The sequence below is a fragment of the Rana temporaria genome, chromosome 4 (assembly GCF_905171775.1).
Source record: "Rana temporaria chromosome 4, aRanTem1.1, whole genome shotgun sequence".
In the NCBI taxonomy this organism is placed as follows: domain Eukaryota; kingdom Metazoa; phylum Chordata; class Amphibia; order Anura; family Ranidae; genus Rana; species Rana temporaria.
In genome coordinates, this window is record NC_053492.1 from 464,585,524 (window position 1) to 464,657,612 (window position 72,089).

At 48.7% G+C, this 72,089-nt stretch overlaps 2 long non-coding RNA genes across 2 annotated transcripts in view; both read right to left on the bottom strand.

The window, feature by feature from the left end:
• Positions 1-5,006: 5,006 nt before the first annotated feature.
• LOC120938038 lies at positions 5,007-35,038 on the bottom strand. Its single transcript, XR_005748775.1, has 3 exons — positions 34,923-35,038; positions 29,921-30,135; positions 5,007-5,328 (listed from the first exon to the last, which is right to left on the bottom strand). It is a non-coding gene; the product is annotated as an uncharacterized LOC120938038 (long non-coding RNA).
• A 19,682-nt stretch (positions 35,039-54,720) lies between these two features.
• The window catches only part of LOC120938040, a 24,231-nt gene continuing 6,862 nt past the window's right edge, over positions 54,721-72,089 (bottom strand). Inside the window, exon 2 of the long non-coding RNA XR_005748776.1 lies at positions 54,721-55,431. This is a non-coding gene — a long non-coding RNA (uncharacterized LOC120938040). The remainder of the gene's footprint in view (positions 55,432-72,089) is intronic.

Below are 72,089 nucleotides of genomic sequence, written 5' to 3' on the forward strand. Positions count from 1 at the left end.
GGTATGTCCGCAGACTTGTTAGGCATGCGGTATCAGGTGCGCTGCTACCCCGCAGTGGGGATTCAAGCACCATGTAGACCTACCCCCACCGCACAGGGTGGATGAAAAAACGCTCGGAGGTAGGCAAGGAGGGTCCTTGCACAGGGCGAGGTCCCTAGCCCTTCCCAGACTGTGGGAACAGCATGCGCTTACCACCCGTGGCATCCTCAATGATGCCATTCAGGGAAGTCCCAAAAGGACCGTTCACCCTTAAAGGCCATCACCAAGGCCTCCTTAGAGGACTAGTCCGCAGACCAGCTCGTCAGCCACACAAGGCGGCGCAGAACCACTGCATAGACGGAAGTCCATGGCTGCCTCGCAGAGAAAATTCTGACCATGAACCAATTGTTCAGCCAGGTCCCTAGAGGATTCGGAAGCCCCTTCATCCAGCTCCTGCAGCAGGAGCTTCGCCCTTTTAGTCGGGGCCTGACCAAGGCCCCGGCCAGAGCCGGCCTCACCGCCGAACCCACCACCGTGAATAGGGAGCGGGCCACGGCCTCCACTCTCCTATCAGCAGGATCCTGAAATGCAGGAGCCCCTTCCACAGTCAACGTGGTGGCCTTGCGCAGTCTGGACACGGGAGGGTCCACTGGCAGAGGAGAGACCTACTTTTTTTTTTTTTAAAGCCCCCCCCCCTCAAGGGGGTAACGGGTTGCAAAGTTTTTTGACAAACTTTTTGTGGTGCATCCCATTCCTTGTATAACATTGACCAAATAAGGAACGCAAGGAAACACTTCAGCAGTGCGTGGCGGTTTGCTGGTACTGACACGGAGGTGTCTCCGCCACATCCTCAATTTTCAGAGTATCACGCACCGCAGAAAACAAGAACTCCAACAAATTCTTGCCAGCAACTGACTGCAGCAGAGTCATCCTCACTATCCATAAGGGTTAAGCCCGCAGCCTCTGACATAACAGAACCAGAAAAAACAGCGATTCTGTGGCAGAGACATCCTCAGAAGCAGGCTCAGGGAGGGGGCGTTTTTTTACCCCCCAATCCAGGCACTAGCTGCTTCAAACCTGGCAAGAAACCCAGGACAGCCAACATAACAGATGTGGCAGGGGAAGGGGCGTTAAGGGTTAACTCAGGCATAGCTGGAGAGGGAGACCTGGCTCAGGTTCCATAGTGTCAGCGCTGAGTCACCCACCCTGCAAGGCAGGACAAAAAAACCCCACTGGTCACCTCCTTGCTACTATTGCAGTGCATGGGGGCCCCTGGTACTCACCACCCCACCTAGCTGCAGAGAGAGCTGAAAACCTGAGGTGTGCTCTGATGTGCTGGCTGTGATGTGTCTGTCACCTCAGGGAAGAATCACAGCGTTTCACAGCACTAAAACTGTTACAAGAGACCAGAGGCTGTACTGTGTCTGTCACCTCAGGGAAGAATCACAGCGTTTCACAGCACTAAAACTTTCCAAGATGGCCGCCGTCTGAGGTAAAAATCACCTCATAGAACACAGCAAGACACAGCAGCACCCCCCAGAGTAACACAGTCCCCCAACAACACACGGGCCCCGGTGGTAATAAAGGAAACCCAGGAGGCCCCCCTTCACAGCCACTACCCAGTCAGGGGAAGGAGGGAGAGGAAGGGGAGAGAGGAAAGCAGGGCAGACCCTCAGTCGACCTCCCCAGGGAAAACACCAGCCAGACCACTTACCTGAGTAAGGGGCCACTACTTACCCGTCCTGCGACTACCCGGCTGGAGGTATCCCAGACAGAACCAACGTCCGTAAACGGCATGGCTGTCGGCCAGACACACTGTGACAGAGCCATAGAGACCAGTCATATGTGTGCCCTAGAACCGAAGTTCCCCGGCCGCCCCTGGAGCAACGGGGCCTGTCGTGGACATCCCAAAGCAGACCTTCATGCAGAAGCAGGCTTGTCAGGCTTGCGGTACCAGGTGCGCTTTTGACCTTCAGCGGGCGTCTTCGCACGCTGGAAACGTTTTCCTGACGCACCCGGGGGGGCGAAATAAACGCTTGGGGGCAGTAAAGGAGGGCCCCTGCTTACGGCGAGGCTCCTTACCCTTTCCCGATTGCGGGAGCAGAGTGCTCTTACCCCCTGTGGCATCCTTTATGATGTCGTCCAGGGACGCCCCAAAAAGCCGTTCACCCTTAAAGGGCAAGTCCACCAAGGCGGCATAATACCACCGCGTAGGCAGAGGCCCTGGAGAGCAAGGGGCCTCCAGCTCCTGCAGCAAGGACTTTGCCCGTTCGGTAAGTGTCTGCGACACTAGAGCCCCGGCTAAAAGCGGTCTCATCGCTGACCCCACCACTGTGAACATGGAGCGGGCCTCAGCTCTCCTATCTGCGGGGTCCTTAAAGGCGGGAGCCCCTTTAACAGGCAACGTGGTAGCCTTGTTCAGCCTGGACACAGGGGGGTCCACTGACGGAGGAGAGATGCACTTTTTTAAAAAGTCTTCCTCAAAAGGATAACGGACCGCAAAGTATTTTGGTACAGCAAAAACTTTCTGCGGCCGATCCCATTCCTTGTACAATAGTTTGTTCAGATATGGAACACAAGGAAACACTTTTGCGGGGCGGCTTGCGGAACCCAAAAGGGATCGGCATCTCTGATGCCTCCGCCGAATCCTCAAGTTTTTGAGTATCCCGCACTGCAGTGATTAGAGCTCCAACAAACGCCTTATCATGCGCTGACCCTGAACCAGAGTCATCCTCACTGTCCGTGTGGGCTAAGCCTGCATCTTCTGACATAACGGAACCAGGGCCGGACGCAGTAGCGGGCCTGATTCCGTGTCAGAGACATCCCCAGAAGAAGGCGAAGGGAGGGGGCGCTTTTTATCCCCCTTCTGGCCACTCGCCGCTTCAATTCTGGCAACAAACGCCTCAAGGGACTACCGTCATAGCATCCACGGAGGCCGCAGGAAGAGGGGCACTAAGGGTTAACTCTGGCATGTCTGGGGGAGAAGCCTCCGGTTCGGACGCCATGCTGACCCAAGTAACTGCCACCCTTGTACTGCAAGGCAAGACCCACAGGCCACCCTCCCGGCCGCAACAGAGAGCAGGGGACCCCCCAGAGGACTCACCACCCAACCAGGCCTAGTGCTGCTGAGAGGCTAGAAAACGCTGCCTGTGCTGTGCCGTCCCTCAGGAAGTGTGCTAGGACTTTTTGCGCCGTTATTCTGGTCACTTGAGGCCAAAATCCCTTTCAAGATGGCCACCGACATGCAAAAATCAGCATGCAGGCTACAAGAAAATGGCCGCCAAGACACGTTTTTTAAAAGCACAAAGTGACAAAAAACAGAAAAAACACGGCAGCATAACCCCCCCCCCCCCACACACGGCAGCATAAAAAAAAACACACACATACAGCACCCCACAGCCCCCAGGTAGAAAGGAGCCCCCCAGGCGGACCCCCCACCTCACGGCCGCCACCCAGAATGCGGGGAGGGAGAGAGGAAAGTAGGGCGGACCCTCGATCGACCTCCCCAGGAATGCACCAGCCGAACCACCGTGCCAAGGCAAGGGGAAACTACTTTACAGCCTGCGACCACCGGTTGGAGGCATTCCAGACAGATCCAACGTCCGTGCAGTTATGGCATGGCTGTCGGCCCAGCACACTGTGACACGGCCATAGAGACCGATCATATGTGCGCGTATAGCTCACTGGCCACCCCTGGAGCAACGGGGCATGTAGCTAAAGGCTGGCACACGCTCGATGGCCGAGCATGGGGGGACTACAAGGATCGAGGATCCAGCCTGTCACCCAGTCGGCAGTTGATTGTAGATCCCAGGATCGAAAAAATGCAGAAAAAAAAAAAAAAAACGGGGGGGAAAAAAAAAAAACTCCAGAGCACATGGGCTCCAGAAGAGCCATGTCTTCTCCTTATGCTAGGCAGAAAAAAACTGGGCCTGCATGATGCAGAGAGAGGGGATGTACCCAGGGGATCCGCCCCCTGGGAGGTGCTGTACTGAGAGAAGTGTTTTAACACTTGAAGTGCTGTTTTTCTGCCTAGTCTCTCCTGAAAGGAAGGATGATAAACCCCAAGGTCAATTGCTGCTGTGTCCGTCCATGAATGGAAGAGAAAATACCCTTTAAGACCATTGGTCAAAACGTCACTTCCGCCATCCAAGGGTGTGGAGCAAGCGGGGGCCATCTTTCCCTCGGCATCCAGTCTGTGAGGGAAGAGGACATGATAGTCTCCGCTGCTACTGATACTGACGTTTCCGGTAAGCATCAGAATCAACCGGAGCGCGGCCCCTCTCCCGCCCCCGATAAAAGTGATCTTGCGACGAGTGCACCGCTGAGACCACTTCTCTAAAAGCTGCCTGCCTGCTGTTGAAGAGAATACCAGGGTTATGGTAGCTATCTGCTGCCATGATGGTATTCCCCTTCAAACAGCAAACGTATAATGATGGCGGGTGGTCAACAAGTGATTAATACTTACCTCTCTGGCGGTTGCCGATTCTGGCCTTCGCTCTATTGCAGAACTGCATCAGCCAACATTTCCAGGTGTGTAACATGACTGTTCTCCACTGTGCTCCCATCTCCTGGCCCCGACCCCACTACTGTGTCTTGTGATGCTGTAGAGCAGGGGTCTCCAAACTTTCTAACCAAAGGGCCAAGGTACTGTCAGTGGGAGGCATAGTGCCCCATCATTGGTGTCAGTGGGAGGCATGGTGTAGTATTGTATCAGTGAAAGAAAAAGTTCCCCAGGGCCAGAAGTGGCAAGCAAAGGGCCACATCTGGCCACCGGGCCGCAGTCTGGAGACCACTGGTGTAGAGGCCAATGGATGGAACTACAAACACTTGGAAATGCATCGGATGTTAAAGATTCGGCCGCCGCAGCTCTTGGAAACCAGTGGAATTAAACAGGAACCCAACTACCCTACCCCCCCCCCCCCCCACACACACACACACACACACACACACACACACACACTGTATGCAGTTTTTTTTTTTTAATTGCCACAAAGAGAAAATATTTTTAATGAACTTTCTAGGCGCCCCAAAGTGTAATACACAGAAACACATAATTACAGTCAGCTCATGGTTGTTAACACTCCCACCCAACATCATTATATATTTATGATCATTTTTTTTAAATTGCTTTCTAACCTTTAATCCTTATTTAACAGAATTCAGCCAATCTTGCATTGCACTGCTGGAAACCTCCGCCACAAGTTGGGTCCCGCTCCGCCATCTTCATTTACACATCATTAGGAGTCAGATCTCTCCCTGTTTTTTGTAGCCGACCCCTGAAGACACTTCCAGGTCCGCTCTCCTCCAGCTACTGTGTGTAAGCCGATGCCTCTTGGTATATCTGACAAGCTTATAGCAAAAAATAAAAATAAAACACGTTTTATTTGATGGGGGGGGGGGTTATAACGATGCAAAGTAATTTTTCTGCATGCCTGAGCTAAGGACAGATGGATCCCAGACGTACATGCTACACGAATCATCTTCCCTTACTCAAGATGGCCATGTCCAAAAATGCTAGGGGGGAGTTTTTCAAAGGGATTTCTCAGCACAATAAAGTATGGGAGGGGGGACATGGATGGGGGTGAATTTGCTTTGAATATTAACCCTTCACACCGACCAAACGCAATTATTGCGTTCTCGCTTGAAGAGGTGCCTGCAGCGCATATCACTGTGGTACTGTTTATTAGAGCCAGCGGTTGGCTTCTTAGTAGGGGCCGGCTGATATATCGACCGATATTTCGCTTTTTTAAAGATTTCGGCATCGGCCGGTTATTGTGTCAAAACGGGCCGATTGTGAGGGATCAGAAGCGGTGGTGTTCTGGGTGGAAATCAGCCCCCCCCCCCCACCCACCGTCTATTCCAAATGGCTATCACGGCCGCTGTTCACCGATTCCCCCCCCCCCAGTGGAGGAAGTGTGCAGCTGCCGATTGGCTGTTACTGGCCGCACTGCATTCTGGGGTTTGTAGTGTAGAGGCGGGGCGCACAGCACGTTAGGGGACAAATGGAGCTCTCCTGGGCAAGCGAGGGGACGGAACAGAGCCGAGCGCTCTGGTGGTGGGCACTGACGTTTATTACGGACGTTCTTGATCTGTACTGTGGGCACTGAGGAGCGCTGCACTGGTGGGCACTGAGGAGCGCTGCACTGGTGGGCACTGAGGAGCGCTGCATACCACTGCTCCACCCTAAACAATAACAACCTCCTCACCTCACCTTTTGAAAAAAAAAAAAAAAAAATATCGGCCTAAAATATCGACCGCAAAAATCGGCAACATATATCGGCCAGCCCGATTTCTAAATATCGGCATCGGCCAGAGAAAAACCCATATCATGCGACCTCTACTTCTTAGCAATAACAACTAAATAAATAAGGGGGGACCTGTGTAAGTTCACCTTACAGATTTTTCTATAAAAGTGAACTTGCCCTTTAACCACTTCAATACCGGGCTTTAAAACCCACCTCCTTCCCGGGCCTATTCTGGCACTTCTTTCCTACATGTACAAATCCTCATTCTTTTGCTAGAAAATTACTCAGAACCCCCAAACATTATATATGTTTTTTTAGCAGACACCCTAGGGAATAAAATGGCGGTCATTGCAACTTTTTATCTTGCACCGTATTTGCGCAATAATTTTTTAAACGGCTTTTTTTTGTAAAAAAATGGTTTCATAAATTAAAAAATAACAAAACAGTAACGTTAACCCAATTTTTTGGTAAAATATGAAAGATGATGTTACGCCGAGTAACTAGATACCTAACATGTCACGCTTTAAAATTGCGTACACTCATGGAATGGCGCCAAACTTCGTTACTTTAAAATCTCCATAGGCGACACTTTAAAATTTTTACAGGTTGCCAGTTTAGAGTTACAGAGTAGGTCTAGTGCTAGAATTGTTGCACACGCTCTAACGCACGCGGCGACACCTCACATGTGTGGTTTGAACGACGTTTACATACGTGGGCGGGACTTACGTGTGCGTACGCTTTTGAGCGCGAGCTACCGGGGACAGGGGCATTTTAATTTTTTTATTATTATTTTTTCTTTTTTATTTTACTTATTTCTTTATTTTTTACACTTTTTTTTACACTTTTTTTTTTTTCAATCGCTTTTATTCCTATTACAAGGAATGTAAACATCCCTTGTAATAGGAATGTGTGTGACAGGTCCTCTTTAAGGAGAGATGCGGGGTCAATAAGACCCCACATCTCTCCTGCAGGCTGGAAAGAATGAGATCGTGAAAAAAAATTCACAGATCTCATTCAAACTAGCCGCAATTGCGGTTTGTTTACTTACGGGGACCCGGGCGTGACGTCATCACATCGCGCCCGGGCCTCCGACGGTCATAGAGATGACTGGTGACCAGATCGTCACCAGTCTTCTCTATGGCAAACATCCGGCGGACGGCGATCATCTCTCCGGGCCCCCGGTGGGACGGGAGAGCCCGGAGAAGCACCGGATGGCGGCGGGAGGGGGGGGATGTCCCCTCCCGCCGCCTGTAAGAACGATCTAGCGGCGGAACCGCCGCTATGATCGTTCTTACGGTGCGCAGGATCGCCGCCGCTAAACAATGATATCTCAATGATGCCTCCGGGTGCAGGCATCATTGAGATATCCCCCCCGCAAAGCCCATCACGTCATATGACGTCCACCCAGGATAACAGGTCCCCGTTTTGGACGTCATATGACGGCGTGCGGGTGTTAAGTGGTTAAATACATTTTGAATTGCAGAGGTGACACGCGTTTTGATGGGGTCCTATCAATTTTAAAGGAAAGTGCAGAAAAACAGTGTCCAGCTTAAGGCTGGATTCACACCTATGGCATTTTTAATGCTTTTTGAAGATCTGCACTACAGTCCATTTACCATGTTCTGTAGTGCAAATCAGCAACATGCAAAAAGCACTAAAAATGCCATAGGTGTGAATCCAGCCCAACACTGTCCTATTGTTTGTATTAAAAAGTTATTTATGGACATTTGTGTTCCGGGGTCTTGCTGCAAAACACGTTGTGCTAGTTCACACCAGATGCAGTTCCATGCGCTTTCTGCACTAAAAATGCTTACACGGCGTTTTCCATGTATTCCAATGGCTCTAGTTCACACCAGTGCAGTCAGTTTCCGGTGCAGAAAAATAAATAAAAATAAAAGCGTGCTGCATTTTTTCTGCACAGAACTGTACTGGAACCTAGCAAATTGTATCAAAAACACACTGGAACTGTGTGCACGGTGTTTACCATGCATTCCAATGGCTCTAGTACACACCAGTACAGTCAGTTTCTGCACCTGGAACTGACTGCATTGGTGTGAACTAGAGCCATTGGAATACATGGAAAACATTGCATGCATTTTTAGGCTGGGTTCACACCTATGTGGATATTCCTGCATCCAATTTGCATAACAGGAGAATGTTAAAGGCTCTCTATGAAGCGGGTTCACATATTTCCACAGCAGGTCCGGTGCGATTTGCTGGAAAACGTGTGCTTTTTTTGGTCCGTTTCAGCACAAAAATTCAGGCTGAACGCGGTCCTGAAATTGTGAACCAGCACGCACCGGACCCCTGCTGTGTGACGGATCCGACGATGGTGTGAACCCAGCCTTAGTGCAGGAAAAAAAAAAAAAAACCACAGAGATGCATCTGGTGTGGACTGGCCCTTAGCGCGTTGTGCTCTACAACACGTCACATACAGTACATGTAATGCAGAGGAGCAGAACACTCAGTAACGCACCGCTGTGAGATGTGGTGTGCTGCCTCAGAGATACAGTCCAATATTTGTCTGATGTGTGTTGGTGTCCAAATTTTACCCGAATAGTTGGCCTGACAACGAGGCACAATAACTACCCTATACGTAGAAGCTGATCAACTGGTGCTGGGCACTCAATGTCATCCAAAACCTGCTGATCGTCTGTAAAGTCTACAGAATGGAGCTCTGCCCATTTAAATAAGGGGAGGGGAGGTTGGGAAGAGTGATGGCGTCTGTGTCCCTGCAAAGTAAAATGCATAGAAAGTAGGTTACATGGTTTCTATGGCATAGTTCACACCAGTGCATTCCAGTTGCAGAAAAAAATAAAAATAAAAAAGTGGAACATGCTGCATTTTTCCTGCACAGAACTGTACTGGAATGTGGAAAAATGCATCAAAAATGTACTGGACCCAGGACAGTGAAATAAAAAAAAAACGCAACTGGAAATGTATCAAAAACATACATCCAACATGCAACCGGAGTATGTTTTTGCGGTTTGAACTGACACTCCGTAAAAGCACCTCAGCCACAGTTTAGAAAAACACCAGCTGGGGCGTGGCTTGGACATGGCCGTGTAGAGAAGTGTGAGTGAGGAGCTCCCAGCCACCTTCTACCTTCCCAGACACTTCTAGCTCTAATTTTTTACAGTATGCTCTCAGCCAAGAGACGGACAAACAGGAGGATCAAGAAGCCTAGCCCGACCACGACAGTCCCGTCCACGGGTGACATTCAGAGACTTTTCAGGCTCTCTCAGTCCGGATCCCCGGAATTCAAGATGGCGGAGCCTGGTGCGCCCCAATCCCAACAACTGGACCTGGCGGGGCTGGAATCCCCAGAGAGATCTCAGAGCCCGGTGCTCTACCCTAGTTCCCTGGCGACTTCATCCGCAGACCCGAGGGGCGCGCATTACTGCCGCTAACATACAGAGCTGACCCTGAGCTAATAGCCATCTTGCAGGCACTCCCCACGAAGGCGGACATAGAGTCCCTGGTCGGCCGAGTGGAGGCCGCTCACAGGAAGGAGATCCAGGCAGTGAAGCAGGAGGTGCAGACCCTGAGCACTAGACTAACAGCGGGGGAATCCTCCCTATCAACATTAGATATTTATATATATATATATATATATATATATATATATATATATATATATATATATATATTATATTTATTTTCGCTTCTTCTGCTCCTCCGGGGCTGAGGGGGCAAGTGGGTGGCGCGAAGATCCGTCTATTACCGTATTTATCGGTGTATAACACGCACCCTAACTTTAAAAGGGAAGTTTCAGGAAAAAAAACGTTCCTAAGCCCCCTGCGTATAACACGCAGGCACAGTTTACCCTCTATTTTAAGGGTAAAAAAGTGAGTGTTATACGCCAATAAATACAGTAATTGCTGGATGATTGGGTGTGTTACATTATGATGTCTGTTGCCTCTGAGGTGCATTAATGTCATTGATATCTGGGTTTACTGTTAACTTAATTATTTGCAAATTCTTGTTTTCTGTTCTCTAACTATGCTAAGGTGTGGCTGGGAGGCCCGGGACCACTTCTACTGGCTGTGGACTACCCCTTCCCCCCCAATTAGGCCCAGTATACACCCGGTAACCCGGGGAGTGTGTACTTGTACATTTAGTGTTATCCCCCCCCCCTTCTTTTTTTTTGGTGTGTGTGTGTGTGTTTTTTTCTTTTGTTTTTGTGTTTTGTTATTGTCTGTGTAAAGGCATGGCGGCTGACTCTATTAAAGTATTGTCCCTCAATGCTAAGGGCTTGAACACCCCCGAGAAGCGGCGCATGCTCCTTCATGACCTGAAGAACTTGCATGTCGACGTGGCCTTCATACAGGAGACGCACTTTAGGAATGAATGCCTCCCGTTTCTCCAAAATAGGTCTTTCTCCTGGGCATACCACTCTCTGCACTTGAAATTGCACTTGGAAGTGCAGTCGCTGTAAATCTGAGGGGGAAGCTCTGCTGATTGTATTATCTAATCATGTGCAAGCTAAAATGCACTTGCAAGTGCACTTTCAGGTGCCCTTTGCACTTGTAGTGCAAAGTGGATTTGCCTTTTGTAAATAACCCCCAATGTGCAGAATTTGTCCGCTGCGATATCGCCGTCATGCTATAAGTTGCTGATCACCTCCATTACTAGTGTTAAAGTAATAAAAAAAAAAAATCCCAGACGTGATAACTTCTGCATAAACCAATCAATATACGCTTATTGGGATTTTTGTGATCAAAAAATATGTAGCAGAATAGATATTGACCTCAATTTATATAGAGAATTTGATTTTAGAATTTTTTTATTGGATATGTTTTATAGCAGAAAGTACATTTTTTTTTTTTGTTTGTTTGTACTCACCGTAAAATCCATTTCTCTGAGTTCATGGATGGACACAGCAGCTTGACCTTAGGGTTATGTACCTTTTCTCTAGGAGAGACTAGGCAGAAAAAAAAAAAAAAAAAAAAAAGCACTTTAGGTGTTAAAAACACTTCAGTACAGCACCTCCCCTGGAAGCATCAAGCCTCAGTTCGTAGACAAGCAGTATAAACACAAGAGGGGTGGGTTCTGTGTCCGTCCATGAACTCAGAGAAATGGATTTTACGGTGAGTACAAAAATCCACTTTTCTCTTTCATTCATAAATGGACACAGCAGCTTGACCTTAGGGACGTCCCCAAGCAGTGTCAAAAATGTTGACGGTTGGGAAAAACACAGCAAACCAGGTTTCACCCCAAACAAACAAGAGTTCCTCAACGGAGGAACTTCAATCTTAAACTGCCGCCTGTAAAACCTTGCGGCCAAAGGTGCACTCACATCCACCTTATAAAATTTTGAGTTGTTGATTGACGACCAGATCGCCTCCTTACAATCTGTAAGACAGGGGCTTGATGACGGAAAGCCCAAGAGGCACCAATCGCCCTGGTCGAATGCGCCGTAACCGGGAATGGGGGCACCCGCCCCTTTAAGGCATAGGCCTGAAGCACGACCTGTCTGGTCCACCTAGAAATGGTGGCCGTCGAGACCGCCAGACCTTTTTTAGGACCAGTCACCGACACGAACAGTGAGTCCGACCTCCAAAAACGGAGCCGTAGCAGACAAGTACACCCGTAGGGCTCGAACCACGTCCAAGGAAAGTAAAGTGGTTTTTCGGCTGAGGGCATAAGGATGGAAGAACAATGACCTCATTAATGTGAAAACTGAAACAACCTTTGGAAGGAATGATGGCTGCGGTCGCAGCACCACCTTATCCTTATGGAAGACTAAACAGGGAGCCTTGCAAGACAAGGCTGCCAGTTCAGATACTCGTCTGACCAAAGTAATTGCCACCAGAAACCCCACTTTCTGAGACAAAGTCAACAAGGGGATCTTCCGAAAGTCCTCAAACGGAGCTTCTTGAAGCGCCGAAAGAACTAAATTCAAGTCCCATGGAGGTAGCAGAGGCCGCACAGGAGGGGCCATATGCCGGACCCCCTGCACAAACGTACGCACCAGTGAGTGCGACGCTGAAAGTAGACAGCTAGGGCCGAGATCCACCGTACTAAAGGCTAGAGCCCGAACCACTCCACGCTGTAAAAACAGCAGAATTCGGGACATCCCGTATGTACGGGGGTGCCACTTCATCTCTTTACACATCGAGATGTAGGCCCTCATGTATGATGGTAAATTTTTCGTGAAGCGGACTCCCATGCCCGTAGCACGGTAGAAATCACCGGTCCTGACAGGCCTCGGTCCTTCAACACCTGGCTCTCAAGAGCCATGCCATCAAAGCCAGCGACTGTAAAGCAGGGTGAAAAAAATAGGAATTTCGTAGTCACCGTAAAATCAATTTCTCTGAGTTCATGAAAGGACACAGCATCCTTTGACAGTAGGGTTATATCGGCTTCCTTTAGGAGAGTTTAGCAGAAAAAAAGCACTTTAAGTGTTAACACATTCCTCAGTGCAGCTTCTCCCAGAGGGGCGTGGCCCCCCGGGTATAACCCACACGCTGCTCTAGCAGCCTCAGTTCGTAACAAGCAGTACAAACAAAGGAGAGGTGGGAGCTGTGTCCGTCCATGAACTCAGAGAAATGGATTTTACGGGGAGTACAAAAATCCTATTTTCTCTTCCGTTCATGGACGGACACAGCATCCTTTGACAGTAGGAACGTCCCCAAGCAGTGTCAAAAAAATTTGAGGGGTGGGAAAACACAGCAAACCAGGTTACACCCCAAACAAAACCAGAGTTGCTCAACGGAGGAACTCCAACCATAAACTGCCGCCTGTAACACCTGCGGCCGAAGGAGAAGATGCACACACATCCACCTTGTAAACCTTTGAAAAAGTGTGGACCGACGACCAGGTCGCTGCCTTACACTCCTGTAACAGAGGCTTGATGCCGGAAAGCCCAAGAGGCCCCGATCGAATGCGCCGTAACCCGAAAGGCATAGGCCTGAAGCACAATCTGTCGGATCCACCTAGAAATGGTGGCCGACGAGACTGCCAGGCCCTCTCGTAGGACCAGCCACCGACACGAACAGTGAGTCCGACTTCCGGAACGTCCGACACTCGTAGGGCCCGAACCACATCCAGAGGATGTAAAGTGGCCTCCACCTGGTATTTCAGCTGAGGACATAAAGGATGGAAGAACAATGTCCACATTAATGTGAAAAGCCGAAACAACCTTTGGGAGAAAAGAGGGCTGCGGCCGCAGCACCACCTTATCCTTATGGATGACCAAGTAGGGAGCCTTGCAGGACAAGGCCGCCAGTTCAGACAGACATTCGTCTGATCGAGGTAATTGCTACCAGAAAAAAAAAATCACCTTTTGTGACAGTCAACAAAAAAAAAAAAAAAAAACCTCCCGAATGTCCTCAAAGGGAACATCCTGAAGCACCGAAAGAACTAAATTCAAGTCCCATGGGGGTAGAGGAGGGCGCACCGGAGGGGCCACATGCCAGACCCCCTGAACAAACGTACGCACCAAGGAAAGCAACACCAAGGGTTGCTGAAAGAAAAACAGCCAAAGCAGAAATCTGACTCTTAACCGTACTTAAGGCGAGAGCCTGATCCACTCCCTGCTGTAAAAACAGCCGAATCCTGTACACCGTGTATGTACGAGGGTGCCATTTCATCTCCTCACACAGAGATGTAGGCCTTCCACGTATGATGGTAAATCCTACGTGAGGTAGACTTCCGTGCACGCAGCACGGTAGAGACCACCGAGCCCAATAGGCCTCGGTCCTTCAGCCCCTGGCTCTGAACAGCCACGCCGCTGAAGCCAGCGACTGTAAAACAGGGTGGAAGATCGGACCCTGCGACAGAAAATCTTCTCTCGGGGGAAGACGCTAGGGGGCGTCTGCCACCAGACGCACCAGGTCCGCGTACCAGGAGCGACAAGGCCAATCTGGGGCGATCAGGATTGATAGAACCCCTACGGCTTCCACTCTGCGCAGCAGGCGAGGAAGATTCAGAGGAGGGAAGGCGTAAATTAGGAGATAGTGACCCAAGGCACCACCAACGCGTCCGCCCACAGGTCATTCGGCCTGGCCACGAACCGTGGCACTGTAAGGGCTTACCTTGAGTGGAGTCCATATTGTAGGTTTGTATGCTCACCCTTACAAATACACACAGCCCACAGTAGTAAGGCAAGACACTACCTGGGCTGTGAGTCTGTGCACGGGGGCTTGATAGGGATTTGCCAAGGATAGCGAAGTATAGCCGTGGTCCAGGATTTAAGAGAGAGTCAGGTAACTACTGACGGAAAGTTCAGGGTTGCAGACAGGAACCAAAGACAAGTCCCGGGCACAAGCCGTGGGTCAAGGGCTGGAGAAGGCAGGGAAAATCCAAAAGTACAGGCCGGGGTCAAAGAGCAGGAGACAGCAGCATTCCAGGGTACATAAGCCAAAAGGGTCAGAAGCCAGGGTCAGTCTTGTAGGCTGAAGACAACCACAGGAACACAGGATCCGTTGGCACAGACAGGACCATCAGAGAACAATGAACTGACCCATCCCTCATAGTGAGGCAGGGCTTTATACCCTGGTTGATTAGGAAACCTGCATCAGCTGGACCAGGATAGACAAGTGCAGATTGTAGGGAGATCCAGAGACAGGCAATCAGCACATAGTTCAGAACCAGGCTCCGACGGACAGCAATATCAACTTGAGAAGTGCCTGAGAGGCAAAGACCTGGAGCAGCAATGGAGAAGTCCTGGGTTCAATCCCACCCAGAGCCACTTGGGGCGTGACCACGCCTTGCTGTCTGTTTGGCATCGTAGCGATTGTGACAGGCACCTACCGATTGAGATGGGACGCTAGAAGGTCCACGTCCGGAGTGCCCCACTTTTATTGGCACAGACCCTGAAACACCTGCAGGTGGAGAGACCACTCTCCTTGGTCTAGTGCAGTGTGACTTAGAAAGTCAGCTTTCCAATTCTGTACTCCCGGAATGCCGATAGAGCTGGAACGGACCTTCCGGCCCACCGAAGGATGTGCGCGACCTCCGTCGCTGCAGCTGAACTCCGTGTGCCTCCCTGATGATTGACGTACGCCACGGCCGTGGCGTTGTCGGACTGGATCCTGACCGGTCGGCCCTGCAGAACCAGGGACCACCTGGCAAGGCACAGCTTGATTGCTCGGAGCTCCAGAATATTGATAGGTAGGCGGGACTCCTGAGTCCAGCGCCCCTGGGCTGACTGGGTGCCCCAAAATGCCCCCCCAACCGGAGAGGCTGGCATCCGTTGTGACCACTGTCCAGTGGCACGGCAGAAAACTACTTCCCGGTCCGAAGCACCGGAGATGCCAGCCACCACACCAGGGGAGACTTGACCAGTTGACTCAATTGAATCTGGTAATCCAGAGATGACGGGGGCTTGTCCCAATGTGACAGCAGTTCCCTCTGTAGCACCCTGGTGTGGAATTGGGCATACGGAACCGCCTCGAAAGAGGCCACCATCAGACCCAGAACCCTCATGCAGAATCGCAGAGATGACCACTTCTGGGTCGACAACTGCTGCACTGCAGATTGCAGAGTCTGAAGTTTCTCCGTTAGGAGAAAAACTCTCGCCTCGGCGGAATCCAGGACTAGTCCCAGGTATTCCAGTCCCTGAGACGGAATCAACACTGACTTCTGGACAATACAGAAGCCAGCCGAACTCTTGGAGAGTCTAAGGCCGGAATCACACTAGTGCGTTGCTTTTTTGAGCTGCGTTGTCGTTGCAGATTTCTCTAGAGGGTGTTCTGCAGATCAACTGCGGTTTAGCTGCAGATCAGGTGCGAATTTGGAGACCTGGGAGAACTTCCGGGTGAGAGGAGAGTGGGGGAGAATTGTATTGAGCTGAATGAGAGAAACTCCTGCAGAGAACTGAACACATGTGCGAATTAGATGCGTACCCATAGAAGATAATGGGACTGAATTCGCACCTGAGCCGCACCGCAAGACATAAAAACCGCATGCGGTTTGGAGGCAATACGCAGTGCGAATGCATCGCACATATGTGAACCAGCCTCATTGAAAACAATGTATTTTGAAATGTCCTGCGAATTAGATGCGGTTTAAACCGCACTCAATTCGCATAGGTGTGAACCTAGCCTAACACGTGATAGACACATCCTCTACTAATTTTGAGTCTGAAGAAGCTCGTAGGAGAATGTCGTCCAGATATCCCACGTTAACAAACCCCCAGCAGGGCCAGTATCAGGACGAGCACCTTGGTGAAAACCCGTGGTGCCGACACCAAGCCGAACGGGAGGGCCACAAATTGAAAATGGTCCTCCCCGACCGCAAAGCACAGAAATCTCTGGTGCTTTGAGCATATGGGAACATGCAGGTACGCGTTCATGACATCCAAGGACGCCAGAAAATCCCCCTGATAGAGTGCCGCTATTACCGAGCGAAGCGACACCATCCTGAATTTTTGCACTTTGACAAAACAAACGAGGGCCTTGAGGTCCAGGATGGGACGGACCTCGTCCTTCTTGGGGACAGCAAACAGATTGGAATAAAACCCCTGAGACCGTTCCATCGAGGGAACTGGCACAATCACTCCCCCGACCAGAAGATCCCGGACAGCCCCTGACAGAGCCAACCGGAGGAAGCCAGAGGTTGGAGGGAAAAAATCCTGTTTGGTAGAAGAGAGAAACCATCTTGTACCCCAAGGAAACTACTTTGCAACCCTCAACGGTCGGAGAGGAGAGACCTTCACCGAGCCGTGAAGCCGGTCCCCCACCCGAGACAGGGGCGGGGGCAGACCTTCAGGCGGAAGCAGGTATGTCCGCAGACTTGTTGGGCCTGCAGTACCAGGTGCGCTACTGCCCCGCAGCGGGGGCAAACCTTCCCCCACCGCACAGGGCGGGTGAAAAAAAAACGCTTGGGGATAGGAAAGGAGGGCCCTTGCTCATGGCGAGGCCCCTAGCCCTTTCCAGACTGTGGGAACAGTGTGCTCTTACCACCCGTGGCATCCTTAATGATGCCATACAGGGATGCCCTAAAAGACTGTTCATCCTTAAAGGGCAAATCCACCAAGGCCTTCTTTGAAGACTAGTCCGTAGACCAGCACTTCAGCCACACAAGGCGGCGCAGTACCACCACATAGGCGGAAGCCCTGGAAAGCAAGAGCGTAACCAGGACCGAGAACTAATAGTTCAGCCATGTCCTTGCAGGTCTCGGAAGCCTCCAGCTCCTGCAGAAAAAAAGCGTTGCCCGTACAGTCAGAGTCCGGGGCACCAGAGCCCCGGCCAAAAACGGTCTCACAGCCAAACCCCCAACCGCGAAGAAGGAGCGGGCCACAGCCGCCATTCTCCCATACGCGGGGTCCTCAAAGGCAGGAGCCCCATCCACATGGTGGTTAGCTCAACCTGGACACGGGAGGGTCCACGGACGGAGGAGAGACCCACTTTACTAAAAAAGGTCCTCCACAAAGGGAGAACGGGTCGCAATGCAAAAACTGTCTGCGGCGTATCCCATTCCTTGTATAACGTGGCAGTTTGAGGGACCCAAAAGGGACTGGCACAGCAGGTGCCCCCGCTCCCAACCTCAAGTACAGAGTATCACGCCTGCAGAAAAAAATAGCTCCAACAATTCCAAACAGTAACCGACCCTGAATCAGAGTCGCTCTCACTGTGCGCGTGGGTTAAGCCTGCATCATCTGACAATACAGTGTGTCAGAGATCTCCCCAGAAGCAGGCCAGGGAGGGGGGCGCTAATATACCCCCCATCCAGCCCAGTCGCTTCAAACCTGGCGAGAAAAAAAAAAAACGCCACCGACATTGCCATAGCAGATGTGGCATGGGGGAGGGGCAGCAAGGGTTAACTCAGGCTTACACAGGGAAGAAGTACCTGTCCAGGCTCCATAATGCCCCCCCCGCTGTGTCACCTAACTGCAAAGCAGAAATACCCACGGTCACCTCCCGGCCGTTACAGAGCATATGGGCCCCCAGGGAAACTCACCACCTCACCCAGTGCAGCGCGGTCTGAGAGGAGCCTAAGTTGTGCTGAGAAGCCGGCTGCGCTGCGTCTGTCCCTCAGCCAGATTCGCGGTAATTTCTGCAGCGCTAAAGCAGCCACACGAGGCCAAACGAAATTCCAAGATGGCCGTCGAATGTGTAAAAACCAGCACAGGACTACAAGAAAATCGCCGAGCTATATAAAGTGGGACTCCGGCAAAATGGCGGCCGTTGCGCATTTAAAAAGACAGTGACACAGCATAACAGCACAAAATTCACACCACAGCCACAAAAAAGCCCTGTAGTGAACACACACACAGGCCCCTGCAGTGAACACACACAGGTCCAGGTGCACCAGAGACCCCAGAAAAAAAAAACCTCACAGCCGCTACCCAAATGGGAAAGGAGGGAGAGGAAATAAGGGAGAGAGGAAAGTAGGGCAAGCCCTCAGTCGACCTCCCAGGGGAAAATTCCAGCCAGACCACTTACCTGAGCAAGGGGCCACTACTTACCGTCCTGCGATCACCGGCTGGAGGTATCCCAGACAGAACCAACGTCCGCTAAACGGCATGGCTGTCGGCCAGACACACTGTGGACAAAGCCATACAAGACCGGTCATATGTGTGCCCTAGAACAAGAAGCTCCATGGCCGCCCCAAAGCTGAGCCGAGGGCCAGCACACGCTCGATGGCCGAACATGGGGGGACTACAAGAGTCAAGACCCAGCCTGTCACCCAGTCGGCTGTTGATAGAAGAATCACAGGATTTAAAAAAGCAGGAACAAAATAATAAAAAGCGTGAAAAATCGCAAGATTGCCTGTCCTCTCCTGTCGTTAGGCAGGAAAAAACGGAGGCTGCTAGAGCAGGGTGTGGGTTATACCGGAGAGGGGGGGGCACGCCCCCTGGGAGGAGCTACACTGAGGAATGTGTTAACACTTAAAAGTGCTTTTTGTCTGCCTAAACTCTCCTAAAGGAAGCAGATATAACCCTACTGTCAAAGGATGCTGTGTCCGACCATGAACGGCAGAGAAATAGGACCGGTCGGCCTTGTAGGCCCAGAGACCGCTTGGAGAGACACCACTTGATTGCTCGAAGCTCCAGTACTTTGATCGGAAGACGGGACTCCTGAGTCCAACGCCCCTGGGATGACTGGACACCCCAGACACCCCCCTAGCCGGAAAGGCTGGCATCCGTTGTGATCACTTGACCAGTGACACGGCAGAAAACAAATTTTCGTTCCCGAGTACCGGAGATGTCAGCCACCACACTAGGGAGGACTTTGTCAGTCAACTCACCCGAATCTGTTAATCCAGAGACGAAGGAAGCTTGTTCCAACGTGACAGAATCTTGTTTTGTAACACTCAAGTGTGGAATTGGGCAAACGGGACTGCCTCGAAAGAGGCCTCAGACCCAGTACTGTCATGCAAAAGCGAAGCGACGCCCATTTCTGGGTCACCAACCGCCGCACCGCAGATTGCAGAGATTGCAGCTTCTCCGCTGGGAGGAAAACGTTTGCCTCCGAAGAATCCATGACCAACCCCAGATACTCCAGTCGGTGAGATGGTACTAGTACTGACTTCTGTATATACAGTAGCCAACCGATTTCCCGGAGGGTCTGACAGGTGATAGACATGTCCTCTAACTCCGAGCTTGAAGTAGCTCTCGGAAGAAGGTCGTCCAGGTATCCCATGATAGCAATTCCGCGCTGCCGCAGCAGAGCCATAATCGGGGTGAGCACCTTGGTGAAAACCCGTGGTGCCAAGGCCAGGCCGAACGGGAGGGCCACAATTTGAAAGTGGTCCTCTCCGATCGCAAAACGCAGAAATCTCTGGCGTTTTGCACATGTGGGGATATGCAGGTACGTGTCCTTGATACCCCAGGACGCTAGGAAATCCCCCTGGCGGAGCGCTGCAATTACTGAGCGCATAGACTCCATCCTGAGCTTTTGTACCTTTACAAAGCAATTGAGGGCCTTGAGGTCCAGAACTGGACGGACCCCGTCCTTCTTGGAGATAAAAACAGATTGGAGTAAAGCCGCTGAAAACGTTCCTGCGAGGGAACCGGCACAATCACTCCTCTGACCAGCAGATCCTGGAAAGCCCTTGACCGATCTTTCAGGCGACCCGGCAACCGGAGGTTGGAGGGAACAACTGTTTGGCGGACAAGAGAGAAATTCTATCTTGTACCCAGAGGAAACTACTTCACAGACCCAACGGTCGGAAAGAAGAGACCTCCGCCGAGCCGCGAATTCGCGAGACGGCCCCCCCACCCGAATTGTGGGTGGGGGAAAACCTTCAGGCGGAGGCAGGCTTGCGATACTAGGTGCGCTTTTGTCCTTCAGTGGACACGTTAGCACCATGAAAAAAAAATTTCGGTCGCACTTGGCGAGCGAAAAGACCGCTTGGGGGTAGTAAATGAAAGCCCTTGCCTACGGCGAGGCTCCTTTCCCTTCCCAGACTGCGGGAGCAGAGTGCTCTAGCGCCTGTGGCATCCTTTAGGATGTCATCCAGGGAAGCCCCAAAAAAGCCGTTTACCCTTAAAGGGTAAGTCCAACAGGGACTTCAAGGAAAGCGTATCCAGGGCCGACTCTGAATTTGAGACCTTGGACCAACTGGTCGGCCAGGTCAACGCAGGTCTCCGAAGCATTCTGCGCCTCCAGCTCCTGCACCAGGGACTTAGCCCGTTCAGTAAAAGTCTGACACCAGAGCCCCGGCCAAAACCCGTCTCACTGCCGACCCCACCACTGTGAATAAAGAGCGGGCCACAGCCTCAGCTCTCCTGTCTGTGGGGTCCTTAAGGCGGGAGCCCCTTCCACAGGCAACGTGGTAGCTTTGTTAAGCCTGGAAACAGGGGGGTCCACTGATGGAGGAGATACCTTTTTGAGGAGGATTTCCAAAAACAGTGGGTAACGGCCCGCAAAGTACTTTAGTTCAGCAACAGCTTTCTGCGGCCGATCCCATTTCTTGTATAACAAGTCTCCCGGATACGGAACAGAAGGAAACACTTTCGCGGTGCGGGCTGGCTTGCGGAACCCAAAAGGGACCGGAATGTCTGATGACTCCGCCAAATCCTCAAGTTTTAGAGTATCCCGCACCGCAGTGATAAAAGCTCCAATAAATGTCTTATCCTGCTTTGACCCTGAAGCAGAATCATCCTCACTGTCCTCGTGGGTTAAGTCTGCATCCTCTGACATGAGAGAAGTGTGGTCAAGAGCAGAAGCAGTACCTGGTTCTGCGTCAGAGACACCCCCATAAGCAGGCTCAGGGAGGGGGCGCTTTTTAACCCCCCTTCTGGTCACTAACCGCTCCATCCTGGCAACAAATGCCTCCAGGACTGCCATCACAGCATCCAGCGAGGCCACAGGAGCAGGGGCACTAAGGGTTAAGTCTGGCATGATTGGGGGGAAAAAACTCACATGAGGGGCCCTGGTGGTTCAGACACCATGCTGTCCACCACAAAAAATGTTGCCACCTTAGTCTGCAGACTCCAAAACGGACCCACTGGCCACCCTCCTGGCTGACACAAGGACTCACCACCCAGAAGCAGGCTGTACCGCTGTGCAGAGCTGAGAAAAAGCTGTCTGTTGTGTCGTTTCCTCCGGAGAAGAAGCTGCGGTGTGCGCGCCATTATTACAGGCACAGGAGGCCAAAGAAATTTCTAAAATGGCCGCCGACATGCATAAAACAGCATGCGGGCTACAAGAAAATGGTCGCCGAGTATATAGAGCCGCGGCTCCGGCAAAAATAGGATTTTTGTACTCACCGTAAAATCCATTTCTCTGAGTTCATGGACGGACACAGCAGCCTTTGACCTTAGGGTTATATCCGCTTCCTTCCAGGAGAGTTAGGCAGAAACAAAGCACTTTAAGTGTTAAAGCTTTCCTCAGTGCAGCTCCTCCCAGGGGGCGTGGTTCCCCGGGTATAACCCACACCCTGCTCTAGCCGCTCCAGTTCGTAACAAGCAGTACAAACAAAGGAGGGGTGGGTGCTGTGTCCGTCCATGAACTCAGAGAAATGGATTTTACGGTGAGTACAAAAATCCTATTTTCTCTTCCGTTCATGGACGGACACAGCAGCCTTTGACCTTAGGGACGTCCCCAAGCAGTGTCAAAAAATTCGAGGGGTGGGAAAAACACAGCAAACCAAGCTACACCCCAAACAAAACCGGAGTTACTCAACGGAGGAACTCCAAACTGCCGCCTGTAACACCTTTGCGGCAGAAGGAGGCATCAGAAAATGCACTCACATCCACCTTGTAAAACTTTGAAAAAGTGTGGACCGACGACCAGGTCGCTGCCTTACACACCTGTAACACAGAGGCTTGATACCGGAAAGCCCAAGAGGCACCGATCGCCCTGGTCGAATGCACCGTAACCCGAAAGGGAGGCGCTCGCCCCTTTAGGGCATAGGCCTGAATCACAACCTGTCGTATCCACCTAGAAATGGTGGCTGACGAGACTGCCAGACCTATTCTGGGACCAGCCACCAACACGAACAGTGAGTCCAACTTCCGGAACGGAGCCGTAGCAGAGACGTACACTCGTAGGACCACCTTATCCTTATGGATGACCAAATAGGGAGCCTTGCAAGACAAGGCCGCCAGTTCAGATACTCGTCTGAGCTAATTCGCTACCAGAAAAACCGCCTTTTGTGACAGAGTCAACAAAGGGATCTTTCAGATGTCCCCAAAGGGAGCATCCTGAAGCACCGAAAGGACTAAATTCAAGTCCCATGGGGGTAGTGGATGGCGCACCGGAGGAGCCACATGTCGGAGCCCCTGTACAAACGTACGCACCAAGGAGTGCGCCGCCAAGGGTCGCTGAAAGTAAACGGCCAGAGCCGAAATCTGACTCTTAACCGTACTCAAGGCGAGAGCCTGATCCACTCCCCGCTGTAAAAAACAGCAGAATCCTAGACACCACATATGAACGAGGGTGCCACTTCATCTCCTCACACAGAGATGTAGGCCTTCCGCGTACGATGGTAAATCCTACGTGAGGGAGACTTCTGTGCACGCAGCATGGTAGAGACCACCGAGCCTAACAGGCCTCAGTCCATCAGTACATGGCTCTCAACAGTCACGCCGTTAAAGCCAGCGACTGTAAAGCAGGGTGGAAGAGTGGACCCTGCGACAGAAGATCTGTTCTCAGAGGTAGACGCCAAGGGGGCGTCTGCCACCAGACGCACCAGGTCCGCGTAGCAGGAGCGGCGCGGCCAGTCTGGGGCGATCAGGATTGTTGGAATCCCTTCGGCTTCCACTTCGCAGCAGGCGAGGAAGAAGCTTCAGAGGAGGGAAGGTGTAAATCAGACGATAGTGACCCTAAGGAGCCACCAACGCATCTGACGCGTCCTTCGACCTGGCCACGAACCGTGGCACCTTCCGGTTGAGACGGGACACTAGAAGGTCCACGTCTTGAGTGCCCCACTTTTTGCACAGACCCCGAAACACTTCCGGGTGAAGGGACAATTCTCCTGGGTCCACTGATTGGCGACTTAAGTAGTCGGCTTGCCAATTCTGAACACCCGGAATGTACACGGCCGATAGAGCCGAAACGGACCTTTCAGCCCACCGAAGGGTGTGCGCTAGAGGTCGACCGATATATCGGTCGGCCGATATATCGGCCGATATTTGGCAGTTTTTAAGAAATCGGCATCGGCCGATTATTGTAAAAAAATCGGCCGATTTTCGGCTGCCGCGCTAAACCCCGCTCCACGAGAAATGAATCCTTCAGCCACGCTGCTGGTAGCCTGCGCGCCGGCCCCGCCCCCCCCTACCTCGACGGGCTGTAGCAGAAAGCAAACTTGTCACAAGCCCGAGCAGCTGCAGTAGTTGCTTGTCTGCGCGAAGAGATCACAAAAGCTTCCTGCATGCTGGGACGGTGGCGGGATTACTTAACATGGGCTCTAGGCTACGGCAGCCGTAGCCTAGAGCCCATGTTAAGTAATCCCGCCACCGTCCCAGCATGCAGGAAGCTTTTGTGATCTCTTCGCGCAGACAAGCAACTACTGCAGCTGCTCGGGCTTGTGACAAGTTTGCTTTCTGCTACAGCCCGTCGAGGTAGGGGGGGGCGGGGCCGGCGCGCAGGCTACCAGCAGCGTGGCTGAAGGATTCATTTCTCGTGCTGCTGGAGACTGGGGTAATGTACAGTATTCCTATCATCTCTGATAGGTGCCTCGGCTCTCTAGTGATTGTACTCCAACTCACGTGGGAGCTCACAGGTGTCATCCAATGGACAGTGCTGGAGGGAACAGTGTGTACATGTCAGAGCACACCCCTCTCCTGTATACACACTCATTTTATATATATCCATCCCCACCCACGGCCAGCTGCATCCATCCACCCCCCTCTACAAAGCATCTCCCACCCACGGCCAGCTCCATCCATCCATCCCCCTTCACAATACATCCCCCCACCCACGGCCAGCTCGCTCCATCCATCCATCCCCCTTCACAATGCATCCCCCACCCACGGCCAGCTCCATCCATCCATCACCCTTCACAATACATCCCCCACCCACGGCCAGCTCGCTCCATCCATCCATCCCCCTTCACAATACATCCCCCACCCACAGCCAGCTCCATTCATCACCCTTCACAATACATCCCCCACCCACGGCCAGCTCGCTCCATCCATCCATCCCCCTTCACAATGCATCCCCCACCCACGGCCAGCTCCATCCATCCATCCCCTTTCACAATGCATCCCCCACCCACGGCCAGCTGCATCCATCCATCCCCCCTCTACAATGCATCCCTCACCCACGACCAGCTCCATCCATCTTCACAATGCATCCCCCACCCACGGCCAGCTCCATCCATCCCCCTTCACAATACATCCCCCACCCACGGCCAGCTGCATCCATCCACCCCCTCCCTCCATCCACAGCCAGCACCATCCATCTCTTCCCCTCCACAAAGCATCCCCCCTCCAAGGCCAGCAACATCCAGCCATCCCCCTCCACAATGCATCCCCCAGGCACAGCCAGCACCATCTTTCCCCCTCCACAACGCATCTCCCACCCACGCCCAGCACCATCCATCCTCCTCCACAATGCATCCCAATCCAAAAATCGGCCCAAAATATCGGCCGCAAAAATCGGCCTCATATATCGGCCATCGGCTGCCCCGATTTCTAAATATCGGCATCGGCCAGAGAAAAACCCATATCGGTCGACCTCTAGTGTGCGCTACTTCCAGCGCTGCAGCCAAGCTTCGTGTGCCTCCCTGATGATTGACGCATGCCACCGCCGTGGCGTTGTCGGACTGGATCCTGACCGGTCAGCCCTGCAGCTCCAGGGACCACCCGGCAAGGCACAGCTTGAGTGCTCAAAGCTCCAGAACATTGATCGGCAGGCGAGACTCCTCATGAGTCCAGCGCCCCTGGGCTAACTGGGTGCCCCAAATGCGCCCCCCCCCCCAGCCGGAGAGGCTGGAATCTGTCGCGACCACTGTCCCGGGAAGTCATTTCTGCCATGTCACTGCCCGAAGCACCGGAGACGTCAGCCACCACACCAGGGAAGACTTGACCAGTTGACTCAACTGAATCTGGGAATCCAGAGAAGACGGGAGCCTGTCCCAACTTGACAGAATCTCCTTCTGTAGTTCCCTGGTGTGGAATTGGGCATAAGGAACTGCCTCGAAAGAGGCCACCATCAGACCCAGAACCCTCATGCAGAATCGAAGAGACGACCACTTCTGGGTCAACAACTGCTGCACCGCAGATTGCAGAGTCTGAAGTTTCTCCGTTGGGAGAAAAACTCGCCTCCGCGGAATCCAGGACTAGCCCTAGGTATTCCAGACGCAGAGACGGAACCAACACTGACTTCTGGAAATTCAGAAGCCAGCCGAACTCTTGGAGAGTCTGACACGTGATAGACACGTCCTCTTCTAATTTTGAGCCTGAGGAAGCTCTCAGGAGAAGGTCATCCAGATATCCCACAATAGCGATCCCTCGCTGTCTCAGCAGGGCCAGTATCGGGGCGAGCACCGTGGTGAAAACCTGTGGTGCCTAGGCCAGGCCGAACGGGAGGGACACAAATTGAAAGTGGTCCTCCCCGATCGCAAAGCGCAGAACCTCTGGTGCCTTGTGCATACGGGAACATGCAGATATGCGTCCATGATATCCAAGGATGCCATGAATTCCCCCTGATGGAGCGCTGCTATTACCGAGCGAATCGACTCCATCCTGAATTTTTGCACTTTGACAAAGCAATTGAGGGCCTTGAGGTCCAGAATTGGACGGACCCCTCCTTTTTGGGGGCTACAAACAGATTGGAGTAAAACCCCTGAAACCGTTCCATCGAAGGGAACTGGCACAATCACTCCCCTGACCAGAAAATCCTGGACAGCCCCTGACAGAGCCTGCCAGCGAACCGGAGGAAACTGGAGGCTGGAAGGAAAAAATCTGTTTGGTAGACAAGAGAGAAACTCTATTTTGTACCCCGAGGAAACTACTTCGCAAACCCAACGGTTGGAGAGGAGAACTCCACTGAGCCGCGAATTTGCGAAGCCGGCCACCCACCCGAGACCCGGGCGGGGGCAGACCTTCATGCGGAAGCAGGTTTGTCCGCAGGCTTGCGGAACCAGGGGCGCTTCTGCCCGGCAGCGGGCACCTTAGCACCTTGCAAACTTTTTCCTGCAGCACAGGGCGCACAAAAAAAAACGCTTTGGGGTAGTAAAAGAGGGCCCTTGCCTACGGCGAGGCTCCTTGCCCTCCCCAGACTGTGGGAGCAAGGTGCTCTTACCACCTGTGGCATCCTTAATGATGTCATCCAGGGACACCCCAAAAAGCCGCTCACCCTTAAAGGGCAAATCCACCAAGGCCTTCTTGGAAGATCGGACCACAGACCAGCATTTCAGCCACACAAGGCGGCGTAGTATCACCGCATAGGCGGAGGCTCTGGAAAGCAAGGGAAGCGTATCCAGGGCCGACTAACAGACAAATGTTAGACCCTGAAACAATTGTTCAGCCAGGTCCTTGCAGGTCTCGGAAGCATCCTGCTCCTCCAGCTTCTGCAGCAACAACTTTGCCCATTCAGTCAGTGTCTGCGACACCAGAGACCCCGCCACAGCCGGTCTCACAACCGTGAACATAGGAGAGTGGAGGCTGTGGCCCGCTCTATCAGTGGGGTCCCTAAAAGCAGGAGCCCCCACCACAGGCAATGTGGTGGCCTTACTCAGTCTGGACACAGGTGGGTCCGCTGACGGAGAGACCCACTTTATTTGATTTTTTTTTTTTTAAAGTCCTCCTCAAAGGGATAACGGACGCAAAGTTTTTTAGGAACAGCAAAAACTTTGTGGTGTGTCCCATTCCTTACATAGCAAATGCTCCAAATAAGGAGCACAGGGAAATACTTTTTTGCGGTGCTGGGTGGCTTGCGGAACCCAAAGGGACCGGCACAACTGGTGCTCCCGCCAAATCCTCAAGTTTATGAGCATCACGCACCGCAGAATAGGAGCTCCAAATTCTATCATTTACTGACCCTGAGGCAGAGTCATCCTCACAGTCCGTGTGGGTTAAGCCTGCATTGACAGAGACATCCCCAGAAGCAGGCTCAGGGAGGGGGCGCTTTGTACCCCCCTACTGGGCACCATCTGCTTCAAACCTGGCGAGAAAAGCCTCAAGTACAGCCGACATTGCCTCAACAGATGCAGCAGGAGCAGGGGGATTAAAGTATAACTCAGGCATTGCTGGGGCAGAAACACCAGGTTCAGGTTCCATATTGCCCCACCGCTGTGTACTGCAAGACAGAACAACCCACCGGTCACCTCCTGGCTGCAAAAATAGAAGCAGAGGCCTCCCAGGGACTCACCAGCCCACCCAGCTGCAGAGAGAGCTGAAATCCTGAGGTGTGCTCTGATGTGCTGGCTGTGCTGTGTCAGTCACCTCAGGGAAGAATCACAGCGTTTCACAGCACTAAAACTGTCACAAGAGACTTCCAAGATGGCCGCCGTCTGAGGTAAAAATCACCTCATACAACACAGCAGCACCCCCCCAAGAGTAACAACACAGTCCCCCAACAACACACGGGCCCCGGCGGTAATAAAGAAAACCCAGGAGGCCCCCCTTCACAGCCGCTACCCAGTCAGGGGAAGGAGGGAGAGGAAGGGGAGAGAGGAAAGCAGGGCGGACTCTCAGTCGACCTCCCCAGGGAAAACACCAGCCATACCACCTTACCTGAGCAAGGGGCCACTACTTACCTGTCCTGCGACCACCGGCTGGAGGTATCCCAGACAGAACCAACGTCCACTAACGGCATGGCTGTCGGCCAGACACACTGTGACAAAGCCATAGAGACCGGTCATATGTGTGCCCTAGAACAGGTAGTTCACCGGCCACCCCTGGAGAAACAGGGCATGTCGTGGACGGCCTAGTTAAAGACCGACACACGCTCGATGGCCAAACGTGGGATGACTACAAGGATTCAAAATCCAGCCTGTCACCCAGTTGGCAGTTGATAGAGATCCCAGGATCCAAAAAGCAGGAACAGAAAACAATAAAGGCAAAAAAAAATAAAAAATTCCAGAGCATGAGCTCCAGAAATGCCATGCTCTCCTGACGCTAAGGCTGGATGCTTCCAGAGAGTGGGATGTACCCGGGGGACACGCCCCCAGGGGAGGTGCTGTACTGAGAAGTGTTTTTAACACTTAAAGTGCTGTTTTTTTTTTCTGCCTAGTCTCTCCTAGAGAAAAGGTACATAACCCCAAGGTCAAGCTGCTGTGTCCGTCCATGAACGAAAGAAATAAAAACCGCAGAGCTAATCACCAAAAGAAAGCGCAGAATCACGTACCTGTACACAATTCTCTTCTTTGGCTCTGGGACCCACTCCCACGGATTGGACACAGCGGGAGCCAATCAGCAGGTCCGGTGGATTGATCGCCCCTGATGTTAACCACTTCCCTGCCAGTGCATATTTTTAGCAGTGATCATGGTATTGGTGTTAGACATGTGCATTTGTTTCGTTCTGAATTTGTTTATAAAACTAATTTCAACAAATTTGTTAATTCTGAAATATCCGAATTGACAAAAACCCGTTTTAACAATTTTTTCCCGGAAATTCTAAAATACAGAATTTCTGTGCATTCCAAACTTCTGTATTTCTGTGTATTCTGTATATTCCAAATTTCTGTGTATTCTGTATTTTTGTGCATTCCAAATTTCTGTATTTCGGTGTATTCCAAATTTCTGTATATTCCAAATTTCGGGTCAGCGGTCGGCAAGTGGTTAATACTTACCTCTCTGGCGGCTGCCGATTCTGGCCTTCGCTCTCTTGCAGAACTGAACCATCCAACATTTCCAGGTGTATAAAATGACCGTGTTCTCCACTGTGCTCTGTGGTTCCATCTCCTGGCTCGGACCTCACTACTGTGTCTTCTGATGCTGTAGAGCAGGGGTCTCCAAAATTTCTAACCAAAGGGCCAAGGTACTGTCAGTGGGAGGCATAGTGCCCCGTCATTGGTGTCAGTTGGAAGAATGGTGTAGTATTGTCAGTTGGAAGAATGGTGTAGTATTGTATCAGTGAAAGAAAAAGTTCCCCAAGGGCCAGAAAGTGGCAAGCAAAGGGCCACATCCGTCCTTTGCTTGCCACTTTCTGGCCCTTGGGGAACTACACACACACACACACACACACACACATGCATTTTTTTAAATTGCCAAAGAGAAAATATTTTACATTAACTTTCTTGGTGCCCCAAAGAGTAATACACAGAAACACATAATTACAGTCAGCTCATGGTTGTTTACACTCCCACCCAACATCATTATATATTTATAATTTTTTTAATTGCTTTCTAACCTTTTATCCTTATTTAACATAATTCAGCCAATCTCGCATTGCACTGCTGGAAACCTCCGCCACAAGTTGGGGCCCGCTCTCCCATCTTCATTTACACATCATTGGGAGCCGGATCTCTCTTCCTGGTTTTTGCAGCCGCCCCCTGATGACACTTCCAGGTTCGCTCTCATCCAGCTACTGTGTGGAAGCCGATGCCTCTTGGGACACCTGACAAGCTTATAGCAAAAAATAAGAAGTTTTATTTGATGGAGGGGAGGGTTATAACGATGCAAAGTCATTTTTCTGTGTGAAGGTCCACTTTAAGTGGAGTTCCCCTTCCAATATTATACTGCTCTGGACACAGACCCACACACACCATTCTTGCTCCCTTTGGCTTGACACCAAAACAATTTTGTTTTTAAATTTCTTCAGTTCCTTCCTGGTTTCTGGCCTAGGAAAATGTCACACATCCCAGGAGTCTTCAGGAGGGGCTTTCTCAGCTAAGCACACCCTACTACCTGCATGCCTGAGCCAAGGACGGATGGATCCCAGACGTACATGCTACACAAATCATCTTCCCTTACTCAAGATGGCCATGTCCAAAGATGCTAGGGGGGAGTTTTTCAAAGGGATTTCTCAGCACAATAAAGTATGGGGGTGACATGGATGGGAGGTGAATTTGCTTTGAATATTAACCCCTTCACACCGACCAAACACAAATATGCGTTCTCCGCTTGAAGAGGTGCCTGCAGCGCATATCACTCTGGAAATTCTAAAATACAGAATTTCTGTGTATTCTGAATGTTCCTGTATATTCCTGTATATTCTGTGTATTCCTGTATATTCTGTGTATTGAGTATATTCTGTGTATTGAGTATATTCTGTGTATTCTGAGTATATTCTGTGTATTCTGAGTATATTCGAGTATATTCTGTGTATTCTGAGTATATTCCGAGTATTCTGAGTATATTCTGTGTATTCTGAGTATATTCTGTGTATTCTTGTATATATTCTGTGTATTCCTGTATATATTCTGTGTATTCTATCAATCTATATACGCCTATTGGGATTTTTTTTGTAACCATAAAAATGTAGAATACATATAAAATTGATGAAAAAATTTGATTTTTTTTTTTTTAGATTTTTTAATGTATGTGTTTTATAGCAGAAAGTAAAAAGTTTTTTTTTTATCTTCATAATTGTCTGTTATTTTTTGTTAAAGGAGAAGTATGGGAATCCATTTTTTTTTTTAGGCTTACTTATACCATCTGTCCCCCGGCGTCTGTGCACTGAGAACCGAGTCATCGAAAACCGCCACTGGCTCGGTTCTCACTCCTCCCCGAGCAGAGCCATGCCGACAGTCAGTCAGTATGGCTTCTGCTCCACTGCTCATTGGAGGGGCGGGGAGAGGCTGTGATGTCAGCGGAGAGCGGACTTTGGACCACTTTCCGCTGAAAACAGGTCACAGGAGTGCAAAACTAATTAGGCCTCATTCACACTTCGGGCCCGTCTGTCACGGACCTGAACGGCCGCTCCATGCATTCCTATGGAGCGTCGGATGTCAGCGGAGACATGTCCGCTGACATCCGACCCGACCCGCTAAAAACAGACGTATGGGGGGCCACGTCCCCATCCGTTCATGCGGATCGGATAAGATCTGATGAAAACGGACCTGCTGTCCGTTTTCATCAGATCACTCCATAGGGCGACAGCGGTGCACGACAAGCCCCTCCCCGCTCAGTGAGCAGAGAGGAGCTTGTCATCCGTCGGCTCAGTGGAGATCTGCGGACTGATCTCCTGCTGAGCCGACGGGAGCAGGCGGACTCCGTAGCGACGGAGTCCGCCAAGTGTGAATGAGGCCTTACACTCCTGTGACCCAGAGGAGAAGCCCAGCCTAATGAGCTCAGGCTGGACTTCTCCTTTAACCACTTGCCCACCGGCCCATAGTCAAAATACGTCCTGTATTTAAAGATGGATATCTCGGTAACGGCAGCAGCTGCTGCCACAACCAAGGTATCCATCTTTAGTGCCAACGCTCCTGTAAACGATAACGGCGGTCTCCGCAGCGGATTCGCCGTAATCGGTGGCGGGAGAGGGGCCCCCCCCCTCCCACCGCCGTCGGTAGCGGCGGAGGCGATCGGGTCCGTTCGGCACCTGTGTGGGAATGCGATTGAGGGAAAAAATCGCCCCCACCCGTCCCCATAGCTCTGCTGGGCGGAAGTGACGTCAAAACGTCAGTCCCGCCCAGCGACTCTTAAAGCAACATTTTTTTTTTCTGTCATTTGAAAAAAATAACAGTTTAATTTTTTTTTTCTTTTTTTGCATTTAAGCCTAAATATGAGATCTGAAGTCTTTTTGACCCCCAGATCTCATATTTAAGAGGACCTGTCATGCTTTTTTCTATTACAAGGGATGTTTACATTCCTTGTAATAGGAATAAAAGTGATAATTTTTTTTTTTTATTATTTCAGTGTAAAAAATATAAAAATAATTTTTTTTTTTTAAAAACGCCCCGTCCCTCCGAGCTCGCGCACAGAAGCGAACGCATACGCGAGTAGCGCCCGCATATGAAAACGGTGTTCAAACCACACAAGTGAGGTATCGCCACGATCGTTAGAGCGAGAGCAATAATTCTAGCCCTAGACCTCCTCTGTAGCTCAAAAAATGCAACCTGTAGAATTTTTTAAACGTCGCCCATCGAGATTTTTAAGGGTAAAAGTTTGACGCCATGCCACGAGCGGGTGCAATTTTTAAGCGTGTCATGTTGGGTATCATTTTACTCGGCGTAACATTATCTTTCACAATATATAAGAAAATTGGGCAAAAATTATTGTTGTCTTATTTTTTAATTCAAAAAAAGTGATTTTTTCCCAAAAAAAGTGCGCTTGTAAGACCGCTGCGCAAATACGGTGTGACAAAAAGTATTGCAATGACCGCCATTTTATTCCCTAGGATGTCTGCTAAAAAAAAATATATAATGTTTGGGGGTTCTGATTAATTTTCTAGCAAAAAAATTGTGATTTTTACATGAAGGAGAGAAGTGCCAGAATAGGCGCGGTGGGCAAGTGGTTAAAGGGGAGGTTCACCCTAAAAACGACTTTCTCTTATTACATTTGCCCCCCCACATTACAATACGATTATGCCTATTAGTTTTTTTTTATGCTGTACATACCTTGATACAGCATATTCACCCGTGGCTTCCGGGTTGCGAGTCCCGCGGGAGTGGGCGTTCCTAACATGCTGGTGATTGACGTTTTGACAAAAAACTAGCTCCCCCCCGTCGCGTAAGCCGCGTCACGATTGCCGAAAGGAGCCGAACGGCGAGTCGGCGCTATACTGCGCATCGCCGTTCGGCTCCTTTCGGCAATCGTGACGCGGCTTACGCGACGGGGGGAGCTCGTTTTTTTGTCAAAACGTCAATCACCAGCATGTTAGGAACGCCCACTCCCGCGGGACTCGCAACCCGGAAGCCACGGGTGAATATGCTGTATCAAGTTATGTACAGCATAAAAAAAAAAAACTAATAGGCATAATTGTATTGTAATGTGGGGGGCAAATGTAATAAGAGAAAGTCGTTTTTAGGGTGAACCTCCCCTTTAACCACTTGCCGACCGCGCACCGCCGAAATACGTCCACAAGGTGGCTCTCCTAGGCGAGAGCACGTAATATGACGTCCTGTCTATCTGCCGCCACTAGGGGCGCGCGCGCCCCCCCGCGACTCCCGTGCGTGTGCCCGGCGGGCGCGATCGCCGCCGGGCACACGCGATCGCTCGGTACAGAGCGGGGAACGGGAGCTGTGTGTGTAAACACACAGCTCCCGGTCCTGTCAGCAGGGGAAATGTTGATCTTCGGTTCATACAATGTATGAACCGAGGATCAGTGTTTCCCCTAGTGAGGCCACCCCCCCCCTACAGTTAGAACACACCCAGGCATACTTAACCCCTTCCCCGCCCCCTAGTGTTAACCCCTTCACTGCCAGTGGCATTTTTATAGTAATCCAATGCATTTTTATAGCACTGATCGCTATAAAAATGCCAATGGTCCCAAAAATGTGTCAAAAGTGTCCGAAGTGTCCGCCATAATGTCGCAGTACCGAAAAAAAAAAATCGCTGATCGCCGCCATTACTAGTAAAAAAAAATATTAATAAAAATGCCATAAAAATACCCCCTATTTTGTAAACGCTATAACTTTTGCGCAAACCAATCAATAAACGCTTATTGCGATTTTTTTTTTACGAAAAATATGTAGAAGAATAAGTATCGGCCTAAACTGAGGGAAAAAAATGTTTTTTTATATATTTTTGGGGAATATTTATTACAGCAAAAAGTAAAAAATATTCATTTTTTTCAAAATTGTCGCTCTATTTTTGTTTATAGCGCAAAAAATAAAAAACTCAGAGGTGATCAAATACCACCAAAAGAAAGATCTATTTGTGGGAAAAAAAGGACGCCAATTTTGTTTGGGAGCCACGTCGCACGACCGCGCAATTGTCTGGTAAAGCGACGCAGTCCCGAATCGCAAAAAAGTACTCTGGTCTTTGGGCAGCAATATGGTCCGGGGGGTAAGTGGTTAATAGTGCAAACAAACAAAAAACGCAGAGGTGATCAAATACCACCAAAAGAAAGTTCTATTTGCGGGGGGGAAAAAAATGACATCAATTGTATTTGTGTACAGCGTCGCACGACTGCGAAACTGTCAGTTAAAATAACACAGTGCCATATAGCAATAAATGGCCTGGACATGAAAGGGGGGGGTAAATCTCCCAGACGTCAAGTGGTTAAAGTGTGACAATATGTGATTATCATACATTACCATAGTAATACAGAATAAGGGACTCCAAATACCCCCCTATTATAATAGAATATGTGTGAGGTAAATGATGACAAGAGACAGACGGCAATGGAGTCCTTCCATCCCACTAGATCGCCTCATGTCACCACCTCACCCATCCCCCTCAGACCACTACCCACTAAGCTACGACCATTACACTACCCGCTGACCCAGGCTTACTGAGTCTCTCACCAGCTTTTCTTCCATCTGCTCAGCGGTCTGTCACACTGCCTGCCACGATGAAAAACCGATCTGGGATCCGGTCAGGTCCGGTCTAGTGAAGTCAGGTGGTGATGGAGGAAGAAGAAGACTGATAAGAGACAACCGCGGCACACAGCTAAGCGGAGGCCAGCCCCGCTGCCGCACGTGACGACCTAATTGGCCCAATCACAGAGCGCCAGTGTCCCGCCTGAAATTAAAATGGCGGCCTAAGCGCGGGAACGCAGGAGGGCGGAGCCGCCTGAGATCTACATCTGCCCTCATGTTTTAGTTCAATACCGAAGTATTTATTGAAGGTCAAGGACATAAAAAAAAAAAAAAAAAAAGAAAACAAGAAAAACAACAGAGAAAATAAAACTTTAACTTGACCTAAAATGTAAATAGACCAGTAGCAAAGGATTGCATTTTAAAGCAAACACACACCTGACTATCCAAGACATTAGATATGATGGGGACACTGCCTCACTCCCCCACACACCCCAACTGTAAAAAAAAATCTGTGTGATGGGGTAGGAGGCAGCGCTGCCCACCTCTCCAACTTTTATGATCCATAATTCTTTGTTAGTTTACATTACAGTAAGGCCCCTTTCACACTGGGGCGGGAGGTGCGTCGGCCGTAAAGCGGCGCTATTTTTAGTTGCGCTTTACCGTCGGATTTGCGGCGGCCGCTAGCGGTGCGGTTTTACCCCTGCTAGCGGCTGGAAAAGGGTTAAAAAAACACTGCAAAGCGCTTCTGCAGAGGCGCTTTTCCTGCGGTATAGCCGCGGTGCCCCATTGCTTTCAATGGGCATGAGCGGTAAACACACCGCTCCAAAGATGCGGCTAGCAAGACTTTTTTTTCCCATCCTGCTAGCGCACCGCTCCAGTGTGAAAGCCCTCGGGCTTTCACACTGGAGAGACAGCAATGGCTGTTTCAGGGCGCTTTGCAGGCGCTATTTCGCCGCCCTAGTGTGAAAGGGGTCTAATGATATAAAAGTAATAGGCCCCGTACAGACGACCGAACATGTCTGCTGAAACTGGTCCGCGGACCAGTTTCAGCAGACATGTTCGGTCGTCTGTACAGCCGAGCGGACAGGATTCCAGCGTACATTTGCCCGCCGGGCCTTTTTTGAGCGGGCAAATATTTCTAAACATGTTTAGAAACATGCCCGCTGGAATCCTGTCCGTCGGACATGTTCGGTCATCTGTACAGACCTACCGTACATGTCCGAGCGGCCGCCATCCCTCGCATGCGTCGAATGACTTTGACGCATGCGTGGAGGCATTGAACTGCCAGGGCCGCGCACGTCGCCGCGTATCGAGTACGCGCGGATTTCTGTATGATGGTGTGTACAGCCATCATACAGAAATCTCCGGGCAGACATGTACGCTGAAAACGGTCCGGCGGACCGTTTTCATCGTACATGTTTGCCCGTCTGTACGAGGCCATAGACATATGGATATCTGGCATGACATACAGATAGTTGCTATACTTTGGTCATCCTCGTGTTTTATGACACAAGGCCCATCTTTAGGCCCCTTTCATACTGCGGTGGGGAGGTGCACTGACGGTATAGCGGCGCTATTTTTAGCGCCGCTATACTGTAGTTTATGCCGCGATATTCGGCCGATAGCGCTAGCTACAGCAGCGGTTTGTGGGTGGTGTAGACACACTGTCCCATTTATTTCAATGGGCAGCAGCGGTAAACACACCGCTCCAAAAAAGTGGCTAGCAGGACTTATGGAGCGGTCCTACTAGCGCACCACTTCAGTGTGAAAGCCCTCGAGCTTTCACACTGGAGAGACAGCAGCGGCTGTTTCAGGGTGCTTTGCAGGCGCTATTTTTAGCGCAAAAGCACCTGAAAGCCGCCCCAGTGTGAAAAGGGTCTAATGATATAAAAGTAATAGACATATGGATATCTGGCATGACAAACAGATAGTTAGTATACTTTGATTGGTCATCGAGCCCATCTTTAGGCCCCTTTCACACTGGGGCGGGGAGATGCGCTCGAGGTATATCGGCACTATTTTTACCGTTGTTTTTGCTGTGATATTTGGCTGCTAGCGGTGCGGTTTTAACCCCCTCTAGTGTCCGAGAAAGGGTTAAAACCATCCGCAAACCGCTGCTACAGGTATAGCTGCGTTTGTCCCATTGATTTCAATGGGCAGCAGCGGTAAAGGAGCGGTAAACACACCGCTCCAAAAAAGCGACTAGCATAGGGTGACCAGACATCCCCGGTATCCAGGGACAGTCCCCGGATTGAGGACACTGTCCCCAGACCAAGTCTGTCCCCAGTTTTGTCCCCGGATTGGATTTGAACAGGGCCTGGGGCAATTTCAAAGACAGTGCAGAAGTAAAAAAAATAATTCAGAATTACACACCGTTCTGCCACTCCTACTAGCTTAGGGGGGTGCATTTTTTTCCCATCATCTGTGCCCCTTTCTGATGATCATGTGCTGGTTCGGGTGCATGTCATTTAGCTCTGCTCGCATGTTCTTCTGCCTTGGCTCAAGTCCCAGCCAGCCGACCTGCCTGCATACCTCCCAACCATCCCGGATTCCGCAGGACCCTCCCGCAATTCCAAGTGTGTCCCGGGGTCCCGCAGACTAAACTAGAGTCCCGTAAAACAGGGCCCCGGGCGCGACATTTAGGGGGGCGACATTCCGTGCCTCCTCCTAATTTTCATTTCCTGTGTCCCCGAGCTCACCCGCCATGTTTGGTGTCCGGTGCCCTGGGGTCATGTGCGGCGTGGGGCTGGCCTGTCTGCGATCGTCTAGAAGTCCCGCCTCCGCACATGACCGCTATACGCCCAATCACAGTGTGATGGGAAATACGGACGGGAGACAATCACAGTGTGAGCCGCCAGAGCTGCGGTCTTCCCCTCCGCCTGTCTCTCTGCTCTGTGTCCCTCGGCGGCAGTGTGTCCCTCGGCAGAAGAGGGGCAGGGCGACTCGGCTCTAAGAGATGGGAGCATGAATGATGGAGGTGCAGTCTTACACCATGGAGCGGGCTGCAGGTGGATGGCACAGGCGGGGAGTCGGGACAGAGGTAAGGAGGACGGATTTGAACCGAGCTGTGGGGAGGGGGGGGGTGTGAGTAGTGCAGGAAGTAGGACGCTTACTGTAGGAGTCAGGTGGGTCAGTGTAGGTGTCGGGGGTCAGTGTAGGTGTCGGGGGTCAGTGTAGGTGTCGGGGGTCAGCGTATGTGTAGGTGTTGGGGGTCATCGTAGGTGTTGGGGGTCAGCGTATGTGTCTGGTATGTGTCGGGGGTCAGTGTCTGTGTCGGGGGTCAGTGTCTGTGTCGGGGGTCAGTGTATGTGTCAGGTAGGTGTCGGGGGTCAGTGTATGTGTCTGGTATGTGTCGGGGATCAGTGTCTGTGTCGGGGGTCAGTGTCTGTGTTGGGGGTCAGCGTCTGTGTCGGGGGTCAGTGTCTGTGTCGGGGGTCAGCGTATGTGTCAGGGGTCAGCGTATGTGTCTGGTAGGTTTCGGGGGTCAGCGTATGTGTCTGGTAGGTGTCGGGGGTCAGCGTATATGTCTGATAGGTGTCAGGGGTCAGTGTATGTGTCTGGTAGGTGTCGGAGGTCAGTGTATGTGTCTGGTAGGTGTCGGGGGTCAGTGTAGGTGTCGGGGTCAGCATATGTGTAGGTGTTGGGGGTCAGCGTATGTGTCTGGTAGGTGTCGGGGGTCAGTGTAGGTGTCGGGGGGGTCAGTATAGGTGTCAGGTCAGTGTAATGTGAGTAGTGCAGAAAGTAGGAGTCAGGTGGATCAGTCAGTGTGTGTGTCAGGGGGTCAGATAGATCACATGTGTTCAAAACATGGAAAGAGTGCAGCGCTATGTGGTTAAAATCACTGCACACTGACCTCTCCCCCTCTCCCCCTCTCTCTCGCCCTCCCTCTCTCCCTCCCTCCCTCCCTCCATCCCTCCCTCCCTCTCTCTCTCCCCCTCCCTCCCTGCACTCAGTACATAGCACACCCCGCCACCCTGCACTCAGTACATAGCACACCCCGCCACCCTGCACTCAGTACATAGCACACCCCGCCACCCTGCACTCAGTACATAGCGCACCCTGCACTCAGTACATAGCGCACCCTGCACTCAGTACATAGCACACCCCGCCACCCTGCACTCAGTATGTATCGCAACTCCAAACACTCCTGACCACTGCGTTCTCTGCATTACACACTCCACACCCCTGCACTCTGTACTTTACACACCCACATTTTGTCGTGGCGTGCACCGCAGGTTGTCCCTTGCCTCAAGTGTCCCTCATTGAGAAGTTCAAATGTTGGGAGGTATGTGCCTGCCTATCTCCTTGCCTTCCCTGGTGGATTGATCTTCCTTCGCTCTCAACCCAGTAGTAGCCGTGGCCTGGAGAATAAGACTTTAAAAAAAAAAAATATGTCCCCGGATTTAATTTAAAAAATCTGGTCACCTTAGGCTAGCAGGACTTTTGGAGCAGTCCTGCTAGCTGCTAGCACACCTAATTCATCTTCTGATGAGTGGATTATATACTGGTGGAGGGATATCCCTGTGGAGAACCTGCAGGTCATATTTTTTGGGGTGGAATGTCCTTTACAGTAGGGTGACCAGCAGTGGCAGCCCGTCCATAGGGGGTGCCCGGGCGCCACCCCCCCTCCCCCAGTCAGTAAAAAAAATATATATATATTTTACTTAATTTAACTACTTGCCGACCTGCCGCCGTCGTTTTACAGCGGCAGGTTGGCTCCCCTGCGCGAGAGCCCATAGCTCTACGTCGGCTCTCTCGCAGGCTACTAGGGGCGCACGCGCCCCCCGTTCGCCCCCGAGTCCCGTGCGCGTGCCCGGCGGGCGCGATCGCCGCCGGGCAACCGCGATTGCTCGTTACAGAGCGGGGACCGGGTGTAAACACACAGCTCCCGTTCCTGTCAGGGGGGGAAATGCTGATCCTCTGTTCATACAACATATGAACAGAAGATCAGTGATTTCCCCTAGTGAGGCCACCCCCCCCCCACAGTAAGAACACACCCAGGCATACTTAACCCCTTCCCCGCCCCCTAGTGTTAACCACTTCCCTGCCAGTGGCATTTTTATAGTAATCCAATGCATTTTTATAGCACTGATCGCTATAAAAATGCCAATGGTTCCAAAAATGTGTCAAAAATGTCCGAAGTGTCCGCCATAATGTCGCAGTACCGAAAAAAAATCGCTGATCACCGCCATTACTAGTAAAAAAAATATTAATAAAAATGCCATAAAAATACCCCCTATTTTGTAAACGCTATAACTTTTGCGCAAACCAATCAATAAACGCTTATTGCGATTTTTTTTTACGAAAAATATGTAGAAGAATACGTATCGGCCTAAACTGAGGAAAAAAAAACGTTTTTTTATATATTTTTGGGGGATATTTATTATAGCAAAAAGTAAAAAATATTCATTTTTTTCAAAATTGTCGCTCTATTTTTGTTTATAGCGCAAAAAATAAAAACCGCAGAGGTGATCAAATACCACCAAAAGAAAGCTCTATTTGTGGGAAAAAAAGGACGCCAATTGTGTTTGGGAGCCACGTCGCACGACCGCGCAATTGTCAGTTAAAGCGACGCAGTCCCGAATCGCAAAAAGTGCTCTGGTCTTTGGGCAGCTATATGGTCCGGGGGTTATTGGTTAAACATGTCCCTTTAAGGAAAAAAATCCAAAAAAGGTCCTTAGGTGCACTGTGTCTGAGCGCCGGGCACAGTGCAGTGTGGGTAGCGCCACGTCTGTGCAATCACGGGATTGCAGACGAGGCGCTACATTGGCAGCAAAAAAATGCCTTTGTGGCACTCTCCATCGCGCCACTTGCTTCCGGCGTGATGGACTGTATTGTTATGTTATGGCTGGGCGGGTGCACACTTTCTGTGTGCACCTGCCCGTCTCTGTGCTAGTCCCGACGTCACAGGAAGAACAGGAAGTGACGTCGGGACTCTAGAGATCAGTGCGCCTGCCGCCTGGAACAGGTAAGCTTAGCTATGCTGCTGCCTGCCATGCCATCCAATGCCGATCTCAGCAACAGGTAGGTAAAGCCTTACATGCATCATGCATTCCCCTCAGCCTTCGGCGAAAATAGCTACTGGCACATAGCGATCCCCCCCCCCACTTATTACAGTTGTTTATTTAATGTGCGGCTAAAATAGCGGCCGGCCCGAAAACCCCCCCCCCCTCGCTTAACCTCTTTACCACCGGGCTTGTTTTTCAGATTCGGTGTTTACGAGACTAAAACAGTTTTTTTTGCTAGGAAATTACTTAAAACCCCCAAACATTATATCTTTTTTTTTTCTAACACCCTAGAGAATAAAATGGCAGTCATTGCAATACTTTTTGTCACACCGTATTTGCGCAGCGGTCTTACAAGCGCACTTTTTTTGGAAAAAAATTACTTTTTTGAATTAAAAAATAAGACAACAATAAATTTGGCCCAATTTTTTTTACATATTGTGCAAGATAATGTTACGCCGAGTAAAATGATACCAAACATGTCACGATTAAAAATTGCGCCCACTCGTGGCATGACGTCAAACTTTTACCCTTAAAAATCTCGATAGGCGACGTTTAAAAAATTCTACAGGTTGCATTTTTTGAGTTACAGAGAGGGTCTAATGCTAGAATTATTGCTCTCGCTCTAACGATCGCGGCGATACCTCACTTGTGTGCTTTGACCACCGTTTTCATATGCGGGCGCTACTCGCGAATGTGTTCGCTTCTGTGCGCGAGCTCGTCGGGACGGGGCGCTTTAAAAAAAAAAATTTTTTGTTTTCTTATTTATTTTTATTTAGTTAATAATTTTTTACACTGAAATAAAACAAAACAAAATTGATCACTTTTATTCCTATTACAAGGAATGTAAACATCCCTTGTAATAGAAAAAAAGCATGACAGGTCCTCTTAAATATAAGATCTGGGGTCAAAGAACCTCAGATCTTATATTTAGACTTTGACAAAAAAAAAACGTTGCTTTAAGACACTGGGCGGGACTGACGTTTTGACATCACTTCCTCCCAGCAGAGCTATGGGGACGGGTAAAGGAAATTTTTCCTTCACTCACAACCCCAGTCACTTGCCGAACGGACCCGATCGCCTCCGCCGCTACCGACGGCTCCGGTAAGCGGCGGAGGGCGCAGGGGAGCGGCGGGAGGGGGGGGCCCTCTCCCGCCACCGATAACGGCGATCTCGCGGCGAATCCGCTGCGGAGACCGCCGTTATCATGTACACCACCGCTCCCTGAAAAGATGGATACCTCGGTTGTGGCAGCAACTGCTGCCGTTACCGAGATATCCATCTTTAAAAACAGGACGTCTTTTGGACATGGGGCGGTGGTCAAGAGGTTAAACAGCAGCCGGCCCGAAACCCACATATCATCCATCCATCATTATTAACTTTTTTTTTTTTTGTAGTTCGGCAAAAAATAGCGGCCGTTAGCGGCTCCCACAAAAAAATAGCTCAGGAATTATGTCCAATTCACATTGACCCAGCTTGGCAGGATGTAATAATTTTTGTGCTATATCTGAAGAATTGCTGGGTTTTGTGATGTCACCTATGCCTGTTTTTGAGTATTGTTGAAGGTGGATTTTGAAGCTGGTTTCTGCCATAAGCCATATGTTTCCTTTTCACTCTCTCTGTCAGTATATCTACTTGTGTTTTATACAGTGACAGACATATTGAGGGTGCACCAGCCTTGTGCATTACCCCTTTTGTCTTAGACTTTGTGGTCAGTGTGTCATTATGAATGGGGGTCTCTGGTATACCCACACACAGGGCAAGGGAACAGATCCAAGAGTTGGTGAACTTGTTATGTACTACAGAAGCTGCCCCCCCCCCGCTTATTACAGTTGTTTAAAATAGTGGCCGGATCCCAGCACCTGCCGCTTATTAAAATTTGTTTTTCAATTCTGCGAAAATAGCGGCCGGCCCGGACCCCCCCCCCCCCCCTCGCTTATTAACTTTTTTAGTACAGTTGTTTTATGTAATGTTCGGCGAAAATAGCGGCCGGATCCCAACACCCCTCGCTTATTAACTTTTTATTTTTATTTTAATGTCTGGCATCAATGGCCCCACCAAAAACCCTCTGGTAATCTTGTGCAGTTAGTTTGCAGTCTCTGATAATCTTGTGCAGTATGTCCGCAGTCTCTGGTAATCTCGTGCAGTATGTCCGCAGTATCTGGTAATCTCGTGCAGTATGTCCGCAGTCTCTGGTAATCTCCTGCAGTATGTCCGCAGTATCTGGTAATCTCGTGCAGTATGTCCGCAGTCTCTGGTAATCTCGTGTAATATGTCCGCAGTCTCTGGTAATCTCGTGCAGTATGTCCGCAGTCTCTGATAATCTCATGCCCATTTAGAGTCCTTCATTACTAACAGTGTAATTTTTTAGTTTGTTTGCGGCGATCTGTAAGGCTGCGCTATATACCATGATTTGTGATGCTGGGGCTGTATACTCTGTGCTGTGATGCTGAGCTGTATACTCCTGACACTATGAGTCGAAGCAAGTGGAATACAGGGGACGGAGTGGGTGGATTCTATAAGGGGTGTGGCTTATGAGAAGTGGGAGGGACCAAACGTGGAGGGGCGGGGTCTTGCGCCCCCCCATCCTAAAACTTCACCAGCCGCCAGTGGTGACCAGACATCCCCAGTTTCAGGCATAAACCCCAGATTGAGGACACTGTCCCCCGAACCAAGTCTGTCCCCGGTTTTGTCCCCGGATTGAATTTGAACAGGGCCTGGGGCAATTTCAAAGACAGTCAGTGCAGAATTAAAAAAATAAATTCTCAATTCTCAATTTGTGCCCCTTTCTGATGATCATGTGCTGGTCGGAGCGGAGGGAATATTTATTCAGTTTTGGGTACATGCCCATTCAGCTCCGCTCGCATGTTCTTCTGCCTTGGCTCAAGTCTCGGCCAGCCGTCTGCCTGGTTATCTCCTTGCCTTCCCTGGCGGAGTGATCTTCCTCCACTCCCCACCCAGTAGTAGTCGGGGCCCGGAGAGTGAGACTTTACAGGCTGTGAGGTGGGTGGGGGCGGTGATGGTCAGAGAGTCGCTGATTGCTGCTGATCGCTGATTACTAGTAAGAAAAAAAAAACTAGTCGCTGATCGCTGATTCCTAGTAAAAAAAAAGATATGTCCCCGGATTTCTTTTTAAAAATCTGGTCAACTTACTTTACAGGAGATGCTAACTTCCAGCTGATGTCTGATACACATTGTGACTTCTTGCAGCTCTTTTCAATAGAGAGAAGCTCCAATAGACTCATTATTATGTCATCACCACGCACTTTATGTTTCATCAATAATTAGGCTTGTCCCGATACCGCTTTTTTTGAGACCGAGTACAAGTACCGATACTTTTTTTCAAGAACTCGCCAATACCAATTACCAATACTTTTTTTAATGTCATGTGACAGTGGCAGTATTTTTTTTTACAATATTTATTTTTTACAATGATTTCTTTTTTTTTTTATTTACAGTGCTTTCTTCTTTTAGTTAGGGGGCGGGGATTGTCAGTGTGTTTTTTATTTATATTTTTATAATTTTTTTAAATTCATTTATTTTATTTATTGCCAATTTTTTTTCTTTTTTTATCAGCTCTGTTGGGGGGGGGGGTCTTTGGTGAGATATCAGGGGTCCCCTGACATCTCCCCTTTGAGACAGACACAAGGCCCATCTTTAGGCCCCTCTCACACTGGGGCGGGGAGGTGCGCTGGCGGTATAGCGGCGCTATTTTCGGCGCCACTATACCGTAGTTTTTGCCGCAAAATTCAGCCGCTAGCGGTGCGGTTTTAACCTCCGCTAGTGGCCGAGTATAGGTTAAAACCACCGGCAAACCGCTGCTACAGCCACACTGTCCCATTGATTTCAATGGGCAGCAGCGGTAAACACACCACTCCAAAAAAGCGTCTAGCAGGACTTTTGCAGCGGTCCTGCTTGCGCACCACTTTAGTGTGAAAGCCCTCTGGCTTTCACACTGGAGAGACAGAAGCGGCTGTTTAAGGGCGCTTTGCAATCGCTATTTTTTTTTTACAATATTTATTTTTTACATTTATTATTATTATTATTTTTTTACAGTGCTTTCTTCTTTTTTTAAGGGGGCGGGAATTGTCAGTGTGTTTTTTATTTTTATTATATTTTTTAATTAATTTATTTTATTTATTGCAATTTTTTTTCTTATTTATCAGCTCTGTTGGGGGGGTCTTTGGTGAGATATGAGGGGTCTTAACAGACCCCTGACATCTCCCCTTTGAGACAGACACAAGGCCCATCTTTAGGCCCCTTTCACACTGGGGCGGGGGAGGTGCGCTGGCGGTATAGCAGACCCCTGACATCTCCCCTTTGAGACAGAGAAATGGACTAAGGACAAAGATTCCCCAGTCCCTTTCTCTGCAGCCTCAGCTAAAATGAATGGAGAGAAGTTCCTCTCCATTCATAAACTGAAGCATCATAAACATAGGTTAGGATGCTCAGTTATGTGAATGGACAGAGTCAGTGATCACTGACTCTGTTCATTCGGAAAAGGTAGGAGCCAGATTTAGCTCTCCATCCTGACAGATCGAGGGGGTGGAGGAGGACATTGAGGGGAGATAGCAGCACGGAGGGGGCAGCACAAAGGGGGACAGCATAGAGCACAGAGGGGGACAGCACGGAGGGGGACAACATGGAGGGGGACAGCATGGAGGTGGACAGCACAGAGGACGGAGGGGGACAGCACAGAGGATGGAGGGGGACAGCACGGAGGAAGACAGCACGGAGGGGGACAGCACGGAGCACGGAGGGGGACCGCACGGAGGACGGAGGGGGACAGCATGGAGGGGGACAGAGGAGGATGCAGGGACAGTCAGCGGTGATCGGTGTGGCTTTGGGGGAAGTTACAAGCACTGATCACCGCTGTATAACTTTAACTAAAGCAGCTGAAAAGGGGGCAGATCAGTGCTTGCAACTCCCCTCCCTGCATTTCCCCGAGTACAAGTTCCGGGGAAATGCTCGGTATCGGGACATCCCTATCAATAATTGATGTTTTATGATTCAAATGCTGTTTTTTATTTTTGGCTAAGCATTCATTTTATTTATTTTTAGTGCTGCACTTATTTGATTGCAAACTGAAATAATTACCTGGAATTATAAAATGCCTGAAAGTTTAACTAAAAGCAAAACTTTTTTTTTAGTTTTGGACAGAGTGAAGAAGGATTAGACCCCCTGTGAGGAGTTTTTATTGCTGTCTGTGTCCCCGTTAGAGAGATTCCCCCTCTCTACTTGTCCTGTTTACCATCATCATTGAAAATAAAAGAAAATACCACATTTTGGGTTGTCACCAGAACAGAAACAGAGGGGAATTCTTCCATCGGGGGCACTAGGCCTGGTGACAACAAAGGATTCCCTCACACTTCCTGTTTTGGCTATGGGACAAAAAGTAAAGGGAAATCTCCCCAAATGGGACACAGGTGGCAAAAAAATAGCCTGACAGGGGTTATAACCCTCCCTTACTCTATCCAAAATAAATAAAACGTAAGTTTTGCTTTTAGTTACATTTTAAGGGCTAGGTTCACCTTTTTTTTATAGAAGGGTTAGAAGTCTTCAAGGACCACATTTTTTGATGTGCTTGAAATTTGGTGTCTTCACAACGATTTGTATACATTCCAACTATTGAGAAATGATCATGTTTTTAATCTTTATTGTTTAAATAAATACTCTTTATTATAATATTGCAATATTTTTTTATAGATATCTGGTGGCATGTGGCAAGTGATTGTGGTAATCTGCATCTGGTGGCATGTGGCAAGTAACTGTGGCAATCTGCATCTGGTGGCATGTGGCAAGTGTCTGTGGCAATCGGCATCTGGTGGCATGTGGCAATCTGCATCAGGTGGCATGTGGCAAGTGACTGTGGCAATCTACATCTGGTGGCAATCTGCATCTGGTGGCATGTGACTGTGGCAATCTGCATCTGGTGGCATGTGACTGTGGCAATCTGCATCTAGTGGCATGGGGCAATCTGCATCTGGTGGCATGTGCAAATCTGCATCTGTTGGCATGTGGCAATCTGCATATGGTGGCATGTGACTGTGGCATGTGGCAATCTGCATCTGGTACAAAAAGGAATTTCAAATGTATCATCACATGTAGTGGTCATGTGGATACATAAAAGTATGAAGTGTGCCACGTCCTAAATAAATTGGAAAAGGAAATGACCAAATGGGCAAGTCATGGACTTTTTAGGCACTATACTCTGGTAAGGATATAGTCAAATTCAAGATAAAGTTTATATAAAAATAGATTTATTACAAAAAGAGTTGGACAGAGACTGCAGACATGGTAGAAGAGATGGACAAACTACAGACATGGTACAAGAGATGGACAGAGACTGCAGACATGGTAGAAGAGATGGACAAACTGCAGACATGGTAGAAGAGATGGACAGAGACTGCAGACATGATACAAGAGATGAACAGAGACTACAGACATGGTACAAGAGATGGTCAGAGACAGCGGACATGGTACAAGAGATGGTCAGAGACAGCAGACATGGTACAAGAGATGGTCAGAGACTGCATACATGATACAAGAGATGGTCAGAGAGTGCAGACATTATACAAGAGATTTTCAGAGACTGCAGACATGATACAAGAGATGGTCAGAGACTGCAGACATGATACAAGAGATGGTCAGAGACTGCAGACATGATACAAGAGATTTTCAGAGACTGCAGACATGATACAAGAGATGGTCAGAGACTGCAGACATGATAGAAGAGATGGTCAGAGACTGCAGACATGATACAAGAGATAGTCAGAGACTGCAGGCATGATACAAGAGATGGTCAGAGACTGCAGACATGGTACAAGAGGTGGACAGAGACTGTGGACAATGACCCCATAACATCCCCCCAAATGACAATGTATGCCATTTCATTAATTATGGTTTATGTATGTCTTATTGTCTTGGTGATTGATTCACACCACAACTTCATTGATACCTTTTTCTTTTTTGGTATGATTTATGGATTTGCTCATCACTGCCCCACACATGCAATGCATGGCTACATGTGTGGGGCAGTGATGAGCAAAACCATAAATCATACAAAAAAAAGTATCAATGAAGTTGTGATGTGAATCAATCACCAAGACAATAAGACATACATAAACCATAATTAATAAAAAAAAAGCTCACTAATGTTTACGTCCACCATCAAGTTTATTTATTATTTTTACTGCGGTCAATCGGTCAGAGAGCGGGCGGGCGGTCACGGGGGACAGTTTTTTTCCCCCAGTATTTTTGAGTTTGTTTGCGCCCCCCAAAAATGTTGTGCACCAGCCGCCACTGCGAACAGACCCCCCACCCACCGACTGACCGAAAGCGTCCAACCCACCAATAGACTGACCGTCAGGCTAGCCCACTCACAGACGGATGGGGACTGTTGTGGTGGGGCGGGGTTGGAGAGTTGGGGGAGGAGACTGCTGTGAAGGGGCAGCATTGGGGAGTCAGGGGAGGGGACTGCTGTGAAGGGGTGGGGTTGGAGAGACGGGGAGGGGATTGTTGAGAAGGGGCGGTTCATGTTGTGTTTCTTTCTCTTTTCAGAACGTTGTGTGCAGTCCATGTCATCTCTGGAGCAGTTTACATTGGGCTGTGACCTCACACCCTTTGGCGTCTCCTCCGGAGTTCAGGAATCATGGCCTCCGACCCGCCAGCCCAGAGCCTGGGTGATGGCGAGCTGTCAGCTCTGCGGGTGAGAAGGGGGGTTCTGGGCTCCTGTGGAAGTTGTTATTATACACAGATGGCTGGAAGCTCGGCTGGTTGAGCGGGGATCGGTCGAGATTCGGTCCATCTATGGGCAGGCTGGTTTTACTGAGGTTGATCCACCTCTGTACAATGAACTTGTCGGATTTGTTTCATGCTTTCTCTGCCGGCGGTTATTGCCACCAGCGGTGATCATTGTGTTCTGCAGGGAAGGCTCTCTGCCGACAAAACACAATATCACTGTTGGAGGGATTCCCCCATTAAAGCGTTGGTTCACCCTTAGAGGGCACTTTTTAGCCTTAGATTCCTGCTCGTTTTCTCTAGGGGAATCGGCTAGTTGTTTTAAAATATGAGCTGTACTTACCGTTTACGAGATGCATCCTCTCCGTCGCTTCCGGGTATGGGCTGCGGGAATGGGCGTTCCTTCTTGATTGACAGTCTTCCGAGAGGCTTCCGATGGTCGCATCCATCGCGTCACGATTTTCCGAAAGAAGCCGAACGTCGGTGCGCAGGCGCAGTATAGAGCCGCACCGACGTTCGGCTTCTTTCGGCTACGAGTGACGAGATGGATGCGACTGTCGGAAGCCTCTCGGAAGACTGTCACTCAAGAAGGAACGCCCGCTCCCGAAGACCATACCCGGAAGCGACGGAAGAAGATGCATCTCGAAAACGGGTAAGTACGGATCATATTTTAATACAAATAGCCGATTCCCCTAGACCGAACGAGCATCCATCTAAGGGGAAAAGGGGAAAATTTTTATAAATGGGTGAACTCCCGCTTTAACACTGACTGTGCTGATGGGGGAATCAAGCGATTTTCTTTCCTGGAATGTGTTGTGTAACGTATGGTCTTCCCAAGTGTAGCCATAGCGGATTAGATGACCGTTTTTATGGGGCCTGGCAGTGCTGAGGGGACCAAATCACGGGTTAAAGCTGCTGTGACACCAATCTGTCCAATCCACAATAAAAGACTTCTCTTTCCATTACACATGGAGGTGTGGGGACCTCTCTGCAAAAAACAACCACTCCCTTCTTCCTATTCCCATCTGCCATTTACAGGACAGGCAGGACACTAAAATTGTGTGCCAGGTAGTGGCCACTCCAGGGGGGTGTACAAACTGCGCATGCACAGTGCATGCTTTCCTTTTATAGCTGAGATCAATGGCGGCCTCTCCAGGCCAATCCAACTACTGCAGCTGGAGAAGAAGAGCGCACACACTCAGATTAAACAGTGTCCATTAGAGGGCACACAATTGTATATCCATTAGAAGGAAGAACGTCCCTTACATTGGTGTCAGTGAGAGGAAGAATGTATTATAGGGTCATTGTGTTATATGATCTGTGCCTTCCCCTGTGATGAGAGGACAGGGTCACAGGCACATGTGGGATGTATTCTGTGATGATTTCAGTGTTGTATACGGACACATGGAGGATGTAAATCTCTCCAGCCAGGGATACACATAATCATAAGATCTGGGGGTGTGTTCCTCCCTGGCTCCGCCCACATCCAGTGTAGTGCAGTTTCTTATGAAGTAGGGAAGCTTTCCTTGGTGGAATGGGAGGAGCTAGTGAGTTTCAGCATTCTCAGGCCCGCCCCCATTGCATCACTTCTGGTTACTGGACCTCGGGGCGAGGTTGCGGTGTGATGATATGGAATTGGTATAGCAGGAGGTAGCTGTACGGGGAAAGTGGATCACCGGCTAGAAAGGCATCTCCCATGTCACCGCCTGAACCCTGACCTGTCATATCATTCCTTTTACTGATGTCCTCTCCCATGATCCCAAAACACCTGGCAGTCACCGGCCCCACAGCCCCTCGTTTTACTTGCCTGAGCCCCTTCATCTCCTCAGCAGGGACGCGCCGTCCTTCTCTCCATGGCATCCCTTCTCTTGATTGGATAGATTGATAGCAGCGTAGCCATTGGCACTCGCTGCTGTCAATCGAATCCAGAGACGCGAGCGCCGGGGGGTGGGCCGAGTCCGGCATTCATGTCTATGGACGCAAATGCTGGACTCGGGAGCACACCCGAAAGGTAACCCCCTTGATAGAGTGCTTCTCCTAGGGGGTTATCTAATGCGGGGAGGAGCCGTGAGATCTGCCGAGGGACCCCAGAGGAGGATGTTTGGGGCCACTCTGTGCAAAACGAGCTGTACAGTGAAGGTAAGTATGACATGTTTGTCATTTAAAAAAAATAAATAACAATCTTTTACAATCACTTTAAGGGGAATGTTTAATTACAGGATTTAATCGTAGATCCTGTTCTTGAGGTGGAGCTAGAAGACCCCCCATGTCTCCATTGAGAGGACCTCGTCACTACTGTCACATAAGGGGCTTGTCATTGCATACATATATACATGGTTAGGACACATGTTAATACATAAACACGTATTACACATCCCTACACACACCAGAAGTGGAAGTAGTAGCCATAGAGCCCTTTCCAGCCTTGCAAATGTGGCCTGTGCATCCAAGTGGTAATGACCCCCGGTCATGAAAGGATTATATAAAAGAAGAAGCAATTCAAATGTAAATATACCAAATTTTTATTGTGTGTTTATGAAAGTATAATTATGGACCTATACACATTTTTTTTCCTTTTCCAACTATATGCAGTCAGGTCCATAAATATTGGGACATTGACACAATTCTAATCTTTTTGGCTCTATACACCACCACAATGGATTTAAAATGAAACAAACAAAGTGAGCTTTAACTGCAGACTTTCAGCTTTAATTTGAGGGTATTTACATCCAAATCAGGTGAACGGTGCCTCTCACTATTTAAGGACATTTAAAAGCAAAATGGAAGGATGAGGTAAGTGAAGGAGGACTGCACTAAGGTAAAGGAAGCTATTTAGGAAAAAAATTGTACCTTAACAACCCCTTTAAGTATGTCCTAGGGAGTGATTCTAACTATGGGGGGCGGGGCTTACTGTGACACGACACTGATTCCGATTACAGGAAGCAGACGATTAGTGTCCTGTCACTAGGCAGAACAGGGAAAATTAATTGTTTACACAGGCATCCTCCCATTCTGCAGCACCGTGACACGATCGCGGGACACCGGCGGACATAGAGTCCACGGCTCTGGCCACAGAGCTCGCTTGCGTACCCACACAGTGGCAAATTTAAAGGGATGGCCCATTTGCCCGTCTGTGTCATTCTGCCGACATAAAAGTGCGTGCGGCAAGTGGTTAGTAAATTTCTGGTACTATAATCTTGTAGAGTCTCACCAGATTCCAGTTTCGGGGCGTTCACCAGTGTTTAAGGTGTTTGTAGTTCGCTTCAATCCTCCAAAGGAGAAGCGCTCTACAAAGCTTCGTAAATTGGCAGCCAGAGAACGATCTCCTCTGAGAATGCCGGAGAATGAAGCAATGACATTTTTTCACCTCTTCATAAAAGAACACCATAGTGAAATACAGGATTCGGAAGTCCGTGATGCTGTTTTGATGTTCAATTTTAAAAGTGTTCTGTCAGATCAGCAAACCTGTGAGATCAGAAGGCTTGCTGCTGCTTTTAAAATTGAACATCAAAACAGCATCACGGACTTCCACATCCTGTATTTCACAAAATAAGCTGAGTTTACTGGTGAAAATAAGTGTCAAATGCAAGACTTCAGTGGGTATAACAAGATGTCCGCTTGCCGCCTTCTGACTACAGGCTTACTGCAGACAAAGTCAGGTGTACCAAGATGGCCGCAATGGTACGTCACTTCTATTATCTGATGGGTAGTGTATTTTTGATAGAACACAGGATTTTTTATAAGAGGCCGATAATGGGGTCACAGGAGGTTCCGGTGGTCTTGGGTCATCATCACAGTCCTGGATTAGGTCCCCCACACTGGAACTGTGGGGGAGAGAGACCTGGATGGGGCATGTAGGTGGGTATAGTTGCCTTCACTAGGTAACAAGGCATAAAGGCTGGTCAGGATGGGTGAGGGAGGAAGAATTCCTTTTGCACGGAGTGTGGCTTTAATGTTTATCTCTGTAATGAAGCAAACAGCCAGTAGATGTCCTCGTTGTTAAAGCTGTGCTGGACCGAGGGTCCGCTGAGTGCCAGTTATGATACATTTGTTAAAGCTGACCCCCCCAGCTCCTCTCCTGTACTAAAATGACTTCCTCTGATTTCACTGCCCTCTGTGAGCTTCTTAAAATGTGCATTAGAAGCTGCAGAAAGTCAAATAGAGCCCACCTCATTCACTGGCTGGAGGACATCCAGTATCATCTAGGCCAGGGGTCTTCAAACTACGGCCCTCCAGTTGTTCAGGAACTACAAATCCCATGATGCCTAGTCATGTCTGTCAATGTCAGAGTTTTACAATGCCTCTTGGGATGTGTAGTTCCGCAACAGCTGGAGGGCTGTAGTTTGAGGATCCCTGATCTAGGCCTTTCCTCCCCAGCCTGAATGTCCCTGGCCTGCCACTTTCTTAATTGGATATCAGCTCTTCCAATGATGAGGGCTCATCACCACATGTGGGTGTTCACTGGGGTGGTCCACGACCAAATACAGCCTGCCAGGAACACCCAGTCCTCTAGACTGACATACACTCATCAAGACGTTTTAATATTTGCATAACTCCTCCCAAAAAACAGCTCACTTCTTGCGTCGGGGTTCTTAAAGCGGTGGTTCACCCTGCAGAACAACATTTCAGCATAAAATCCGGCATAGTAGCGCGAGCTACACTATGCCGGTCTTAATTTTTTTATCCCCGTACTCACGGTTATATCGTACATAGACGATTCCGTCTGCCGCGGGGAATGGGCGTTCCTAGCAAGAGGGAGGGTGATTGACGGCTGGCTCTGGCACGTTACGCTCCCCGAAGACGCTCCCCAGTGAGTACGGGGATAAAAAAATACAGACAGGCATACTGTAGCTCGCGCTACTATGCCGGATTTAATGCTAGAGGGAAATTTTTTTTTTTTTATATAGGGTGAACCCCCGCTTTAAAGGGGTTGTATGGTCGTCTAGTTCTGGGACAATGTCATACAATGGTATGCCATGATCGTGCCCGCTGTGCACCTGCTGCTGGGCATGGGCGGTGTGCTCTATGATCATAGTGTCCTCCGGACACTGCTGATCACAGATTTAGGTAAAGAACCAATCAGTGGCTCTTTACCAAGTGATCAGCTGTGTCCAATCACAGTTGATCATGGAGGTAAACAGTTATCGGCACTCCTTTCCTCATGCTGACAGCATTAGGAGAGAAAAGAGATATTAATCAGCTTCTCTAAAAGGGATTTCTGCACTGATTATTAGTGTCCTGATGATCAGTGCAGTCACCACAGTGCTGCCAATTTTTTCCCACTGGTGCTGCCAATCAGTGCCTACCATTGCTGCCTATCAGTGCCCATCAGTACGGATGAACCCGATGTTCGTGTCGAACGTAAGTTCAACTCGAACATCAGGTGTTTGCCCATTCGCTGAATTTACAACATTATGGGGTATTCGCGGGAAATTCAAGCGCCCACAGAATGCCCCATGATGCAATTCGAGATCGCAGTGCATTGATGGCTGCTGATTGGCCAAAGCATGCACCTGACCTGCATTGCTTTGGCCAATCATAGCACGCTCTGCTGTGACAGCCCCATACTATGTAAGACTGCTTACATAGGGCCCGTAAATTGTGTAATGAATGAGAGCAGCAAAATTACATTTCTAAAAAGGAATTTTTTTTTTTAAAACTGCTCACTGCTGGAATGTATTTCCAGTTCTCGACAATATACATAAAAATCTCTAAAACAAAGTTCCCCCTCCCCAGTCCATTTCCAGGCCCTTCAGGTCTGGTATGGATATTAAGGCAAAAAAATAAAAATAAATGCTTTGGGAGCCTCTTCCCCACAACCCTTGCCGGTTGTTGTGGGGGCTTATCAGAATCTGGAAGCCCCTTTTAACAAGGGGGGCCCCCAGATGCCACCCCCCCAAAAATGGGTATTGGGTACATTGTACCCCCGCGGGAGTGCGCCCAACCCAACCTGCAACTACGCCTACAGCTATGGCGATTCATGCAGGAGAGCCGACCTGCTGGCTGGTCAGCAAGTTGTTAAAGAAGAAACAAAATCCTTAAAGTTTTTTTTTGCCCATTTATGAGAACGGTTTTATAGTCTTGCTTTGAATAAGACAACATGATATATTTCAGAATGATAAAAAATATAATGATAAATAAGGTCCCACAGAAACGACAAACTAGAAATAGAATAATACTATTTGCTCAGTGTTGGGGTAAATGAGTTCAGTTGCTGTGGAATTTCTCCAGATCCTCCTCCGGAGGGCGCCGATAGCACCTCCAAGTCTTTTCTCTTCACTTGCCTTTCCTTTCATTGTAAGTGGCACTTCCCGTATAGAAGAAACATAAAATATATTTAATGTCACTTTCTTGGCGGTTCAGTTAATGTCACATTTATCCGGAAATATCATTATAGTCTCATGTTTATGATATTCCATGTTCCACCTGTTCTTCTAAAGCCAAGGCCTGCAAAACAAATCAGTCATGTGATTGCTGTCCTCCTATCAGGACCAGACATTCCACAGTTCTTCACACACCAGAGGGCTGCAACCTGAGATTCGAGGACACCACCCATGCGGAGCTGGCTGCTTATTCCTTCTTCCGGAATAACTTTGTGAATACAGACTTATTTCTCAACTTCAGATCGGAGCTGCTATTTCTTATTTAGAAGGAGGCGAACGAGTGGCAGCGCCTGTGTGGGGTGAGACGTTCATCGATGTACAGGGTGGCGGAGTAGCTGGGTGATGAGGTCATCCTCTGATACATGACTGTGAAAGAACAAGAGAGAATCATGTCATTCTGATACACAATCATTTAACCAATGAGGGTTACTAAAAACTAGGAAAATCCTTTGTCTTCCCACTAAATATTTTCTCCCCCTGGACTTTTTTTTATGTATTTCTTCTATATCTTTTGCCTTCTTCTCTTACTTTTCTATCCTTAAGCCTCGCACACACGACCGTTTTTTCCTGCCAGGAAAACTGCCAGGAGAGCTTTTGGTTGGGAAAACCAGACGTGTGTATGCTTCCTCACAGTTTTCCCCGACAGGAAAACAGCCGGGAATCCCGTCGGGAAAATAGAGAACCTGCATCACTGAGGACCCGGTGCGCGTGCCCCGCGGCCACCGGGCACCCGCGATTGCCCCGTAACTGAGCAGGAAAGTGGATCCCACACAGATCCACGTCCGGTCAGGGAGAGGGGACCGATGGTGTGTCCCTTGTACATAGGGAAAACCATTGGTCACCTCCCCCAATCACTCCCCTCCCCCCACAGTAAGAATCACTCCCTAGGGAATACATTAACCCCTTGATCGCCCCCTAGTGTTAACCCCTTCCCTGAGAGTCACATTTATACAGTAATCGATGCATATTTATAGCAGGGATCGCTGTATAAATGTGAATTGTCCCAAAAATGTGTCAAAAGTGTCTGATCTGTCCGCCGCAATATCGCAGTCACGATAAAAAAATTGCTGATCGCTGCCATTACTAGTAAAAAAAAATAATAAAAATGCTATAAATCTATCCCCTATTTTGTAGATGCTATAACTTTTACGCAAACCAATCAATATACGCTTATTGCGATTTTTTTTACCAAAAATATGTAGAAGAATACGTATCGGCCTAAACTGAGAAAAAAATTTGTTTAAAAAAAAAAAAATGGATATTTATTATAGCTAAAGATAAAAAATATTGTTTTTTTTAAACTTGTCCCTCTTATTTTGTTTATAGCGCAAGAAATAAAAACCACAGCGGTGATCAAATACCACCAAAAGGAAGCTTTATTTGTGGGGAAAAAATGATAAAAAAATTCATTTGGGTACAGTGTTGTATGACCGCACAATTGTCATTCAAAATGTGACAGTGCTGAAAGCTTAAAGGATCACTAAAGGACTTTTTTTTTTTAGCTAAATAGCTTTCTTTACCTTACTGCAGTACTGGTTTCATGTCCTTATTGTTTGTTTTTGCTTTGAAGTTGCTGTAATTCTGCTGTGATCTCCACACTTCCTGGTTGTCTGGCTCGTTATAACCATTGTACTGGGAGCTTTTCACGGTGGTCTAAGCTGTCATTACTGTGTGTCTAAAACTTAACAGAACCAATCAGATTAATTTTAAAAACACAACACTGCCCTGGATTTGTTTGTTTTTGTTCTGTGTGTCTCTCTAGTTCACAGGAACATGAAACCAGTTTAAAAGTGAAACTAACCTGCAGGCACATTATAGGATTGATTTTTTATCTATTTGTAATCATTTTTAAAAGGAATCAGTTAACTTTTATATCTCTATATCCTGTAAACAGTCATTTCAGCAAAAAATTTTTTTCCTTTAGTGACCCTTTAAAATTGGTCTGCAGGAAGGGGGTGAAAGTGCCCTGTAGGCAAGCGGTTAAAGGGGTTGTAAAGGCTTGTTTTTTATTTTCTAAATAGGTTCCTTTAAGCCAGTGCATTGTTGGTTCACTTACCTTTTCCTTCAAATGTTTTTTTTCTTTGTCTGAATTTCTCACTACCTGTTCCGCCTCTGTAAGCTGTTCTGGCTGACTATCCACCGCTCGGATGATGAGGGCAAGTTTACTGAGGAGAAACAGGAAGTGAGAAAATCAGACAAAGATAAAAAACATTTAGAAAGGAAAATCGAAGAAAAAGTAAAGTGAACCAACAATGCACGAGCTTAAAGGAACCAATTTAGAAAATAAAAAACAAACCTTTACAACCCCTTTAACCATTTGCTGACCGCGCACCGTCGAAATACGTCCACAAGGTGGCTCTGCTGGGCAAGAGCACGTAATATGACGTCCTCTCTCCCAGCCGCCACTAGGGGCGCGCGCCGCCCGCTCGCCCCCGACTCCCGTGCGTGTGCCTGGCGGGCGCGATCGCCGCCGGGCACACGCGATCGCTCGTTACAGAGCGGGGACCGGGAGCTGTGTGTGTAAACACACAGCTCCCGGTCCTGTCAGCAGGGGAAATGCTGATCTTCGGTTCATACAATGTATGAACAGAGGATCAGTGTTTCCCCTAGTGAGGCCACCCCCCCCCCCACAGTAAGAACACACCCAGGCATACTTAACCCCTTCCCCGCCCCCTAGTGTTAACCCCTTCACTGCCAGTGGCATTTTTATAGTAATCCAATGCATTTTTATAGCACTGATCGCTATAAAAATGGCAATGGTCCCAAAAATGTGTCAAAAGTGTCCGAAGTGTCCGCCATAATGTCGCAGTACCGAAAAAAAAAAATCGCTGATCGCCGCCATTACTAGTAAAAAAAATATAATAAAAATGACATAAAACTACCCCCTATTTTGTAAACGCTATAACTTTTGCGCAAACCAATCAATAAACGCTTATTGCGATTTTTTTTTACGAAAAATATGTAGAAGAAAACGTATCGGCCTAAACTGAGGAAAAAAAATGTTTTTTTATATATTTTTGGGGGATATTTATTATAGCAAAATGTAAAAAATATTCATTTTTTTCAAAATTGTCGCTCTATTTTTGTTTATAGCGCAAAAACTAAAAACCGCAGAGGTGATCAAATACCACCAAAAGAAAGCTCTATTTGTGGGAAAAAAAGGACGCCAATTTTGTTTGGGAGCCACGTCGCACGACCGCGCAATTGTCTGTTAAAGCGACAGAGTCCCGAATCGCAAAAAGTACTCTGGTCTTTGGGCAGCAATATGGTCCGGGGGGTAAGTGGTTAGGCTTAGTACACATAATGAGAATAACGGAGAAATGATCGTCCAGTTTTATTTTCATGCCAGTCTCATTTCGAAAACGAATAGGTTACTAAAGTTACGAAAAAATTCTGGCAAGACAGAATACAACTTCGGAAGTGATGTAATGTGTTTTATTGTATTGTAATATTTTGTTTCTTAGCATGCACGGTCTTGGTCACTTGATTTTCTTATACAAATAGAATTACACGAAAATCATTTATTTTGTAATCTTCCAAGAAAGTTTTTTGCCTGTCCCTTCGGATAACTCTCGGCTCTCTAAAGCCCTGTAATAATGATCAGATTATTGGACAATCGCTCCCGTTCTTATTTTATTTTGATGCAATTTTCTCATTGTGTGTACTCTCTTCCCTTGCCACTCTATCCTTACCCATTTATTCCTTCCTCTCTCTCCTGTCCTTCCTTCCTCTTTCTTTCTCACTCTTCTATCCTCTTCTCTCCTTTCACCCTTACTCATTTATCCTCCCTACCTCAATCTCCCACTCTTTTGCCTTTAATTTTCTTACATTTCTATCCTTCTGCTCTCACTCATATCATTCTTATCTCATTCTCTTTTTTTTTCTTCTTCCTCTCTAACTCTCCAGTCCTTCATCTCTTTCATTCTGGAAGCGGTTGTATACCCTTTTTTTTACAATTTTTACCTACATGTAAGCCAATAACAAGACTTACCTGTAGGTAAAATGAATATCTCCTAAACCTGTACTGTTGAGAAGATATTCACCCTGCATGCAGCCGCTGATGTCAGCAGGGAAAGCGCTCTGAAGGTCTGGCGGATGCTGCAAGCAAATATCAGAGCTCCTTGCTGGAAATTAGACTCCCGCCACATGCGCAGGAGTGACGTCATCGCGGCTCTGGACACTCACAGTGCCGGAGCCGCGAGCCTGGAAGACACGCCGAGGGGAAAATGTCAGCTCCCTCTGCGGTGAATGGGATGCGATGCCGACGCTTCGATCTAAAGGTAAGTATTTGACAATGAGCTAGTATGCAAGCTTTTGCCTTACTATTTTTTTGTTTTTGCTGGTATACAAGCAATGTAATTACCCTTCTAGAATTCTATTCTATTCTTCTGCTTTCAATCGTTTGTCCTTCTGATCTCACTATCTCCTTCTCCTTCCTTCCTCTATCACTCCTGTCCTTTTTATTCCTTTCTTTCTTACCTTTTCTCTCTCTCCTATTCTTTCTTTCTCACTTTTCTTTTTTCCCCTTTTTCTCTCTCCTATGCTTTTTCTCACTCACCTATCCTTTTTCGCTCTTCTGTCTTTACTTTCTCTTTTGTTCTTTATCAATCTTTATCCTTCTATCCTCTTCTCTCCTTCCACCACCCCCCCCCCATCTTCTTTCTTTCTCACTCTTACCTTTACTTTTTTTTGTTTCTATACCTTCTTCCTTTCACTCTGTTCTCTAATTCTTCCTTACTTCCTCTCTCTCATTCCCATGCCCTCCTTCCCAATGCTGGGTACATACAGGAAGTTTTTTCCATTCAACCCAGCGAGCTTACAGATCGCCGCAATAATAACACATCCAATGTTAGTGCGGCGACCTCCCCGCTGAGCTATTGTGTTCTGACAAGGGGACCGCGCCCACCCCTCCTGCCTGGACACACTGATCAGATGCCAATCAGATGCTGGTTTTCCAGCATGTTTGGTCTACAGAAGCCAGTCATGAGAGGCACTGTAACTGCAAGACCGCAATCATCGGTGTACATCCCATACACCTGTAGAAGGCCCAGGCGTCCCTAGGGGCCTGAGCGGGGATCGCTTCTCTGGGCACCATCCCCACATATCCTCTCAGGACTGATGTTCTATCAAATACGGCGCAGCAATGAACCATTCTGTGGCAGGTGCCGGCTGGTGCTAGGCTCCTCCTCCTCCATTCTGTCAAGGGGCGGACTGAGGGCCCAGGGTAAACAGGAAGGGGGTATACTTGCCACTGTGGGGACAGCAGCAGTGCCATTGCTTCTAAATACATACACTACACCAGGGCTCGACAAATCCCAGGTGCCAGGTCGCCATTGTGACTAGAAATTTCACCATGGCGCCTGGGCTTTGATCAGTGACAGATGCCTCTGCTTCAGGGCGGGGTCTTGGCCAGGAACATGATTAGCGGTGGCAGCAGGGATGGAGCAGGAAGAGAGCGGCACAGCAGTGGCTGATTAACATTTTAAATAAAAAATAAATAAAAATGTAAATTTATACTTTTCATTGTGTATTGAAAGTATTTATTTTCTTTATTTTAGATAAAGCCTCGAAACGTTGGCATATCTGTCTGCATCCATGAGACAGTTTTGAAAGGGTTCCCATTGCATTTATTTGTCGCTTTAATATATATATACAATTCTGAATTTATGTTCCATCTTTAGTAATGCTCGGTGCCTTCTGACGGTTGCTCACCCTAGGTCGTGCCTTCTTTTCCCCTTTTTTGGTCATTTGAATGTTGTTTATGCTGTTAACATTTACTGTGATACGTTGTCTACGAGCAACATCATTAAAATAAAATTTGATATTTGTTGATACATTTTTTGTCGACTAATTCAGTCCTTACTTTACAACCAATCTCCCATGCTTAAAATCCTATTGAGGAAACACACTTCTTCGGGGGTACAGCAACTGGCTTATATTCAGGGATGTGGTGAGACAATGGTTTTTAGTTTTCAATTATAGGGGACACCTATGTTTTTTCTTTTCCAGCAGTGGCTGACACGGCGGGAGGAACGAGTGGCCAGCAGAGTGAAGTCCAGCTGGGGATCCTTGGCGGCCTGTCATCCCCGCTGCTGTTGTCCCCTTGCCCCAGGTTATTGCGGGAAACGGCTCAAGAACATCGGGGATCCGGAGTCAGTGGTTTCCCAGCACCAGAGCGCCCTGCTCCTCTGGCTGAAATAGAGGGGTTCTCAGTGGAATTGCCAGGGCGACACCCACCAGAGGGGTGACACCTGTGGGCAGCGGCACTGCACGCCGCACAGTCCTCACCCCTACACAGCGGAGTGGGCCGAAGCCGCCTCCCTCTCCTCTCTGTTTATGGAGTCGGAGGGAGGATTTGGAGGAGGGAGTCGGAGGGACACACTCCGCTGTTGCCTATCCCGTGCTGTTCTGAGGTCTGTAAAATGTTTTAATGTAATCCAAATAGACATGTGCTGTGGGGGCGCTATGGGAGGGAAGAGGGGGGTCTGCACTGATGGAGGGGGATGGTCTGCACTGAAAGGGGTCTGCATTGATGGAGGGTCTGCACTGTGGGGGGCCTGCACTGATGGAGAGGGGGTCTGCACTGAGGGGGGGCTAAAATTGATAGAGGGGGGGTCTGCAATGAGGGGGACACATGGGGCAACCCCAAGTGTACTAGTTGCACACCCTTTTCTATATAGTTAGGGCTGTCAGCAGTTTTTTGTACAATTTTCCAGAACTCACACTACCATTTATGGGGGTCTGTACTTAGTGAGGGGATCTATACTACGGGAGGGGGGTCTGTACTTAGTGAGGGGGATCTATACTGCGGGAGGGGAGGTCTTTACTTAGTGAGGGGGATCTATACTGTTGGAGGGGGGTCTGTACTTAGTTGGGGGGGGTCTATACTCCGAGAGGGTGGTCTGTACTTAGTGAGAGGGATCTATACTGCGGGAGGGGGTCTGTACTTAGCGGGGGGGGTCTATAATGAGAGAGGGGGGTCTGTAGTTAGTGGAGGGGGGGGGGGGACTAAAGTTGGTGGAGGGGGGTGACATCAAGCCTAGTGACGCCACTGGGGTTCATCACTCATACAAAAAAAAAATGGCGCCTAGATTCAAAGCAAATTTGTCAAGCCCTACACTACACCGGTGGTGTATGTATTTAGAATCTCTAAAGCCACCCCCCACACTGTGAGATCTGACTCTCCTCCCCCAATCACCAGTGCAGTGTGCAGAGGGGAAGCAGAGCTCGCTGCTGCTCACACCACAGGGAGGAAGTGAGTCAAGTTTTTTTTTTTAGAAAAGTCTCCTTGGGTGAAAAGCTGCCACAGTTTGTTAGGTTTTGTCTTGTAGGTATTGCAGTGATGAGACCAGAAGAATCAAAGGACAGCAGAGTCCCTTCCTTCCTGCCTTCTTTCCTCTGGTTACATTGTTACCAGGAAAGAAAATAAGGAGGAAAGCTCAGGTGTTGGACAGCAATAAAATTGGTCAGAGGCTGCAGGATAGACTGGAGATGCATGACGCGGTCTGGGAGGAGTGGCGCTGTCATGAGGATCCACCCTGAGCCATTGTTCGAGCCTCCTCTTACCCTTCCCCCACCTCATCCCTTGAACCTGTAGCTCCCTCTGTTTGTTTTTCATTCCTTTTCTGATTCATTTCTTCTGCTTTTCGTGGATTTCCTTTTTTTTGTTGTTGTTTTGTTTAGTTGCGGCCCTCGGCAGGCTGTGTCTAAGGTTTGGCAGCTTACGCGTGGAGCGACCAAGCTCCCCCTGTTATCTGCCTCACAACTTACTACACTGTGATGTACACTGTTTTTGCAACCCCTGGTGTGTGTAGGGATGTGAAATACGTGTTTATGTATGAACATGTGTCCTAACCATGTATATATGTATGCAATGACAAGCCCCTTATGTGACAGTAGTGACAAGGTCCTCTCGATGGAGACATCAGGGGTCTTCTAGCTCCACCTCAAGAACAGGATATACGATTAAATCCTGTAATGAAACATTCCCCTTAAAGCGGGGGTTCACCCTATAAAAAATTTCTAACACTACATCCAGCCCAGTTCTGCAAATAAAATTACACTGACCTTTTTTATTTTTTCGCCGTAGATAGCGTTTATCCTTAGAATTCACCGCGGCTTCCGGGTAGGGAATCTCACGGGAGTGGGCGTTCCTATTGACATGCCAATTGATTGACATGCTAAACGACGGCGCATACAGCGCGTCACGACTTCCCGAAAGAAGCTCGGGACGGCTCGGCTCTATTCGGCGCCGGTGCGCAGGCGCCGAATAGAGCCGACCCGAGCGAAAACAAAAAAAAGGTCAGTGTAATTTTATTTGCAGAACTGAGCTGGATGTAGTGTTAGAAATTTTTTATAGGGTGAACCCCCGCTTTAACCAAGAAAATATATCAAGTTCTCAGGGAATTTTATATACATTTTTAATAAATGTTATATTCCTACACATTCTCCTCACAAAATATATAGGGAATTCTTTCCTGTTATCCAGGGCTAGAGGATCTGCTTTATTCAGAAAAAGTGTTTTCCTGTCCTCACAATCTATACTTTAGTATTAAGCCTTTCTCTAGTCTCCAATATAATTGTAAAATTCTCAATTTTAAAATCTCTTGCTTCTTAAAGTGACTGTAAAGCTTTACAATTTGATCATTAAAATAATAAACATGTTATACTTATCTGCTCTGAGTAATGGTTTTCACAGAGCAGCCCTGATCCTCCTCTTCTCAGGTCCTCCGTCTGCGCTCCTGGCTCCTCCCCTGGCCTGCTATGGGGCACTTGTGCGTGCTCGATCCGGAGCCTCATTGACTTTGTCGATTGTGTAAAAAAAACTTTTGCACTTGGTGACTATTACGTTGACAGAATGTGGTCTCACACTCCATGACCCCTGTGTCCGTGGGACCCGCGGACTCGATGTCCGCCGGTGTCCCGCAATAGGGGCACAGAGCTGAAGAACGGGGAGATGTCATTGTAAACACAAAAACCCATTCTTCCTAGTGACATGTCACTGATCGTCTGTTCCCTGTTATCGGGAACAGCGATCAGTGACGTGTCACTGCAAGCCACGCCCCCTAACAGTTAGAATCACTCTCTAGGTCACACTTAACCCCTTCAGTGCCCCCCTAAAGGTTAACCCCTTCACTGCCATTCTATTTTTACAGTTATCAGTGCATTTTTATACCTCTGATCGCTGTAAAAATTACAATGGTCCCAAAATAGTGTCAAAAGTGTCTGATGTGTCCGCCATAATGTTGCAGTCACGATAAAAATAAAAAAATCGCCGGCATTACTAGTAAAAAAAAAAAAATTAATAAAAATGCCATAACACTATCCCCTATTTTGTAGACGCTATAACTTTTGCGCAAACCAATCAAACACTTATTGCGTTTTTTTTTACCAAAAATATGTAGAAGAATATGTATCGGCCTAAACTGAGGAAAAAAAAAAATTTTTCTGGGGATATTTATTATAGCAAAAAGAAAAAAATATTGATTTTTTTTCAAAATTGGCGCTCTATTTTTGTTTATAGCACAAAAACTGAAAACCGCAGAGGTGATCAAATACCACCAAAAGAAAGCTCTATTTGTGGGGAAATAAAAGGACGTCATTTTTGTTTGGGAGCCACGTCGCACAACCGTGCAATTGTCAGTTAAAGCGACACAGTGCCGAATTGCAAAAAGTGGCCTGGTCTTTGGCCAGACAAATAGTCTGGGGCTTAAGTGGTTAAATGACACAGTGAAAAGAATTGTAAAAGCAACACTCTAAAATTAATTTAAATACATCAACACCCAAAGAAATGTCACTATAGCTGGTTGCGCTGCCTCTTTTAAATTGTTACATCAATATGAAAAGCTTAAAGGGGTTGTAAAGGTTTGTTTTTTATTTTCTAAATTGGCTCCTTAAAGCTTTTTGGTTCACTAACCTTTTCCTTCAATTTACCTTCTAAATGTTTTTTTTCTTTGTTTTCTTTGTCTGAATTTCTCACTTCCTGTTTCTCCTCAGTAAGGTGTTCAGTAAGCTGTTCTAAATTACTTTCCACCGCTTGGATGATGGGGGCAAGCTTACTGAGGAGAAACAGGAAGTGAGAAATTCAAACAAAGAAAAAAAACATTTAGAAGGGAAATCGAAAGAAAAGGTTAGTGAACCAACAATGCACTAGCTTAACCACTTCCATACAGGGCAGTTATACACACATCCCTACCGGGCCTATTCTGGCACTTGTCTCCTACATGTACAAATCATATTTTTTTTTGCTAGAAAATTACGCAGAACCCCAAAACATTATATATGTTTTTTTAGCAGACACTCTAAGGAATAAAACGACGGTCATTGAAACGTTTTATCTTGCACGCCATTTGCGCAATAATTTTTCAAACGCCTTTTTTTTTGGAAAAAAATTGTTTCATGAATTAAAAAAATAACAAAACAGTAAAGTTAGCCCAATTGTTTTGTGAAATATGAAAGATTATGTTACACCGAGTAAATAGATACCTAACATGTCACGCTTTAAAATTGCGCACACTCATGGAATGGCGCCAAACTTCGGTACTTAAAAATCTCCATAGGCAACGCTTTGAAATTTTTTACAGGTTACTAGTTTAGAGTTACAGAGGAGATCTAGTGCTAGAATTGTTGCTGGCGCTCTAACGCACGCGGCGATACCTCACATATGTGGTTTTCACGGCGTTTACATATGTCGGCGGGACTTGCGTGTGCGTTCGCTTCTGCGCGCGAGCTACCGGGGACAGGGACGTTAAAAAAAATATTTTTTATTTCTTTTTACATATTTATTTTTTTACACTTTTTTTTTTATTATCACTTTTATTCCTATTATAAGGAATGTAAACATCCCTTGTAATAGGAATGTGTGTGACAGGTCCTCTTTATGGAGAGATGCGGGGTCAATAAGACCCCACATCTCTCCTCCAGGCTGGAAAGCATGAAATCGGTGAAAAAAAATTCACCGATCTCATGCTTACGGTTGCTTAGCAGCCGCAATTACGGCTTTGTTTACTTACGGGGACCCGGGCGTGACGTCATCACATCGCGCCCGGGTCCTCCGACGGTCATAGAGATGACTGGTGACCATCTGGTCACCAGTCATCTCTATGCTTCCTGCCAGCGCCGGACGATTCGTTCTCCGGGCCCCCGATGGCACGGGAGAGCCCGGAGAAGCACCGGACGGCGGCGGGAGGGGGGGGGGATGTCCCCTCCCGCCGCCTGTAAGAACGATCTAGCGGCGGAATCGCCGCTATGATCGTTCTTACGTTGTGCAGAATCGCCGGCAGGAGAGAAGGATATCTGAATGATGCCTCTAGCTGCAGGCATCATTCAGATATCCACCCGGAAAGCCCAGGACGTCATATGACGTCCTCCTGGATCAAGGAGGGGTTCCTGCCGCCGTCATTTCACAATGACGCGGTAAGGAAGTGGTTAAAGGAACCTATTTAGAAAATAAAAAACGAACCTTTACAACCCCTTTAATTGACAATGACAGTGGGACTAGGCCCTGCCCCAGGCTATGCTCACATCGTTTGACTGACAGCAGCTGGAGCCAATGGCTTCCAATGCTCTAAGCCAAGCCTGTGAGAGCGGGGAGAGGGGAGAAGAGCTGCTGCAGACGTGCATAGCGCTGGATCGAAATTGGGCTTGAGTATTGGGGGGGTGGGCACCATTAACCACTTACCGACTGCCACACGTACATATACGTCAGCAGAATGGCATGAGCAGGCAAAGCAATGTCCCAGGCCTAGGGCAGCATGAAAAGAGTTCCCGCCAGCTTTCGCTACACTTTTAGTGCAGCACCAGTCTTATGAGGTGGACTGGGCCGCCCTCAGCATCGCTCTGCTCAGGGAGGAGTGAGAACCGAGCCATTGGCAGTGTTCGGTGGCTCGGTTCTCAGTGTGGATACGCCGGGGACAGATGCTGCATCAGTCTGATGCTCCATCCACCGAGGTAAGTACGAATAGGAAGAAAAAAAACGCTTTTTTTTTTTTTTTGAAGCACATTCTGTATGAACAAGACTTTAGGATGGTCATATTAAAAAAAAAAGGTTTATCAAGTCCCGGAGGACTTCATTAGGGGTGATAATAAGCACTTCCAACAAAAGCACTCAATATAGCACACAAAGGGTTTGCCGACTTGAAAATCAATGTGTGATGAGGTCAATCCATGGAGAAAAGGGAAATAAAATGATTAATAGATGTGAACTTTCACTATGAATCCTGTATTGGTCCCTACAGCCCCTGAAATGGAAGAAAAAGGCATGCTGATCCTGACTGCTACAACACGGCACTGTTTGGGGATTGGAAGTCTGCTCCGAGTGAGCCTCTTGTACAATGCCTTGCAGCTTCACAGCCTGGTTCCCTACTGCGCATGTGCGAGTCGCACTGCAATTGAATGGTCCCTGCTGTCTTCTGGGATCTGTGCGTCTCCCAGAAGACAGCAGAAGAAAACATATATCATAAAAATTTTCTTAAAAAAATAAATAAATAAAATAAGATAAATTAATAATAATTTTGTCATACATTTTGGCCAGTATGTATTCTGCTATATATTTTTGGTGAGCTGGGATCAGCTGTTGTAGCAGGTTGGTGAGGACCGAGGAGCCGCCCACATGGACAGCCCAGGCTCCTTCCGTGTCAGCTGTCTTCCTGAGTCACCTTCTCCACCTGCCTGACACCATGGAGAGACTTCTATTCCAGGGGGCCATAGACGAATATGTGGAGTACAGGAGGCGAGTACCGGCCAGTGGGCACCGTTCAATATATGATCTATAGAGAGGAGGAGGGCCTCTTTCTATATCACTGTCAAATTCATTCCATACACGGCATTGGTTGCTAAGATACGACAACTACAACTCCAGTCACTGTTCAGCTGATGTGTCCTTCATTCTTCTAAACTCCAGCAATATGGGACAGCACTGTGCATTGCCCTGTTACCAATTATTGTCCTCACACATAGAGATCTAGGGGGGCCAATAGGGGGATTTATTGATGGCCAGTCATACCTTTTAAATGAGCCTCAAAATAACGCCCCTGCACTACTTTTGGACACTGCAGTGTGCTACGGCGCACAGAGCTTTTGGGGCTCATTCACACATCAGTCTAGAACACGGCGTTTACATCACAGCGTATAGATTTATACACATCTGTCTAGAACACGGCGTTTGCGTCACAGCGTATAGCATTATACACATCTGTGGGAATGCATGGGCTGTACACACATAGCTGCGTCTACAAAGGAAAATTTGCACTACATAAAATAAGTAGGACATGTAGGACATGTGACCAGGGTCAGCAGAATTTACTAGTGTAAAGAACAGTTTTTGGCCATGCGAGGGGACAGAACGAACCCGGGAGAGCTCCTCTGGTGGGCACTGGTGAGGTGGCAGTGAATGACAGCTTGGCAGTGGTGGGCACTGATGAGTTTGGCACTGGTGAGCTGCAGTGGTTGGCTGCACTGATGGACACCAATGAGGTGTCACTGGTGGGCACTAATGAGGTGGCACTAGTGAGCACTAATGGGCACCAATGAGTTGGCACTGACAGGCTGAACTGGTAAGCACTAATGAGGTGGCACTAATGAGGTTGCACTGACAGGCACAAATGGACACTGATAGGATGCACTGGTGGGCACTAATGAGGTGGCACTGAATCTGATGAGGTTGCATTGACAGTCTGCTTTGGTGGGGACTAATGGATAGGCTGCACTGGTGGGCACTGACAGGCTGCACTGATGGACACTGACAGGCTGAAATCGTGGGCACTAATAAGGTGGCAATGATGGGACACTGATAGGCTGCACCCCACCTCTCCACCCTAAACAATAACCTCCTCCCCACCTCTTCACCCTAGATTTTCTGAGATGAAGGAAAAAGAAAAATATCGGCATCGGCCAGAGAAAGACCCATATCGGTCGACCTCTAGTTAAAATATAATTGCATCTTAGGATCATAAGTGTATCTCACCCCACGTAGGACTCCCCCGCCCTGCACAGCCAGGTACACTGAATTTCCACAGGTTCCCAGAGTTCGAAAACAGTCCAGCACTTTGTTTTGTTATTTTATTGAGGGGTTAATAACTTGGATGGGGAAATGATGGGATGCCCACTTGACTTCAAAGCAAACTTCAGGAAAAACTCCTAGTATATACAGTCCTATATAGAGCTCCTTTCCTTCCTCCAGCACTTGCTTACAGAATCATCAGCAGTGTCACTCTGTAAAAGTCTATAGCAACGGCCCCTTGCAGGCAGGGACTCGCAGCCTCTATACTTGTGGAATGTAGAGTGACACCACTAAAGTACGCCTTCCTCCTGTTGTCACTGGTCCCAGCGCCAACTCTTCAGGCCCTGCCAGCCCTCCTGGCTGCAGCAGCCATTTTTACTAGCCCCCCCCCCCCCCCTGGCTACTTTTCCACAGTCCTCCCAGACTGCTCACTCACCCGCCGTCCTCTCCCTGCTCCTGTGCCTCCAGGAAGGATTTCCTCTGTGAGTTGTAGAGGGTTCCTCCAGCACCCAAGCCCCAGGTCACACCCCTCCAGACTAGGTGACACCCTCAAGGGCCAATTACAGTCTCCTCAGCACTCCATCTCCATCTCCCACCTGACTGCCCCTGTTGGCATGACCCATTAGTAATTAAGAGGTGCCTTCCCCTGCCAACCCATTTTGCCGGGGATTGGCTGGGGCCCTCATCAATACTCCAAGCAGCTCCTCCTAGACTCCAACCTCTACTTCTGGAAGCTTTTCCAAGGTTCCAGAAAGCAGGGGGGGGGGGGTACCAGAGTGGTGCTTGCTGAGTAATCCAGCCTCTCTGAGTCACTCAAACCTGACACAGATTCAACCCAGCCCTGGCTCTAAGCCAGGCTAAATTTTCCTACACTAACAATTAAAGTGGTTGTAAACCTTCTTGTCTTTTCACCTTAAAGTGGAGGTTCACCCGGAAATGTAAATTTTTAACATTAGATTGAGGCTCATTTTGTCAAGGGGAATCGGGTATTTTTTTAAAAACGAAGCAGTACTTACCGTTTTAGAGAGCGATCTTCTCCGCCGCTTCCGGGTATGGGCTGCGGGACTGGGCGTTCCTATTTGATTGACAGTCTTCCGACAGGCTTCCGACGGTCGCATCTATCGCATCACTATTTTCCGAAAGTAGCCGAACGTCGGTGCGCAGGCGCCGTATAGAGCCGCACCGACGTTCGGCTTGTTTCGGCTACTCGTGACGCGATAGATGCGACCGTCGGAAGCCTCTCGGAAGACTGTCAATCAAAATAGGAAGGCCCAGTCCTGAAGACCATACCCGGAAGCGGCGGAGAAGATCGCTCTCTAAAACGGTAAGTACTGCTTCGTTTTTAAAAAAATACCCGATTCCCCTTGACAAAATGAGCCTCAATCTAATGTTAATTTTTATTTTTAGGGTGAACTCCCGCTTTAAGGCATCCTATGCCTTAAGATAGAAAAAACACCTTACAGTGTCCAGCCCCCCGGACCCCACGTTTTACTTGCCTGAGCCCCGAAATTTCATCAAAGTGTCCCCACCATTGCTCTCTCCATGGCTTCCTGGCTCTTGATTGGATAGTACCACCACCCCTCCCTTTAGAATGTAAGCTCCACGAGCAGGGTCCTCCTGTACCTTTTGTATTGAACTATACTGTAATTGTTATATCCCCCTATACATTGTAAAGTGCTGCGTAAACTGTTGGCGCTATATAAATTGTGTATAATAATAACAATAATAGCAGCAGCAGCAGCACAGCCATTGGTATCCACTGCTGTTAATCAAATCCAATGACGTGGGCGACGGGGGGCAGGGCAGAGTCATACATTCATCGGCTATGCACGCCAAATGAATGACTTGGGAGCATGTCCGTAAGGTAACCCCCTCGGTAGAGAGCTTGCCAGAGGGGGTCATCTAATGCAGGGAGGAGCCGCAAGAGCCGCCGTGGGACCCCAGAACAGGTGGATCAGGGCCACTCTGTCCAAAACAAACTGCACAGTGGAGGTAAGTATGACATGTTTGTTATAAAAACAAAGAAAACACACAAACCTTTAGTGTCACTTTAACCACGTCCCGCCCGGCCGATAGCAGAATGATGGCCAGGCGGTGGTTATATGACAGCCAGCAGGATAACAGCCATCACCCGCTTTGAGGGGTGCGCATCAGTCTGACACATAACTACACCAAACTCGGTAAAGAGCTGACTGAGGTTCTTTACCATGTGATCAGCGGTGTCCAATCACCGATGATCACGATGTAAACAGGAAGAACCGTTGATCGGCTTTTCCTTACTCGCGTCTGACGGGGGGGTTTGTGATGATTGTTTATCAGCACAGGGCCCACTCGGATGCCTGCCCAGGACCACCAGGGATTACCATCACACTGGACCACCAGATATGCCCCCTAGACCCCCATGAAAATGCCAATCAGTGCCCAGGCAGCTGCCAATCAGTGCCCATCCCCATTGCCTGCCAGTGCCATCAGTAATGCCCATCAGTGGCACGGATCAGTGCCCATTAGTGCCACGGATCAGTGCCCATCAGTGGCACGGATCAGTGCCCACCAGTGCCACCCACGAGTGCCCAGTGCTGCCTATCAATGCCAATCAGTGCCACCTATCAGTGCCGCCTTATTAGTGCCCCATCAGTGAAGGTGAAATTGTACTTATTTCCAACATATTATAACAGAAACAAAAGAAAAACGTATATAAAAACAAAAAAAAATGACCGCGCAATTGTCATTTAAACAGTGCTAAAAGCTGAAAATTGACTTGGGCAGGAAGGGGGTGTAAGTTCCCGGTATTGAAGTGGTTAACCTATTCCAGCACACTAGAGGGTGCTACACAAGTATCAATCGTATCTGTTTCCACCATGTCATCTCATTATCTGATCAACTATTTAATTGACTCAATAAAATTATTGACTACTTTTTAATTCAAAATTCCTCAAAAGGATTGCTGTATCAGAGCAGGTCACATGACAGTTGTAAAAAAAGGTTGGCTTCCTTTCAAGCCATTCATTGTGTACAATTGTGTTGC